The sequence below is a fragment of the Pan troglodytes genome, chromosome X (genome assembly GCF_028858775.2).
Source record: "Pan troglodytes isolate AG18354 chromosome X, NHGRI_mPanTro3-v2.0_pri, whole genome shotgun sequence".
Taxonomy (NCBI): domain Eukaryota; kingdom Metazoa; phylum Chordata; class Mammalia; order Primates; family Hominidae; genus Pan; species Pan troglodytes.
In genome coordinates this window covers 133129539-133197612 of record NC_072421.2, presented here as the reverse complement: position 1 = coordinate 133197612, position 68074 = coordinate 133129539, and the positions used below count along the sequence as shown (strand labels likewise).

General features: G+C 41.2%; 1 protein-coding gene and 1 long non-coding RNA gene across 2 annotated transcripts; one reads left to right on the top strand and one right to left on the bottom strand.

The window, feature by feature from the left end:
• Window positions 1-9862: 9862 nt before the first annotated feature.
• Window positions 9863-19985, bottom strand: LOC129138616 (uncharacterized). The gene is made up of 4 exons (XR_010154905.1): window positions 19740-19985; window positions 13977-14151; window positions 11802-12040; window positions 9863-10108 (listed from the first exon to the last, which is right to left on the bottom strand). It is a non-coding gene; the product is annotated as an uncharacterized LOC129138616 (long non-coding RNA).
• Window positions 19986-54261: 34276 nt separating this feature from the next.
• LOC107971063 (putative SAGE1-like protein) lies at window positions 54262-60324 on the top strand. Its single transcript, XM_063804241.1, is given in 13 exon segments — window positions 54262-54370; window positions 55070-55213; window positions 55466-55605; window positions 56210-56375; window positions 56626-56766; window positions 57020-57130; window positions 57409-57549; window positions 57798-57938; window positions 58568-58771; window positions 58947-59252; window positions 59255-59308; window positions 59678-59771; window positions 60155-60324. Coding segments are annotated over 13 exon segments (1920 nt in total). The 3' UTR covers window position 60324.
• The last annotated feature ends 7750 nt before the right edge of the window (window positions 60325-68074 follow it).

Below are 68074 nucleotides of genomic sequence, written 5' to 3'. Positions count from 1 at the left end.
AATAGTCTGGTCTGAGGTAGTGGCCTTGCAGGACACTGTTGATCCTCCTGAGAAACTGCACCCACCACCTTTACTTCATTTAAAACCCTGTAAGACTCAAGTTTCCACCAGCCCCAAACTAGAGGGTACATAATGTGACCCATTAGTAGGGGTAGAATTTACTATAACAACTACTGATATTTTTTTCCAACGCTAATAGGCAGAAACCTAGGGACTTTGTGTGGAAATGTTTCTTGAGGGTGGGGTATGAAGGTAGAGAAAAAATAAATTTGATACACACCAGATTTATCAATATAGAGTCATTAAGCCAAGGTTCTGGATTCAGTGTTTTTCTTTGAGAGGGTAAGGATGGCTCTAGCAGTTTGCTTGGTTGGTTGACTAAAATAAGGAAGCAAATGTTGACTATCCTTAATTAAGGAGAAATTCAAGGACTTCCTTGATATAGTCCAAAGGCTTAAGGACACTGGAATGTTGGAGTGAATTTATCATGGAAGAACTGCTCAGCCATGCTGGTAGGTCCAGAGGACGTGACTTTCACCAAGGCTGCAAGAAATTACTTTGAATGCGGAGCCCAGAAATCTGTGAGGAGTTTGTGGTGGCTGTCTTCTTTAGTCAGACATTACTGCAGGCTTGCCCTTGAGGAAAGATCATGCTGCACTGCCTAATAACTATGCTGTTAATCGTTGTCCCGACCTTCCTCAACAGATCTGCGCCCAATTCTTACTGTGGCAGTGCATGGTGGAAAAGTAATCAGAATTCTCAGGGATTACTTGATAAAGGCTTTGAACTGGTACTAATTCCAGGATACCTAAAATGTCCCTATGCTACTCTAATAAGAGTTGTTTCTGTTAATCATGTGGTTTTTCATCAGGAAATTCATGTGGTTTTACATCAGGTCCAATGTACAGTGGACTAAGTTGGTCCATGAATCCACCTTCTGGTTGTTTCCCAGTTTCAGAATGCATAGTTGGGGACGTACACGGTAACTGGCAGGATCCCCACATTGGTTCCCTGACCTGTGGAGTGAGGGATGCTATGGATGGAGAGGCCAAGCTGAAGCCACTAGAACTGCCCTAATTATAAAAATCGTAATCCACAAGCAATACTACTTTCCTGGAGGGACTGCAGTAACTGGTGGTAACACCAAGCATTTGAAGGACACAGGCTAGTGATTCTTCAGCCATCCCTTTCAACTGAACTATTTGTCCTGTGCAGAAATATATGGATTTGTGGCCAGGCATGGTGGCTCACGCCTATAATCCCAGCACTTTGGGAAACCAAGGCAGGTGGGTCACTTGAGGTCAGGAGTTCAAGACCAGCCTGGCCAACATGGTGAATCCCTGTCTCTACTAAAATATACAAACAATTAGCAAGGTGTGATGGTGCACAACTACAGTCCCAGCTGCTCAGGAGGTTGAGGCAGGAGAATCGCTTGGACCTGGGAGGTACTGCAGCTGCTGTGCTCCAGGTGGTTTTGTTGCTTTCGTAACTGTGACATCCCTGGGAACCTGATACATAATATCAATTAGGTGAATGTTTTTTCTCTTTCAGTCATTATCACAAACAAGTTTGGGTTCGGCTGGAAAGGTCAGCAATGTACTATGACCTCCTATTTCAAGCTTATATCAACTCTCTAGGCTTACATCCTAAATGAGTCCTTAAGGGTCCTTGACCACCATTCCCTTATACCAGATGTGACACCATCTTTGCACTGATAACACTATGCTGACTGAGCGGGAGGTAGCAACTAATCCAGTCGCATTAGCAACACACTTGCAAGACATTCTGTGATAAATAATTCCCACACAAAATCAGGGGCCTTCTAACTGAGTGAAACGTTTAACAATCTAGTAGTCTGGCATGTCAAGATGGTGCTTATAAGGTGAACAGCAAGTTCCTACATCTTGCCTTTCTTACCACTAAATAAGGAACGCAAAAACGAATTGTGTAATAGATGTTTGTTTTCGCGTATACCTCAATGTTGTGCAGTACCATGACCCATTGCCAAGTGACTGAAACCCTGCTAGCATGGATTGGGGCCCAGAAAAGGAGAAACTTCTCTGATCCTGCACGTGTGGTCTCGTGTGGAGTTCCCTGTGACCAGTTGACTAGAAAATAAAAAATATCATGCCTGATTTTCATTTGTTACTTCAGAATATGCAGGCACAACATGTATTAGTTTGTTAATGCTGCAAAACAAATTATCCCCAATTTAGCAGCTGAAAACAACACAAATATATAAGCAGTTCTGTAGATCAGAAATCTATGCAGCCTGGATTGGTTTCTCTGCTTAGGATCTCACAAAATCAAAGTTAAGGTATCAACCAGGCTGCTGACTAACTGAGGACTCAGAGAGAACCTGTTTTCAAGCTCATTTGGGTTACGGGCAGGTCTAACTTCTTAAAGTTGTGGAACTGAGGTAGCCATATACTTGCAGTCTTGGCTGAGGCCACTCTAAGCTACTTGAGCCACCTCCATACCTCCTTGGATGCACCCCTCTATCTTCTAAGCAGTAATGGTGCATCATGATTATGGTGGCTGACATAAAGATTATTCATGGGTTTGGCAAGATGAACTTTCATTTACCAGGTCCATCTCACTACAGCCACTGCTCACTATTCAATCTGCCAGCAGCAGAGACCAACACTGAGTCCCCAGTGTAGCACCATGCCCCAGAGTGGTCAGTCAGCTTCCAGGTAGCACTGTGATTACTTGGGTCTGCTTCCACGATTGAAGGGGTATCACTTTGACCTTGCTCAAATAGACACTTATTCTGCATATGGATTTTCATTCCCACCCACAGTACGTCAAGAAAACCAATACTGTGGTATTAGGAAAGGCTGTATCCACCATCGTGGTATCCCACACTGCACCAGTTTTTTTTTTAATACTTTAAGTTCTAGGGTACATGTGCACAACATGCAGGTTTGTTACATATGTATACATGTGCCATGTTGGTGTGCTGCACCCATTAACTCATCATTTACATTAGGTATGTCTCCTGATGCTATTCCTCCCCCCACCACCTACCCCACGACAGGCCCCGGTGTGTGATGTTCCCCTTCCTGTGTCCATGTGTTCTCATTGTTCAATTCCCACCTATGAGTGAGAACATGCGGTGTTTGGTTTTATGTCCTGGCAATAGTTTGCTCAGAATGATGGTTTCCAGCTTCATCCAAGTCCCTACAAAGGACATGAACTCATCCTTTTTTATGGCTGCATAGTATTCCATGTTGTATATGTATCACATTTTCTTAATCCAGTCTATCATTGATGGACATTTGGGTTGGTTCCAAGTCTTTGCTATTGTGAATAGTGCCACAATAAACATACGTGTGCATGTGTCTTTATAGCAGCATGTTTTATAATCCTTTGGGTATATGCCCAGTAACGGGATGGCTGGGTCAAATGGTATTTCTAGTTCTAGATCCCTGAGGAATCGCCACACTGTCTTCCACAATGGTTGAACTAGTTTACAGGCCCACCAACAGTGTAAAAGTGTTTCTATTTCTCCACATCCTCTCCAGTACCTGTTGTTTCCTGACTTTTCAATGATCGCCATTCTAACTGGTGTGAGATGGTATCTCATTGTGGTTTTGATTTGCATTTCTCTGATGGCCAGTGATGATGAGCATTTTTCATGTGTCTGTTGGCTGCATAAATGCCTTCCTTTGAGAAGTGTCTGTTCATATCCTTTGCCCACTTTTTGATGGGGTTGTTTGATTTTTTCTTGTAAATTAGTTTGAGTTCTTTGTAGATTCTGGATATTAGCCCTTTGTTAGATGGGTAGATGGTAAAAATTTTCTCCCATTCTGTAGGTTGCCTGTTCACTCTGCTGGCAGTTTCTTTTGCTGTGCAGAACCCCTTAGTTTTATTAGATCCCATTTGTCAATTTTGGCTTCTGTTGCCATTGCTTTTGGTGTTTTAGTCATGAAGTCCTTGCCCATGCCTATGGCCTGAATGGTATTGCCTAGGTTTTTCTCCTAGGGTTTTTATGGTTTTAGGTCTAACATGTAAGTCTTTAATCCATCTTGAATTAATATTTGTACAAGGTGTAAGGAAGGGATCCAGTTTCAGCTTTCTACATATGGCTAGCCAGTTTTCCCAGCACCATTTATTAAATAGGGAATCCTTTCCCCATTGCTTGTTTTTGTCAGGTTTGTCAAAGATCAGATGGTTGTAGATGTGTGGTATTATTTCTGAGGGCTCTCTTCTGTTCCATTGGTCTATATCTCTGTTTTGGTACCAGTACCATGCTGTTTTGGTTACTGTAGCCTTGTAGTATAGTTTGAAGTCAGGTAGCGTGATGCCTCCAGCTTTGTTCTTTTGGCTTAGGATTGCCTTGGCAATGTGGGATCTTTTTTGGTTCCATATGAACTTTAAAGTAGTTTTCTCCAATTCTGGAAGAAAGTCATTGGTAGCTTGATGGGGATGGCATTGAATCTATAAATTACCTTGGGCAGTATGGCCATTTTCACGATATTGATTCTTCCTATCCATGAGCATGGAATGTTCTTCCATTTGTTTGTGTCCTCTTTTATTTCGTTGAGCAGTGGTTTGTAGTTCTCCTTGAAAAGGTCCTTCACATCCCTTGTAAGTTGGATTCCTAGGTATTTTATTCTCTTTGAAGCAATTGTGAATGGGAGTTCACTCATGATTTGGCTCTCTGTTTGGCTGTTATTGGTGTATAGGAATGCGTGTGATTTTTGCACATTGATTTTGTATCCTGAGACTTTGCTGAAGTTATCAGCTTAAGGAGATTTTGGGCTGAGATGATGGGATTGTCTAAATATACAATCATGTCACCTGCAAACAGGGACAGTTTGACTTCCTCTTTTCCTAATTGAATACCCTTTATTTCTTTCTCCTGCCTGATTGCCCTGACCAGAACTTCTAACACTATGTTGAATAGGAGTGGTGAGAGAGGGCATCCCTGTCTTGTGCCAGTTTTCAAAGGGAATGCTTTCAGTTTTTGCCCATGCAGTATGATATTGGCTGTGCGTTTGTCATAAATAGCTATTATGTTGAGATATATCCCATCAATACCTAGTTTATTGAGAGCTTTTAGCATGAAGGGGTGTTGAATTTTGTCAAAGGCCTTTTCTGCATCTATTGAGATAATCATGTGGTTTTTGTCTTTGGTTCTGTTTATATGATGGATTACGTTTATTGATTTGCGTATGTTGAATCAGCCTTGCATCCCAGGGATGAAGCCAACTTGATCGTGGTGGATAAGCTTTTTGATGTGCTGCTGGATTCGGTTTGCCAGTATTTTATTGAGGATGATGCTGGCCTCATAAAATGAGTTAGGGAGGATTCTCTCTTTTTCTATTGATTGGAATAGTTTCAGAAGGAATGGTACCAGCTCCTCTTTGTACCTCTGGGAGAATTCGGCTGTGAATCTGTCCGGACCTGGACTTTTTTTGGTTGCTAGGCTATTAAATGTTGCCTCAATTTCAAAGCCTGTTATTGGTCTATTCAGGGATTCAACTTCTTCCTGGTTTAGTCTTGGGAGGGCGTATGTGTCCAGGAATTTTTCCATTTCTTCTAGATTTTCTAGTTTATTTGCGTAGAGGTGTTTATAGTATTCTCCGTTTGTATTTCTGTGGGATCGGTGGTAATATCCCCTTTATCATTTTTTATTGTGTCTATTTGATTCTTCTGTCTTTTCTTCTTTATTAGTCTTGCTAGTGGTCTATCAATTTTGTTGATCTTTTCAAAAAACCAGCTCCTGGATTCGCTGATTTTTTGAAGGGTTTTTTGTTTCTCTATCTCCTTCAGTTCTGCTCTGATCTTAGTTATTTCTTGCCTTCTGCTAGCTTTTGAATGTGTTTGCTCTTGCTTCTCCAGTTCTTTTAATTATGATGTTAGGGTGTCGATTTTAGATCTTTCCTGCTTTCTCTTGATGGAATTTAGTGCCGTAAATTTCCCTCTACACACTGCTTTAAATGTGTCCCAGAGATTCTGGTATGTTGCGTCTTTGTTCTCATTGGTTTCAAAGAATATCTTTATTTCTGCCTTCATTTTGTTATGTACCCAGTAGTCATTCACGAGCAGGTTGTTCAGTTTCCATGTAGTTGAGCGGTTTTGAGTGAGTTTCTTAATCCTGAATTCTAGTTTGATTGCACTGTGGTCTGAGAGACAGTTTGTTATAATTTCTATTCTTTGACATTTGCTGAGGAGTGCTTTACTTCCAACTATGTGGTCAGTTTTGGAATAAGTGCTATGTGGTGCTGAGAAGAATGTATATTCTGTTGATTTGGGGTTGAGATTTCTGTAGATGTCTATTAGGTCCACTTGGTGCAGAGCTGAGTTCAATTCCTGGATATTCTTGTTAACTTTCTGTCTCGTTGATCTGTCTAATGTTGACAGTGGGGTGCTAAAGTCTCCCATTATTATTGTGTGGGAGTCTAGGTCTCTTTGTAGGTCTCTGAGGCCTTGCTTTATGAATCTGGGTGCTCCTGTATTGGGTGCATAGATATTTAGGATAGTTAGCCCTTCTTGTTGAATTGATCCCTTTACCATTATGTAATGGCCTTCTTTGTCGCTTTTGATCTTTGTTGGTTTAAAGTCTGTTTTATCAGAGACTAGGATTGCAACCCCTGCTTTTTTTTGTTTTCCATTTGCTTGGTAGATCTTCCTCCATCCCTTTATTTTGAGCCTATGTGTGTCTCTGCACGAGATGGGTCTCCTGAATACAGCACACTGATGGGTCTTGACTCTTCATCCAATTTGCCAGTCTATGTCTTTTAATTGGAGCATTTAGCCCATTTACATTTAAGGTTAATATTTTTATGTGTCAATTTGATCCTGTCATTATGATGTTAGCTGATTATTTTGCTCGTTAGTTGATGCAGTTTCTTCCTAGCATCGATGGTCTTTACAATTTGGCATGTTTTTGCAGTGGCTGGTACCAGTTGTTCCTTTCCATGTTTAGTGCTTCCTTCAGGAGCTCTTGTAAGGCAGGCCTGGTGGTGACAAAATCTCTCAGCATTTGCTTGTCTGTAAAGTATCTTATTTCTCCTTCACTTATGAAGCTTAGTTTGGCTGGATATGAAATTCTGGATCGAAAATTCTTTTCTTTAAGAATGTTGAATATTGGCCCCCACTCTCTTCTGGCTTGTAGGGTTTCTGCCGAGAGATCCGCTGTTAGTCTGATGGGCTTCCTTTGTGGGTAACCAGACCTTTCTCTCTGGCTGCCCTTAATATTTTTTCCTTCATTTCAACTTTGGTGAATCTGACAATTATGTGTCTTGGAGTTGCTCTTCTCCAGGAGTATCTTTGTGGCATTCTCTGTATTTCCTGAATTTGAATGTTGGCCTGCCTTCCTAGGTTGGGGAAGTTCTCCTGGATGATATCCTGAAGAGTATTTTCCAACTTGGTTCCATTCTCCTCGTCACTTTTGGGTACACCAGTCAGATGTAGATTTGGTCTTTTCACATAGTCCCATATTTCTTGGAGGCTTTGTTCATTTCTTTTTGCTCTTTTTTTCTCTAAACTTCTCTTTTTGCTTCATTTCATTCATTTGATCTTCAATCACTGATACCCTTTCTTCCACTTGATCGAATCGGCTACTGAAGCTTGTGCATGCGTCACGTAGTTCTCATGCCATGGTTTTCAGCTCCATTAGGTCATTTAAGGTCTTCTCTATGCTGTTTATTCTAGCTAGCCATTCATCTAATCTTTTTTCAAGGTTTTTAGCTTCTTTACGATGGGTTTGAATATCCTCCTTCAGCTTGGAGAAGTTTGTTATTACCAATCATCTGAAGCCTTCTTCTCTCAACTAGTCAAAGTCATTCTCCATCCAGCTTTGTTCTGTTGCTGGCAAGGAGCTGTATTACTTTGGAGGAGAAGTGGTGCTCTTATTTTTAGAATTTTCAGCTTTCTGCCCTGGTTTCTCCCCATCTTTGTGGTTTTATCTACCTTGGTCTTTGATGATGGTGACGTACAGATGGGGTTTTGATGTGGATGTCCTTTCTGTTTGTTAGTTTTACCTCTAACAGTCAGCACCCCCAGCTGCAGGTCTGTTGGAGTTTGCTGGAGGTCCACTCCAGACACTGTATGCCTGGGTATCACCAGCAGAGGCTGCAGAACAGCAACTATTGCAGAACGGCAAATATCGTTGCCTGATCCTTCCCCTGGAAGCTTCATCTCAGAGGGGCACCCAGTTGTATGAGGTGTCAGTCGGCCCCTACTGGGAGGTGTCTCCCAGTTAGGCTACTTGGGGGTGAGGGACCCACTTGAGGAGGCAGTCTGTCCGTTCTCAGATCTCAAACTCCGTGTTGGGAGAACCACTAATCTCTTCAAAGTTGTCAGACAGTGATGTTTAAGTCTGCTGAAGTTTCTGCTGCCTTTTGTTCAGCTATGCCCTGCACCCAGAGGTGGAGTCTACAGAGGCAGGCAGGCCTCCTTGAGCTGCAGTGGGCTCCACCCAGTTCGAGCTTCCTGGCCGCTTTGTTTACCTACTCAAGCCTCAGCAATGGCGAACGCCCCTCCCCCAACCTCGCTGCTGCCTTGCAGTTTGATCTCAGACTGCTGTGCTAGCAGTGAGCGAGGCTCCATGGGCGTGGGACCCTCTGAGCCAGGCGCAGGATATAATCTCCTGGTGTGCAGTTTCCTAAGACCGTTGGAAAAGCACAGTATTAGGGTGGGAGTGTCCCAATTTTCCAGGTACCATCTGTCATGGCGGTACCTTGCACTTCCTGGGTGAGGCAATGCCCCGCCCTGCTTCGGCTCACACTCCATGAACTGCACCCACCGTCCAATAAGCCACAGTGAGATGAACCTGGTACTTCAGTTGGAAATGCAGAAATCACCTGTCTTCTGTGTCGCTCACACTGGGAGCTGTAGACTGGAGCTCTTCCTATTCAGCCATCTTGGAACCAGAAATGGCCCACACTGCACCAGTTTTAACCATGAAACTCACTTACAGGAAATGAAGTATGGGAATGGGCTCATGCTAATGGATTTCACTAGTCTTCTGATGTTCTTCAACATCATGAAGTGACTGGCTCAATAGAACAGTGGAGTGATCTTTAAAGCCTGAGCTGTAGTTCTAGCTTTTTGGCAGTGCCTTGAGGGACTTGGCTGACAATCTCAGAGGTGGCGATGCTGTATCCCAGCTTCAAGTATATGGAACTATTTCTCCCATAGCCACATCTATGTCTTCAAGAATGAAAGAGGCAAGATGCGGGCCTCCTCTCACTATTACTCCTGGGTGTCTAGCAGCAAAATTTTTCTTCTTATGCTCAAGAAGCAAACTTTTCTCTCAAGAAGCCAACTTTTGGCTTTACTGGACTAGAGGTCTTAGTTACAAATTGAGAAATTTTTTCAACAGGGGAACCAAAAATGATTCCATTGAAATGAAAATTGTGTCTGCCAGCTGACCACTTTGAACTCTTCATTCCTCTCAACCAAGAGACAAAGTAGGGGGTCCGCTACTGACTTGGGTGATGGAAACTGAGATCAGGTTCCCACTACACCAGGGGCTAAGGAAGAGTATGTGTGATATGTCTAGAGAGCTTCTTAGTCGTCTGGTGTTTTGCAATTAGAGTTAATGGAAAATCACAGCAACCCCATCCAGGCAGGACATCTAATGGTTCAGACTCTTCCATAATGAAGGTTTGAGTCATCATGCCAGGCCAAGCATCATGACCAACTGACATGCTATCTTAGGGCAAAGGGAATGCGAAATGGGTAGTGAAAAAAGGCAGTTATAAATACCAGCTACAACAATGTAAACTGCTGCAGAAACCACAACTGCAATACTATTTACCTAATGGGTTAATAATATCTACCAGCACAGGTGGGAATACAAAACAACCAAAAAACAAGTTATTCTTTCAAATGAAATGCTTAGGGAAAAAGAACATCTTTTACTAACAGAAATTTCTTAGCTTCTGGAAGGCCATTTGATTCAGTAACATATGCCAGGAGACTTCAGCAATATCCTGCTCCATTGCAGAAAACAGCAATCTGATCCTTTTCTCTCTTGAATCATTAATGAGATTATGCATTTGGGGTGTGATAATCCTCCATGGACAAGTACTCCCAAATCATATGTTCCAGTTTCTTCTCAAGGAGCTGAACAAAGTCTCGGCTCATATATCTGAAAAGAAAGAGACATGTCATTAACCAAAAGATAGCCCAAGAACCTATGCTGTAGGAAGCACCGTGAAGGACAGAAAGATGAAGAAACAATCAGCATGGAAATAGAAATTCATCTGCATGGTAAGAGGTACTCTAGCCGGCAATAACAAATGCTGGCGAGGGTGTGGAGAAAAGGGAACCTTCACACACTGTTGGTGGGAATATAAATTACTACAACAACTATGAAGAACAGTATGGAGTTTCCTCAAAAAACTAAAAATGGAGTTATCATATGATTCAGCAATTCCATTGCTGGGTATATACCCAAGAGAAAGGAAGTCAGTGTACCGAAGAGATATCTGCACTCCCATGTTTGTTGCAGCACCATTCACAGTAGCCAAGGTTTGGAAGCAACCTAAGTGTCCACTAACAGACGAATGAATAAAGAAAATATGGTACATATACACCATAGAGTACTGTTCAGCCATAAAAAAAAATGAGATTCAGTTATTTGCAACAACATGGATGGAATCAAAGGTCCTTATGTTAAGTGAAATAAGCCAGGCACAGAAAGACAAAAACTGCCCATGTTCTCGCTTATTTGTTGGAGCAAAAATGTAAGACAACTGAACTAATGGAGATAGAGAGTAGAATGACAGTTACCAGAGGCTGGGAAGGTTAGTGAGGGTGGAGGGTGTGGGAAGGGGGATGATTAATAGGTAGAAAAATAGAACAAATAAGATGTAGTATTTCATAGCCCAATAGGGTGACTATTGTCAGTAATAATTTAATTGTACATTTAAAAATAATGAAGAGTATAATTGGATTGCCCGTAACACAAAGGATAAAAGCTTGAAGAGATAGATACCTCATTTACCGTGATATGATTATTACACATTGTTGTCTGTATCACAATATCTCATATACCCCAGAAATATATGCATCTGCTATGTCCCTACACAAATTTTTTAAAAGGAGGTTGTCTAGCAAATACAAAGAGTGTCAATCGAGGGACAATGCACACCTCAGACTATGATGATATTGGAAGTCTCCATAGTCTTCGAAGAATGAGTTAGATTCAGATAACATTAGCCTAAGTAACTGTGGAGACAGCTGTAACTATGAGTGAGGACCAGGGTTTGAGAAACTCAAGGCAGGGGCTGTTCCCCCACGCTAACCCCCAGTACTCTATTGGGCCCAAGTGCTTAAAGAAATTGGACAGTTCCTATTTCTACCCACCTTGCTGCTTCCTTGATGATGGATTCAAAAAATCGTTTCTTGACTTCTACAGGTCCTTGCACTCCTTAAAGCAATTTGAAGATTTTTTCATATTCTGAAGGTGTTTAAAAAAACCTTCAGTATTATCAAATATAAAGAAGAATACAAGAGAATCTATACCTCAGCAATCATGCTTCATAGGCTAAAAAGTTTCAATTGCTTAAATCAAGATACCTGCACATACAAAAACTAAATAATAAAAAAGACACCTGCACATACATACCAATGAAACTCTTTTAACCCTAACCAAGTAAGAAAAGAAAAGCAAAAGGCGTACTATGCTGTAGTCAAAGAAAAGAGGAACCACCATAAATTATGTGCAAACTCAACTCTGGCAAAGAATCAGCCTCAAGAGGTAACATGAATATCTTCTGAATCATAGAAAGAGAGACTTCCTATAGTTTTATAAAAACCGACATTCTTATACTACTTACTTTGTCCAATGCATCGGATTTCCTTCACTAATTGACATTTTATATCAGCATTAATTTCTTCTTGGCTTTTGGGAAAAAGGACTATTTCTCTGCATTCTAGGTCATCTCCAGAGAAATTGCTGGTCATGATTCCTCCCACAGGTGCATTGCTACCAGATTTCTGCCTCATCCTATCTTTCTGAAGTCATCAATCTGAGAATCCAATTGGCTGGGTGGAATAGCATCTCCTGTCATAAGCTCTGGTGAAACAGATTTTGAGTAAAAGCCATCAGTTGGTGTTTGACCACTTTCTTTCCCCTCCACATAGACCTCATGATTGACAGATCTGGAAATCAAACTGAGAAGTTGAGCTGTGAGATATGTGTGTTTCATCACCCCTCTGGGTATGTCTATGTGCTCCTCAGTTTCTAGGGAATTATTTATTTCATAAATGGGAGGATATACCAGGAGGACATCCCAGACCTGACAAACTGAGGCCAGGACACATAATACAATAAAATCACCTCTTATTTTCTGGCCCTATGAATAGATATGGAAACCAAGTAAGACAGTACAACTCTAAAGCAACATTCACAGATCCCTGGTACTCATGGGATAGTTTCAGCTTGTTATGCTTTACAAGTTGAAAGCAGCAAGTCTCACTTGATATCATGATTTCTCAAATTCACTTACAAACTGCCATGTTTTACTAAGCTGGAAGCCAGACAACTTGGACACACCTCAACCAGCCTCCTCTCTACATCAAATATATTCTGAGAAAATAGAGGTGGCCATTACTACTGAAAGTTCTATATGTACTCCATCAACAAAAAATCCCTTTTAGTGTATGATTTTCCTCATCCTTCCTTTCTGTCTCACAAAAGTGACTTTCTTTTCACTCCAGGTCTGACACCTCTCATTTATTCATCGTCTGTGGCAGGCAGCATGCCAGTAGCTGGGGATCAGCAGTAAACAGCCCAGAGAGCAACGTTCCCTGCCCTTGTGGAGCTCACATCCTCATGGGGCGGTCAGACAGTACGTGCACAATGAGCAAATGAAACATACAGTGTTGGGCTAGTGGTAAGGAAGCAGTCCACAGGCCTGTGGGCAACAGCAGCAGAGGGAGCCCCAGGAGCTGCTGCTGGTTGGGCAGAGCCTTCTGTGGAGGTACCCTTGGGCAGGGCTTGAAGGAAAAAGCAGAGCTGCCTGCGCAGAGGCAGAGGGGGAGTTCCAGGCTGCGGTGAGGCCAAGGATATGGGCTGGAGTGGGGATGGACCGGGCACTACGGGGTGAAGGACAGTAGCAGAGAGACTCAGGAGATGATGGGGCCCGTGTGAGGAGAGGGTGACGGAGGCCAGGCCACGCAGAACCTCGCAGACCAAAGCTGCTTCGCAGTCGGTTCTGAGTGCTTAGGAGTGTTGAGGATGGGTGTTCAGGAGCGACATGGCATCACGTGATTTACATGCCAACATCATGACCCGGCTGCAGGGTTGGAGGGTATGTGTTTGATGCGGGAAATAATGGGAAACATGGAGGTATCTCAGGAGCTCAGTGACTGATCATGGCAGAGTGGAATAGAAGGAGAGAGAGAGATGCTGGGGTTCAGGAATTTTTTACAGTATTTAGAGAAGAGAAGAAAAAGAAATGTAGAAAAAAACAATGATGGGGTCGGGGGTGGTGGCTCGTGCATGTAATCCCAGCACTTTGGGAGGCTGAGGTGGGTGGATCACCTGAGGTGAGGAGTTCCAGACCAGCCTGGCCGACATGGCGAAACCCCATCTCTACTAAACTTACAAAAATTAGCTGGGTGTGGTGGCTCGTGGTTGTAATCCCACTACTCGGGGGGCTGCGGCAGAAGAATCACTTGAACCCAGGAGACGGAGATTTCAGTGAGCCGAGATCGCGCCACTGCACTCCAGCCTGGCCGAGAAGAGCGAAACTCCATCTCAAGAAAAAAATGATAGAGATTCACCAATAAGGACAAGAAATTAAAAAAAAAAGATTGTGGGAAATGGAAATCCTAGAAGGTTTTCATGAAGAAGCGAGTGAACAACTGTCAAATGCTGCTGAGAAATTAATGGCAATGTCAGCTGAAATTGTTGACCTTGTCAAGGACAGTTTCTCTGGAGGGGATGAGGCAGGAGGCCGACTGCACTGGATACAGCATGAAGAGGAGGTGAGGACAGGCTTACTTACTCTTTTCTTTGGACATGGCAGAGCCTGCAATAAGGCTGTCTCCTGCTCCTTGTTTCCTTGCCAACAGGGCCATCTTCTGCCTTTTCTGATACGAAGGACTGTCACATTCCCTGGGACGTTTAAACACGGTTTCAGGATCTAGAGCCACCTTCTCTGTTTTATCGGTCATTGTTTCCTGAAAAACATCAATGAACGTACTCCATTCACGACAAAAATCTAACAATCACAAAATGGCAAACAGTCTGCATATGTGTATACAACCAAGACTTTGAATCATTAATTTCACTTTTAATCATGAGCCAAGATTTACCAAGTCTGAACAAACACTCTGTTCTCAGGAAAGGAAACCCAATTTTAATGTACACTAAGTAAAACAGAAGAAAGATGGTATAACCAAATCAATCAGAATGCTTGTGGAATAAGCAGCTGACATCAACCAAAAATAGATAAAAATATTATTACCTATTTGAAGATGTATAAGCCAATCTGTATTAACGCTTATTAGAAAAAATGGATGTATAAACCAATCTGTATTAACCCTTATTATACATTATATTTTAAATTATATATTATATATCATATATATTTAATATATAAGTATTTATGCTTATATATTCAAATAGATGTATAAACCAACGTGTATTAACCCTTATTAGGAACCCTTATTAGAAGATTGATACAAAACTGATAACAACATCTGACAAGGAATTTAGAAGGAAGAAAAACTACAAGATCAAGCCAAAAATACAAGCCAAGATCACCCTGAACTTAGACACAAAAATTCCAAACTAAGGGTGAGCAAATAAAATGTACTAGTACTTAAAAAGGACATACATCATGGTGGAGTATATTGCAGAAAGGCAACATTGATTTAACATTTGAAAATCGATAAATGTAATGCACCACATTAACAACAACAACAACAGCAACAAACAGGGAAACACCACATGATCATTTTCATACATGGGTCAATGTTTAAAGTCCATTCGTGATAAAAACTATCACCAACTTAGGAAAAAGGGCAAGTTTCCTATTCTGGTTAGCATATGTACAAAAAATTTTTAAATGCCGTACTTCATAGTGACGTATCAGTATTTTCTCCCTGAGTTTGAAAACAAGACAAAAATGTCCACTATCCATTCAACAATCTATTGGAGGTTCTAAAAAGTGCTGTAGCATCAGGAAAATACAATAGGTTTAAAATTTGGAAAGAAATAAAACTGTCATTATTCACAGATGACATTGTTCTGTACATAGAAAAATGCAGAAGAATAAAATCAGTACAGTTAATAAGCAAATTTAGTCAACTTACTAGATATAATGAAAACCAATGGCATTTCTGTATAATTAATAGCAACAAATAATTAGAATATGAGATTTCAAATGTCATTAAAAACAGTACCAAAAACATCAAATATTTAGGAATAAATTTAATCAAGATGTGGTACAGCACTACACAAAAATTATAAAACATCACTCAGAGAAATTCAAGACTGCAGTAAATGGAGAAAAATATTCTTTCCATGCATTGGAAGACATCATTTTTTTTTTTTTTTGAGTAGGAGCCTCCCTCTGTCGCCCAGGCTGGAGTAGAGTGGCACAGTCTCTGCTCACTGCAACCTCCACCTCCTGGGTTCAAGCAATTCTCCTGCCTCAGCCTCCCGAGTAGCTGCGATTACAGGCGCCTGCCACAACGCCTGGCTAATTTTTGTATTTTTAGTAGAGACGGGGTTTCACTATGTTAGCCACACTGGTCTCAAACTCCTGGCCACAAGTGATCTGCCCACCTCGGCCTCCCACAGTGCTGGGATTACAGGCGTGAGCCACCGTGCCTGGCTGGAAGACATTATTAAAAGACATTATTGTCAAGTCTCTCAGAATGATCCTAGCAATCATATTTAAAATTCCACCATGTTAACAAAAGTTTTTCTGAAAATTCACAAGCAGATCATTTTTTAAGTATATGCAAATTAAAGATTTGGAAAAGCCAAGTTTTCTTTAAGCCAAGGAAAATACAAAGTTTTTTTTCAAAGAAAAAGAACTAAGTTAGTAGATATGCACTACTATATATGAAATTTACTATAACGGTAGAGTAATTAAAACAGTGTGGTACTGGAGCAATGACAGGCAAATACACCAAGGGAAGAGGACACAGAGGCCAGAAACAATCTGGAAATACAAAATACAGAAGAGCTGTAAATCATTGTGGAAAAGGCAGTGCTTTTAATAAATGCACTTGATAAATGCAGGGAAAATACAAACCTTGACTCTTACTTCTTCCCACTCCACAAAACTTTATTAAAGATGGATAGACAATCTAGTAAACACTTAAGATGCTGTCTTCATAACTATAGTATAGGCAAAGATGTTTTTAATGAGGATAAACAAGCACTAACCATAAAGAATGAATTGTTTAATTAGACATAATTAAATGAAAAGTTCTGTTCCTCAAAGACACTATTAAGAAGTGAAAAACCAAATCATGTTTGTAGATTATACATTATGTAGTATATAGTATAGGTTATATATAAAATATATATTACTTACACACATATATACATATTTATCTGGCAACAAATGAATGGAATCCAGAATATATCCAGAACTACAAATGAATTTCTAAAAAACAAACATCCCACTAAAATTTGGGGGGAAAAGCTGAATATGCACTTCATAAGAGTCATACTCTAATGGCTAATAATCACATCAAATATATCTGGACTCTGACTTTACTCCATTCCATGAGAATTTATTTCAGATGATTGGGAGATCTAGAAGAAAACTTAGAATATTATCATCATGAGTGTAAATTAGTTCAACCATTGTGGAAGACAGTGTGGCGATTCCTCAAGGATCTAGAACCAGAAATACCATCTGACTCAGCAATCCCATCACTGGGTATATACCTAAAGAATTATAAATCATTCTACTATAAAGACACATGCACACGTATGTTTATCACGGCACTATTCATAACAGCAAAGACTTGGAATCAACCCAAATGCCCATCAATGATAGACTGGATAAAGAAAATGTGGCACATACACACCATGGAATACTTTGCAGCCCTAAAAAAGAATGAGTTCATGTCGTTTGAAGGGACATGTGTCAGCAAGCTAACACAGGAACAGAAAACCAAACACCACATGTTCTCACTCATAAGTGGGAGTTGAACAATGAGAACACATGGACACAGGAAGGAGAATATCACACAGTGGGATCTGTTGGGGGCTTGGGGACAGGGGAGGGATAGCATTAGAGAAATACCTAATGTAGATGATGGGTTGATGGGTGCAGCAAACCACCATGGCATGTGTCTACCTATGTAACAAACCTGCACGTTCTGCACATGTATCCCAGAACTTAAAGTATTTTATATATATAAGTATTATTATATATAAGTATTATATACATAAGTATTATATATATTATATATAAGTATTATATATATAATATATAAGTATTATATATATTATATATAAGTATTATATATTATATATATAAGTATTATATATATTATATATAAGTATTATATATTATATATATAAGTATTATATATTATATATAAGTATTATATATTATATATATAAGTATTATATATAATATATAAGTATTATATATTATATATATAAGTATTATATATAATATATAAGTATTATATATAATATATATAAGTATTATATATTATATATATAAGTATTATATATTATATATATAAGTATTATATATTATATATATAAGTATTATATATAATATATAAGTATTATATATTATATATATAAGTATTATATATAATATATAAGTATTATATATTATATATATAAGTATTATATATAATATATAAGTATTATATATATTATATATATAAGTATTATATATAAGTATTATATACATATAAGTATATATAAGTATTATATACATATAAGTATATATAAGTATTATATACATATAAGTATATATAAGTATTATATACATATAAGTATTATATATAAGTATTATATACATAAGTATTATATATAAATATTATATATATTATATATAAGTATTATATATATTATATATAAGTATTATATATAAGTATTATATATATAAGTATTATATATAAGTATTATATATATATTATATATAAGTATTATATATAAGTATTATATATAAGTATTATATATATAAGTATTATATATAAGTATTATATATATAAGTATTTTATATATAAGTATTATATATAAGTATTATATATATAAGTATTTTATATATATAATTGTAATGGCATTGGGTGATTCAAAGATGTTTCTTAAATAATAAAAAGCACTACCCACAAATAATACACTGACTAATAAAATTAAGAGAATCTGTTCATCTAAAATACATTATTGAGATCGTGTAAAAGCAAAAAAGATTTATAGAAGATACTAAAATTGTATACGTATTTTTATATATGTACATATATGCCTGCGTGCATGTGTGTATAACTCAAATACAGAATATATGGAAACTACAAATCCATTTTTAAAATACAAACATCTCAGTAAAAGCTGGAGGAAAATACCTGAAAAGGAACTTCATGAAAGACATAGTTAAATGACCAATAAACACATAAAATGGTGCTCAAAAAAAAAAAAAACAATAAATAGCTGGGTGTGGTGGCACTGCAATCCAGTCTGGGTGACAGAGGGAGACCTCATCTCAAAAGACAAAAATCAATAAATGAAAACAATTTTTTAAAAAAGGTGCTCAATCTCATTAATCGGCAGAGAAATGTGAGTGTAGACATAAGGAGAGATCACTGCACACCCACCAGAGTGGCTGGAATGAAAGACTAACTGTACAGCGAGTGTTCAAATGTGGCACAGCTGGAACCTTCGAATATTTCTGGACTTCCATTCCCACACAGACACCTGAGGCTGTGGCCGAAAGGTCAGATAGAGTCCCGGCGAAGAGTTCCTTCAGAATTGAGATCAACCCACCGAGGAAAAGCACCCCAACCTGGGTAGAGACAGAGTTCCCAAGGTCACGTGGCCTCCCTCATGGCTGACACAGAGCTCCCTGAGTCCCACCATAGGCTTAGAGAATCCAAGGAACAGCACCCCATTCCCCCGCAGCACCGGGAGAGAGCACCCACCACCAAGACAAAGCATCCGGTAAGCGTCCACATCGAGGATAAGCAGAACCAAAGAAAAGCCAACACATCCTAGCTGAGAGCGAGCGACATCCAAGGACAAATGTGCCTCACGGACGACATCAGCACCCAAGGAAGAGTCCCTCGCACGTTGAGATAAAGCCCCCGTCAGCGATCCCACAGGGCGGCGATCATGCGTCTGGGACACAACCACCCCCACCATGTTCCATGAGAACAGATAGAGTCCCCAAGGCAGAGCCCCCCCGTCAGGACTGCGACTGAGTGGGAAAGAAACAGCACCGCACCCGAGGCCGACACAAGCAACCAAGGCATGGCCCCCACCCCCGGGCTCAGGTCATTTCAGTAGGAAAAGTCCCTAACATCACCGAGACAGAGCCCCCAAGAAAAGCCCCCCGGCCTCACAACATGGCTGAGACGAGGTGCCCAAGGAAAACGCTCCCCCGCGGCTGACACAGGCGCCCATGGCGGTGTCCCCAGAACTGAGCCACTTCCCCAAGGGAGCCCTACCACACACCAGACAGAGAACACCACAGAAAAGACTCTTTCTGAGGAAAAAGGACACTTTCTGGGGTGAAATTAAAGCATCCAGGGAAAAACTGCCCCACTCACAGTCCTTAAGTCCTGACCTTGCTGGAGGAGAGACAGCGGCACCTCACAAAATGGCAGTGAAGTTGTGGCGCCTCCCCACTGGTGGCACTTTCTAGAAACCTGCCCTCTGGGAGTTGTGGGAAATGTGCCCCCTAGGGCACCTGGGAGTGATGTGCATGGGGAGGCGTCACACCAGAAGCACCGATCCCGTTTGGCCCAAAGGGGATGGAAGGAAGGGAAGCAGCCAGCCACAGTGTGCTGCCCCAGCCGAACACTGGGAACCTGTTGGGGGCGCCAGAGTCCTGAGGTGAAGCCTCGTGCCCCAGAGAACCAGGAAGCGCATCCCTCCCCTTCGCTGACTCTGGCGCCCTCTACAGGCGACCTTCAGTAACAACTGCACAGCAACATAAGCAGAGGAACGCAGAACCTTCTCACACAGTGGGATGAAATCGCCTGGGTAACATAGTGAGACCCCGGCTCTACAAAGCAACCAACTAATCAAAAAAAACACACACAAAAAAATTAGCTGGGCATGGTGGCACGCGCCTGTGGTCCCAACTACTCGGGAAGTTGAGGTGGGAGGATCGCTTGAACCCAGGAGGCAGAGGTAGCAGAGAGCCGAGAATGCACCACTGTACTCCAGCCCGGCCATAGAGGAGACTCCATCTCAAAAAAAAAAAGGAAAGAAAGAAAGAAAGAAAGAAACGACGACATCAACAAACTGAAATTTTCACTGGCTGGGGTTGTGTTTTAAAGTCAACCCCAACGGGTGCTGTGGCTCGCGCCTGTAATCTCAGCACTTTGGGAGGCCAAAGCAGCTGGACCACCTGAGGTCAGGAGTTCGGGACCAGCCTGGCCAACATGGTGAATCCCGTCTCAACTAAAAATACAGAAAATTAACCGGGCGTGGGGCGTGCACCTGTAGTCCCACCAGCTACTTGGGAGGCTGAGGCAGGAGAATCACTTGAACTGGGGAAGTGAGGTTGCAGTGAGCTGAGATCACACCACTGCACTCCAGCCTGGGTAACAGAGCGAGACTCTGTCTAAAAATATAAATAAATAAATAAATAAATATAAATAAATTCAACCTCTATCTGTTAAAGGTAACAGTTGTTAATTGATAAGAAAAATGAGGGCCACAGTGTGGTGGCTCACGCCTGTACCCCAGCACTTTGGGAGGCCAAGGTGGGTAGATTCCTTGAGCCCAAGAGTTCAAGAGCGGCCTGGGCAGCATGGTGAAACCCCGTCTGTACACAAGATACAAAAATTAGCTGAAAGTGTACTTGTGGTCCCAGCTACTTGGGAGGCTTGAGACCGGGAGGCTTGAGACCAGGATTTTGAGGCTGCATTGAGCTTTGATCGCATAGCCTGGGTGACAAAGTGAGACTGTCTAAAAAAAAAAAAAAAAGAAAAGAAAGAAAAAAAGAAAGGAGGGGAAACCTTATTATATTGCATCTATTAATCATTTTAATCTGGAACTTTGTATATTTTTCCACCTTTTTTATTTTTTTTGAGACACAGTCTGGCTCTCTCACCCAGGCTGGAGTGCAGTGGCATAATCTCGGCTCACTGCAACCTCCGCCTCCCAGGTTCAAGTGATTCTCCTGCCTCAGCCTCCCCAGAAGCTGGGATTACAGGCATGCACCACCATGCCCGGCTAATTTTTGTATTTTTAGTAGAGACAGTGTTTCACCACGTTGGCCAGGCTGGTCTCAAACTCCTGACTTCAAGTGATTCGTCTTCCTTGGCCTCCAAAAGTGCTGGGATTACAGGTGTGAGCCACCACGCCCCGCCCATTTTTCCACGTTCATAACTTATTTTAAGTGCAGCAAAATTTACTTGAATTGTTCATAGTGGCAAAAAATACTACAGCGAAAGTTTTGGAGTTTTAATGGAACAAGCAGTTTCACTCTTGACACAATTATTTGGAAGAGATTACTTCACTGGTTTTGTAATTCAGAAGTTATGTTTGTAAAAAAAAATTAAAAATATATCCAGGCATGGTGGTGGGCACCTGCAATCCCAGCTACTCGGGAGGCAGAGGCAGGAGAATCACTTGAACCTGGGAGGCACAAGCTTCAGTGAGCAGAGATCGAGCCACTGCACTCCAGCCTGGGCGACAAAGGGAGACTCCGTCTTAAAATAAATAAATTAAAATTAAAATTAAAAATTATGTTTGTTAAGTACCCTGTCAGAAGAGAGTCATTTTCAGTATTATAGCTTCCTAGCCTATTGTATTAATATTTGCCTGTGCTTCAGAACCTTTACAGAACACATTTTCTTTTGGAATATATTTGATTGATAGGAAAGCTTAAACATTGTTTTCACTTCGATGTAGGAACACAGTTGTTTTGTTTGTTTCTTCTAGTGTCATCAAAATGAAATACTCATTTTTGCATTAAAAAAAATCCCACCACAGCAGTACTCATATGAGTATTTGATTGAATAACCATGAGACTGGAATCTTGTTGGGGCTTAATTAGAATCCTGCCTACCACACAAGCCACAAGTGGACAGCTGCACACGACAGTCCTGACTGGGACAGCCCTGAAGGACAGTGATGAAGGGAAATCCTCCCAGAGGGAAGAACTTTGAGCAGTGCACCTTCTTGGAGGAGGCATATCCAGACGTGTAAGTATGTATCATGCATAGGCTGTGTCCCACTCATTTGCTGAATTGTCAGGGACATTGAGGACACATGATTAAAAATTTCTGTCAAGGACGTCTGAGAAAAAAAACAAATATGTGGACAGACCTTTCCAAGTGGACATACAATGTGAAGATATTGGGGTCTCATGAGAGTTCTCAGCAAAGGGTATCCTCAGCAGAGCAGAATTTACTAATCAGATGGATAAGGTGCTTATTATCTACATATTAATTAGCCTCTTTCCCCAACACTTGTGTCACAATCTTATGGGCTCAACAAAGTGGTCAAACTGTCAAGGATGGAGATTATGTGCAGTAGCATGGACTTCCACTCACCATGGCAAACCTGGCTACAGTCATTGCTGAGTGAAAAATCTTCCAGGAATGGAGACCAACACTAAGCCCCCAATTTAGCACCAGACTCCAAAATGATCTGCCAGCCACTAGTTGGTATGTGGATTACAATAGATCACTTCTATTGTAAAAAGAGAAGTGCTTTCTTCTTACCTGAACAGACGTTTAGTCTAGATATGGATTTTCCTTCCCACTTGCAGTGCTTTTGAGAAAACCAATGTTTGTATCTTGGCTTCCAAAATTCTGGAAAGCGCTAGTTCCTCAAGTTCCTAGGGTTATTCATTCTGGAGACTCTAGTATACTCTGCAAGAAAACCTGTAGGCCATCCACCAAAATGCCCAAATGGAGTCACTCTTAAATAACAAGCCCTGCATGTTTCCAGAAACTCTATTTATCAGTGACAAGTTTACTATGGCAGCCATTTCGCCACTCAGGACAGTTGGAGAATGGCAGATATTAGGGACCATTAACTCTGTAAAATCTATAGAAGACTGCAGTGAAGAATCACAGTTACAGAACGAAAAGTGACAGTCTTGTATTTTGGATGTTTGTTCAAAGAGGATATACAATTAATAAAGTGGTCAAGGAACAGGTTTCTGCTTTAATACTAAAAACTAACATAGAAACCTGTAAAGGTGTCCAAGTGTAGTAATCCTTTTCATGTATATCTGGTTAAGATTTAAAACTGAAGCTTTCTTTTTTAACCTTTTTAAAATTATAAATACCAGAAGGGTACACTTACAGGTTTCTCACTTGGGTATAATTTCATAATGCTGGGGTTTGGGCTTCTAGTGAACCCATCACCCAAATAGTGAAGAGAGCATCCAATAGGTAGTTTTTCAACCCTCCAACCCGCTCCCTCCCTCCCCTCCACTTCCCTTTTGGAGTCCTCAGAGTCAATGGTTTCTACCTTTATGTTCATGTGTACCCATTGTTTAGCTCCCACATATGAATGAGAACATGCAGTATCTCATTTTCTGATTATCTGATTTTGTTTCTGTGTTTCACTTAAAAGTGAAGTTTTCGCCAGACACAGTGGCTCACGCCTGTAATCCCAGGATTTGGGAGGCAGAAGTGGGTGGATCGCTTGAGGTCAGGAGTTCCAGACAAGGCTGGCCAACATGGCAAAACCACATCTCTACCAAAAATACAAAAAATAGCCAGGGCCCGGCGAGGTGGCTCGCGCTTGTAATCCCAGCACTTTGGGAGTCTGAGGTGGGCAGATCACTCGAGGTCAGGAGTTTGAGGCTAGCCTGGCCAACATGGTGAAACCCTGTCTCTGCTAAGAAATGCAAACTATTAGCCAGGTGTAACAGTGCATGCCTATAGTCCCAGCTACACAGGAGGCTGAGGCAAGAGAACTGCTTGAACCCGGGAGGTGGAGGTTGCAGTGAGCCGAGATTGCATCATAAACTTAATCAAATTGTTGTTCCAACTGCAGCTGCTGTACTGCAGGTGGTTTTGTTGCATCGGCAACTGTGACATCCCTGGCAACCTGATATATAATATTAATTAGGTGAATGTTTTGTTTTCTTTCAGAAATTGTCATAAACAAGAGTTTCGGTTCAGTTAGAAAGGAGAGCAATGTACTATCATCTCCTCTTTCAACCTTATATCAACTCTCTAGGTTTTATATCCTAAACGAGTCCTTAGGGACCATGACCACCTTTCTCTTAAACCAGATGTGACACCATTCTTTGCACTGATGACATTATGTTGACTGAGCAGGAGGTAGCAACTAATCCAGACACATTAGCAACACACTTACAAGACATTCTGTGAGAAATAATTCCCACACAAAATCAGGGACCTTCTAACTGAGTGAAACGTTTAACAATCTAGTAGTCTGGCATGTCAAGATGGTGCTCATAAGGTGAACAGGGAGTTCCTACATCTTGCCTTTCTTACCACTAAATAAGGAACACGAAACGAGTTGCATAATAGATGCTTGTTTTATCACTGTTGTGCAGTACCGTGACACATTGACAAGTTAGTGAAACCCTGCTAGCGAAGACAAGGTGCCCAAGGAAAACGGTCTCCGACGGCTGACACAGGCACCCACGGTGGTGTCTCCAGAGCGGAACCACATCACCCAGGGAGCCGTACCACACACCCAACGCAGAGCACCCCAGAAAGACACTTTCTGGGGCGATATTAAAGCATCCAGAGAAAAACTGCCCCACTCACAGTCCTGAAGTCCTAACCTTTCCAGAGGAGCGGCTGTGGCACCTCACAAAATGGCAGCGAAAATTCCACCACTGGCTGTACTTTCTGGAAACTTGCCCTCTGGGAGTTGTGGGATATGTGCCCTCTAGGGTACCTGTGAATGATGTGCATGGGACGCATCTCACCAGAAGCACTGATCCCGTACAGCCCAAGGGGGATGGAAGGGAAGCTGCTGGCCACCACTTGTCCTGCCCCAGCTGAACACTGGGAACCTGTTGGGGGCGCCAGAGTCCCGAGGTGAAGGCTTGTACTCTGCAAGACCATGGGCTCCAGCCAGGGGAACCAGGAAGCACAGCCCTCCCATTCGCTGACTCTGGCGCCCTCTACAGTCGGCCTTCAGTAACAACTGCACAGCTACGTAGGGAGAGGAACGCAGAACTTTCTCACACAGCGGGATGAAATCGCCTGGGTAACATAGCCAGACCCTGGCTGTACAAAACAGCCAACCAACCAAAAAGAAAAACACAAAAATTGGCTGGGCGTGGTGGCGCGCACCTGTGGACCCAACTACTAGGAAAGTTGACATGGGAGGATCACTTGAACCTGGGATGCCAAGGTTGCCTTGAGCCGAGATCGTGCCACTGCACTCCACCTTGGGCGACAGAGCCAAACCCTGTCTCAAAAAGAATGGGGTGAATTTGTACCTGACCGCCAGTAAGTTCATGGCTGGCACACTATATTAACAAAAAGAAATCTATGTTATCATCACACTTAAAGCATAAACCGTGTTAAAATGCAACAACCTATTCATGAGAAAAAATGTAAACGCATTTAAGAAAGGTCTCTATCATTCAGTATGATACTAGCTGTGGGTCTATCAGAAATCCACTGCACACGTTATTCGCAGGGGAGAAATCTTAGATGCATTCCTTGTAAAATCAAAACAGGACAGCATTGCCCACTGCCATCACTTCTGTGCAACACAGCCCTACAGGAATTCCTAGCTTACACCTGAAGATAGTGGATGGGGTATTCACACAAAGCCAGCTATCAGACCGTTTAATTAAACACAAGCTCTGAGAATGCTGCTTCTCAGGGAGTTCTGGTGGCATGCTAAATAGTGATGATTAGGCTGGCCGCGGTGGCTCATGCCTGTAGTTCCAGCTACTCCAGAGGCTGAGGCAGGAGGATCTCTTGAACCCAGGAGGTCGAGGCTGCAGTGAGCCATAATTGTGCCACTGCCATCGAGTCTGGGAGACAGAGAGAGACCCTGTCTCAAACATAATAATATTAATATTCAAAGTAGTGATTGTCTGGAAATAGAGATTTTAGGGGAGCTCCAACCAGTAGCTCCCTGCAAGTGGCTGATAATTTGATGGTATTCAGAGCTACCAGAGTTGTGAGGGTGTAAGTTTAAAGGCTAACATTGGAGCAGAGCAGGGTGTGGGGGAATGGAACAAGTTAAAACATCACAAAGCTTATGGTTGGTAGTGTGATTTAGCCATTTTTCTTGAATAAATATTCTTCGGACTGTTGAATTCCTGGAATTTCAAGAATCTTTATGTTGACAATATTTGCCACTTTGAAAAAATAAAAGCGTGGATTTTCACTGGTCTTTCCTCCGTGATTCCAGTAGTCTTCTATATGTTACATTTTAACCTAAATATAAATCCAACAAATGAGATTGTAATTAATTTATATTCTCTCTCTTTTTTCCTGTATGAAAACTAATATAAGTGGTGCCTGCATGTCATTCACCTCTATTGGTAAACTAACCCTGAGGTACTGCTTCTTCATTCAACTGGTTGTAGTGTACTCCCCTTAGGGATATAGGTACAGATTGAGAGAATGTATTAGTTTTATTGCCCTGTAACAAACTACTCCAAATTAAATGGCTAAAAGCAACACTGAATTATTATTTATTATCTCACAGTTCTGCAGTTCAGAAATCTGGGAGGTCTTGACTTGGTTCCCTACTTGGAGTCTCAAAAGGCCAAAATCAAAATTGTATGCAAGCAGTGTTCTCATCTAAAACGTTTGGGGTGGAATGCAATTCCAAATTCATTCGGATATTTGGCAGAATCCAATTCCTTGCCATGCAGAACTGAAATCCTTGATTCTGGCTGGCTGTGAACTGGGACTCACTCTCAACTCATAAAGGGGCTTACCAGATCTTTTCACGAGGTCCCTTCCCTATCTTCAAGCCAGCATCAGCATGTCAAATTCTTCTCATTCTTCATAACTGTCTCATCCTCTTGTGGTACCAGCTGGAGAAAAGACTGCTTTTAAAGGCTCATGTGTGTGGGTTAGGCCCACCTGAGGAATTCCTCTATATTTAGGTTAACAGATTAGTAACCTTAATTACATCTGCAAAATCGCTTTTGTCATGCTAGGTAACATAATCAGGGGGTGAAATTCATGGGGACCATTTTAGTATCCTGCCAATCGTAGATGGAGAAAGTTGTGTAGCAGGAATAGGATCCATGTGTATTTTGGCCACTTCATCATGGAACTTACTTTCGCCTTCAGGACATGCTTGATCTTGTACATACCACTTCCATTTAATAATGGGGTGCTTCTATGCATACCCATTGCTGTAACTTGGTGGGTCAGAAAGCACCTAGGATAAGACAGGCATGTCTAAGTAGCATTATAATTTGGCATCCATGGTCAAGCATTGAATGTCACCCAAGGCTCAGTAATAAATCACATATTTTTCGAAAGAATCAGCATGATGTTTGTGTCTTCAAGAAATTTGTGTCAATTCAGAACTGGTGTCCTGTAGTCATTGAGAAATCTAATAATTTCTCTTCCGCATGTACTTTCACCTTAGTGAAGGGCTACAGGCCTTCTTTGAGTAAGAATGGGAGAAAGTGATGGTATAAGCTGTTTCATTCTAGAAAGGCCCCTCCTCAAGAAGCCTTTTCTTTATTTTATTTTATTTTATTTTATTATTATTATATTTTAAGTTTTATGGTACATGTGCCTGATTCATGAGGTTTTAGGTCTATAAACTAGTCAAGTCTGCAAGTTGATTGAGGCACAACCTTTCAGTCATCATGGGGTTAAGGAGGGATATGTCTGAAATTCAGGAGATCCTATAGAGCACCTCTTAGTACTCCTGTGTCCAGTGATGAAAGTCAATGAAAACTGCAACAGCCTAATTCAATCAGGACTGCTTATGGCCATGAACCTCAAGATTGGAGGTTTGAGTCACCCCACTAGGAAAAGGTCTGTCACCAGAGAAGGGGCTAGCTGAAAACAAAGGGAGTATGAAATGGGTAGTGGGAGAAGTGACTACAAGACCATAGGCAGTTACAAAGACTAACCTTGTTTCTGTTTTTGTTTCAGAATAAAGAGTATCACTTCTTTATTTTGAAATGAATTCATTTGCATATATTAATATTATGTCATATATGTTTATATATATATATAGTAAATATTTTTCATTTTGACCTCCTGACATCCCCTGATCTCCTAGCATGTGTTATTAAGTTAACTTTATTTTTCAACATTTAAGATACAGGATATTAAACGCACAGTATGAATTAGGTAGCAGCAGACTGAACAAGATTTAAGAAAAATGTGAGGCTTTTAGTGCCCTCTTTTGGAGAAGAGTTCGTGTTTTCTTGGTTGCAGGTGGGAGAGTTGGACCACATTAGGGAGAATTGTGATTTGTTATTGTCTCTACGTAGAGATTAAGAACGGCGTAAGGAGATGTGCATGGATATCAAAGTGACAAGGGCATCACTTGCAATTTGTCGACTTGGCTAGGCCAAATTATATTAGCCATGGTTCTCTTTCTGGGAAGTATCTGGTGTTCCCCGTGGAGGTTCTTTGAAAATTGTGCAGGGCAGTGGATAGGAGGCAGCAGCCATTTCTAGCTCACACACATTGTTGCTGCTCTCTGGATTCACCTTATTGGTACGAAGCTACAGCCAGACCTGCAATTTCTCTTCCTTCCCCTGGGATGCTCTTTTACCTTCTCTATCTTCTGGGCCAGGTGTATGTGTTTAGCTCTGTTACAAAGAGCCTTCTTGGCTTTTCGTCTCCAAGATCAGAGGCAACAAAAATGAACATGTACCTCCATCTGCCCTCATAATGTTCCAGATCATGTTCGCGGGTTTCAGCCTGTTTGTTACGCCACCATCCTCAGTAGAGATGACAAAAGCCTTATAAAGACTGTGTTACCACCTTTCACAATTGTGTAAAACCAATCCTTTTTAAGAAATCAATCATTCAATCTGTGTATTTATCCACTGCCTTTATTAAGCCTCATTGTATCACCTGCTTATACAGTTGCATAGTTTTACTCTACGCTGATAACTAGTACACACGGCCTGTCTTGAAATCCATTTTTAAAAATATCCTTGCTGTTAAGGTCAATATTTCTTAATTAAGCATGAACAAATACCACTGTTGACAGTGAGTGCAGTTTTGAAGTCTAAATTCTTATGTTCTTAATATTCTTAAAGAAAATAGTACAATTTACTTTTCTATGAAGGAATAACAAAGCACAAGAAAGGCAACTAAGCTGGGCGTGGTGGCTCATGCCTGTAATCCCAGCCCTTTGGGAGGCTGAGGCAGGAGGATTGGTTGAGCCCAGGAGTTAGAGACCATACTGGGCAACATGGCGAGACCCCAGCTCTACAAAAAAAAAATAATAATAATAATACAAAAATTAGCCAGACACGGTGGTGTGCACCAGTAGTCCCAGCTACTCAGGAGGCTGAGGTGGGAGGATCACCTGAGCCTGGGAGGCCAAGGCAGCAGTGAGCCAAGATCCTGACAGTGCACTCCAGCATAGGCAACAGGGCAAAACTCTGTCAGAAAGAAAGAAAAGAAAGAAAAGAAAGAAGGAAAGAGAAAGAAAGAAAGAGAGAAAGAAAAGAAAGAGAGAAAGAGAAAAGAAAGACAACTAGACATTTCTCCAGCATTAATGGACTTGTGAAAATTAAAATGTTTTATTTGTATTTATGAAAAGTTGAAATCTTTTTTATACAAAATGTTTGCAAATTAATAAAAAAAAATTACTTATCAATGTAAACATTTGTAAAATATTAAAGGAAAAACCACACAATATTTTGCTCTTTTTGCGCTTTAAAAGCATAGAATGGACCGGGTGTGGTGGCTCACGCCTGTAATCCCAGCAATTTGGGAGGATGAGATGGGCGGATCACTTGAGGCCAGGTTTCGAGACCAGCCTGGCCAACATGGCAAAACCCCATCTCTACTAAAAATACAAAAATTAGCAGCGTGATGGCACCTGTAATGGCACCTATGATGCACTTGTAATCCCAGCTACTTGGGAGGCTAAGGCCTCCACGCCCGGCTCATTTTGTATTTTGGGGGTTTCTCCATGTTGCTCAGGCTGGTCCAGAACTACTGACCTCAAGTGATCCTCCCACCTCGGTCTCCCAAATTGATGAGAGTACAGCCTGGCCCCTGGCTTAGATTTTGAACCTATTGTATAGTAGACTGGGTTTTGGGTTTGATAAACAGTTCTAAGGTAAGGAAGGGTCTCCCAGAAGTCATCTCAAACGGACTAAGTTTTGTCTTTTCTTTGGGTGCCACTCGTATTCTCATGAGGGCTATAGGCAACAGAGTGTTCCAAGACTCAGAAGTTTCCTGGCACAGTTTCACCAGGGTCTACCTTAAAGTTTGATTAGTCCTATTAACCTTGCGGGAGGATTGTGGCCTCCATAAGGAGTGGAGATGAAATTTAATTTTCAAAGGTTGGGCTATCTATTGGGTTACAGTTGCAGGAAAACAGGGGCCTTTGTCGCTCTGCAAGGAGCATGGGAAGCCAAATCCTGGTATGATCTCTTTTGGCAGTGCCTTGGCCACTTCTGTAACTTTCTCTGTTCTGGCGGGGAACGCTTCTACCTATTCGAGAATGGTGTCTACAAAAACTAAAAGGTATTTAAAAACCCGAAAGGAGGGCCTTTGGGTGCAGTCAATTTGCCAGTCCTCACCACGATAGTTCTTTGCCACTGGACTGAGGTTAATAAAGGAGGAGACCCTTGTTTTGTTTGCCTCGTGGTAATTTTGAGACCAAAGTTCACAGGCCTGAGTGACCTTTTTATTGTGGTTGCCAGGCCTTTACCTGTAAACACATGGTCCATGCACGTGGTCATAGCATCCTGCCCCATATGGAGGGAATTGTGCAAATTTTTATCAATTTTTCATGGGTGGGACTAGTGAGAGTTTAAACCTATGAGCCTCCAACCCTCAGGATTTAGGGTCTTCTGATTTTCTTTAGCCTATTCTTGTTTTCTATACTATAGGATAGATTTATAAGAAAAGAATGGGGCCGTGCACGGTCGCTCACATCCGTATGAAATTCACCACTTTGGGAGGCTGAGGTTGGTGGATCACTTGAGGTCAGAGGTTCAAGACCAGCCTGACCAACATGGTGAAACCCCGTCTTTACTGAAAATACAAAAATTAGACAGGTGTGGTAGCATGTGCCTGTAATCCCAGATACTTGGGAGTCTGAGGCAGGAGAACTGCTTGAGCGAGAGAGGTGCAGATTGCAGTGAGCTGAGATCGCACCACTGCACTCCATCCTAAGCAACAGAGCAAAACTCCATCTCAAAAAAAATAAAAAATAAGAAATAAAGAGAATGAGCTGAGAAGAATAGGGTCCTAGCTTCCCTGCTAGCCCTTGCATTGCCCAGTGCAACTGAGGAGTTTCCTTTTTGATGTTCTTGACAGTGAATGACTGCCATTTGATTAGGATCATGCACAGCCCCGTAAATCTGCAGTGTTTCCTTTGCATGTTTAATGGGGGAATTCCGTGCATTTAGAAGACCCCGCTTTTTTCAGATACCTGAATGTGGTTGAAGCACAAAGAAGGCGTTCTTGGAGTCAGCATATATGTTAAGTGCCTTTCCCTGACCTAGATCCAGGGCCTTAGGGAGAGGAACCAGGATTCAGGGTGAGGGCGATTAGCCCTGCTTTTTGTGCTGAGGTATTAGGTGGCAGTGTTTGGGTGTCTATTGTTTGGTATAGACTTACCACAGTACATCCTACCCTTATTTTTCCATTTTTTAGAAAACTACTTCCATCAGAATGTAGAAAACTATATTCATCATCAGGATTCTTGAGAGATGTATCTCTTAGATCTCTTCTACCTAAGTAGATCTGCTCTATGGTTTTAATACAGGAATGAGTTAGGTTCTCCGAGGAATTGACTGGCATGAGCAGAGCTGGATTAAGGGTGTCACAAGTTTTTATAGTAACCTTGGGGCAGTCCAAGAGGAGAGCCTGATGTTTGGTGAGTCTTCCTCTCGAGAGAGATCTAGGAATCAGGGTTCTACAGAACCCATACATTCAAAAAAAGTTCTGTGTTGTCTCTTGGTTTGGGAACTAGGCAATCCAGTATGGCTTGTTTTCTTTTTCCTGATAGCTGCCTTATTCCAGCGGTTATAATGTACCCTAAGTAAGTAAGTTACTCCCTGTTTGCTTAATTGTGCCCTTTTATTTGAAAACTTATATCTACTTGCTCCAAGGGAATTTAAGACTGTGATAGTATTCTTGTCAGATGTTTCCTTGGTAGGGCTACATATCAAGATGTTATCTACATAGTGTAGGACACCGCATTCCCTAAGTGGTAACTCTCAGAGATCTTTGTCTAGGGCTAGTGAAAACAGGTGAGGGCTATCTTGAAAGCCCAGGCGCTATAACACCCAGGTGTACTGGTGGGTGTTCCCTGTATTTGGATCTGTCTTTTCAAAGGCAAATAGAAACTGAAAGGACAGGTGCACTGGGATTAAAAACATGACATCTTTAAGGCCTAGTACACTAAACCATTGGCAATGTCCCAGAATTTGGGTTAACAAGATATAACGGTTCTCTACCAAGTGAGGAAGAGAGTTCCTGCCTCGTTTATGATTCTCAAGTGTTGTGCCAGTTGATATTCCCCATTTGCTTTTATGACTGGTCAGCGTAGGAGTATTAAGGACACTAGTAAACCATGCTGTAAGAATCTAGAAATTAAGGGCTTCAATACTTTTTTTGCTTCTAATATTAGGGGATATTGCTTTTATTTGGGGTACTTATTGGGGTCCTGTAGTTTAATGACCACAGGTTGAGCCCAAAGGGCTCTTCTGAGCACCCTGTTGTTCCAGATGCTGGATTTACATGTTCTAAGATTGTCAGACATAGGGAGGTGATCTGCTGGCCCTTCAACGAGGACCATTTGGGAGGGGCTGGTGCCTTTGAGTGGTATGATGGCACCCATGTTAGTTAATAAATCTCTGCCTAAGAGCAGGGTAGGACACTCAGAAATTAGCAAGAAAGAGTGTGGCATAAACTGATGTGTATACTGACATATGAGTAAGGAAATAAAATAGTAAGAATGGGGTTGATTATTGACCCCAGTTATGGTACAACTTTTGGAAGTAAGTGGCCCAACATGAGAAGTTAATACACAGTAGGAGACCCCTTTATCCATTAAAAAATCAATATTCTTATCTGCCATATCAAGGGTCAGCTAGAGTTCCAGACTGGTGACTGGAATGTTCTTTTCAGTGGGGGCCGTCTGGAACCCTGGGCCTCCTTAGTCTTGAGTTAGTGCCATCTCAAGGGAGGATGTCCACTTTCCCCTTCAGGACTGAGGAAAATCCATTCCCCAGTGGCTATCTTGTTTACAGACTGGGCGTGGCCCAGGGGCAGCTGTGTGCACTTTCTGGCCTGATGCTCCGATTGCTTGCATTGAAAGCAGGCTCCTTGATAGCTGTTACCCTGTTGGCGACCAGTTTCCAAGCTTCAAGTTTCCTGGGGGTGATTTCGAGGTGGCAGGACACTACTAACAGAAAGAGCTATCATTTTAGCCTGAGCCTTATCTCACCTGTTCTTGCACTGGACTCTGCCTTCCTCCTCATTCAGATTCCTATTATGAAATACTCCAAAATTCATTTCTGTTAGTTGAGACATAGGTGTTTCTGGCCATAATTGTAATTTCTGTGGTTTTCTCCTGATATCTGGGGTAGACTGGCTAATAAAGTTTTGTCCTGGTGACACTTGGCCTTCAGCAGACATAGTCTATATTGTTGTACTTTCGGAAGCTGCCCTTTAAGCACCCCTGAAAGAGGGCAGGGTTTTCACCTTTTCCCTGTGTGGCTACTTTGACTTTCTCATAGTTAACAGGTTTTTTTTTTTAATACATAGTCTGATCCCTGCCAGGAGGCATTGGACCATGTAGGTCATCCCTATTCTTTATTCTTCCAGACCTGTTGTAATTCCAACCTGGGTCATAGGAGAGATCTGCAATAGCTGCCACTTCATGGGTGGCAGGCCAGTCAGCTGCCCTGCTATTTATGTATCCCTGACTGGCTAATCAGATTCTCTGTTGTTCCTGTGGAGTACAGCAAGGGAAAGGACAACTTGTATACCTTTCCAAGTTAAGTCAAAGGCCAAAGTTAGAGCCTGGGCTGCATTGGTAAATGCATTGGGTTCCTCTGAGAACAGTCTGAGGTTTTGCTTGCACTGGATTAGATCATTTATTGAGAATGGAACATGTATTCTAATGGTCCCTTCTGCATTTGGACTTCTGGTAAAGGGAGCAGTTTCACTGGTCCTGGATGGTATGAAGTCCCACTATGAGTTATTCCAGGTTGGCCAGTCCCTACTTACAAGGCAAAGGAGAGTAAAGAGGAGCATATGCAGGAGTTGAAATGGGATTATATTCTACAGAAGACTCTAATAGGGTAGGGTGTGCTGGGGACTCAGAAGTAGATATGGGCCCCTGAGAGCCCCTTTATGGAGCTGGTGTTGGACTGTGGGCCCTGAGAGCCCTTCCCCTTAATAGAAGATAATTTTCTAGTGCATCTGTGTGGTTTTCTGTCTTACTGGGTTTAACCCACAGGTGCTGCATAGAGCTGGGTTCTGTTGTAAGGCTATAAAGGCCTGCACATAGGGAACATCAGACCACATTCCCTGATTTGTACAGAAAAGATCTAGCCGTAAGATGGTGTTAAAGTTCATATTTCTTTCTCCGGCCATTTTTCATTGTTAGCTGAATTGTATCCAGGTTAAACAGTGTTACAAAACAAGGTAAGTTTTTTTTTCTTCTTTAGCTCATCTAACCAAATGGTATTCCGGTTTTTAAAATATACATCCCAGGGTTGTTTTAGTGAGAGTAGAAGAGATGGGTCCCATGGAGCCAAGAGAATCCTGCAATGACAGACACATATGCCGAAGTCCAGGAGGTTGTGGGTGTTCCCATGAGCTAACCTAGACCATGAAGTGGTACAGGGCACTCGCTTGAATCCGCATGAGATCGAGGCCCTAGGAGGTCACCGGTGTTTGCCATGCACCATCCTAGATCTCACCAGTACTGGACGTCTCCAGGCTCAACCGAGGTAGCCCCTGCTGCCAGCTGGCGGCCCAGATGTCTCACTGACAAGACTCTCCCTACCTCACCTAGAATACCTGGATGCATTCCCTGTGACCGGACATCTACATGACTGCACATCTTTTTTTTTCTGGATAGAAAGTTTGCTGAAGGACATGTGAAGGATTATGAAAATGAATAAAGCCTGGAAAGATAGGGACTCTTAATGTGCCCTAAACAGAAAGTTTTGTCAACAGAAATCCAGAGTAGAAAATAGATCACAATAGCCACTAAGTGGCAGTCAAGTATTGCCAGAGGGGCAACAAACATGCTGAGTCTGAAATGTGGCCAAAAGGATGTGACACTAAGCAGCAAAATAGCCTGAGTACTGAATATTGAGAGCAACCCACATGCATAGTATAATTACGAATAGAGCAGAAGTTGCAGCCAAAAGGAGAGCAGCACATATATTCACATAAAGAATATAGGTGACTTAAAAACTTTTTTCCCCAGAATTTCACTGAAACAGCACGTTACCATGCCAGCTGAGCTGCCCATCCTAACCAGGGTGTTTTCTGACCCCCCAAATCTTAGTGATGGGTAGGTACAGAAGCACCCCATTATCAAATTGAAGGGATACATAAAGATCACACTCAGGTCCTGGAGCGATAAGTACTTTGTAAGAGAAAGTGGCCCAAAACTCATGGCTTCGACTCTTGCTATATTTAGCTTCTCTCTCTTTCTTTGGAAGAATTCTGAGATGGTCCCCATGACTTTTACCCTCTGGTGTTAGTCTCATGATTACATTACAGGAAAAAATAATTTTGCAGATGTAATTATGCTCACTAGTCACTTGATCTTACGATAAGGAGATTCTCCAAGTGGGTCTGACTTACACACATGAGCCCTTTAAAAGCAGAGCATTCAATATCATTGATCACTAGAGAAACACAAATTGCAAATCGAAACCACAATGAGATACCATCTCACACCAGTCAAAATGGCTATTATTAAAAAGTCAAGAAATAACAGATGCTGGTGAGGTTGTAGAGAAAAGCGAACACTTTATACACTGTTGGTGGGAGCATAAATTATTAGGTGGGTGCAAAAGTAATTGCAGTTTTGCCATTACGTTTAATGGCAAAAATAGCAATTACTTTTGCACCAACCTAATGGTTCAACCACTGTGGAAAGCAGCATAGTGATTCCTCAAAGAGCTGAAAGCAGAACTAACATTTGACCCAGCAATGCCATTACTGTGTATATACCCTAAGGAATGTAAATCATTCTAACATAAAGATATATGCATGCAAATGTTCACTGCAACACTATTACAATAGCAAAGACATGGAATCAACCTAAGTGATCATCAATGGCAGACTGAATAAAGAAAATGTGGTACATATACACCATGGAATACTATGCAGCCATAAAAAAGAATGAGATTTTGTCTTTTGCAGAAACATGGATGAAGCTGAAGGCCGTTATCCTTAGCAAACTAACACAGGAACAAAAAACCAAATACTTCATATTCTCACTCATGAGTTGGAGCTAAATGATGAGAACACATGGACACAAATATGGGAGCAACAGACACTGGAACCTACCTGGGGATGGAGGGTGAGAGGAGGGAAAGTATCAGGAAAAATAACTGATGGGTACTAGGCTTAACACCTGGGTGATGAAATAATCTGTACAACAAACTCCTGTGACACAAATTTACCTGTGTAACAAACCTGTACTTGTACCCTAGAACTTAAAATAAAAGTTAAAAAGAAGTCTGGCACTAATCCAATCAAATTCCCTCACTTTCCTGATGAGGAAGTATGAATTGTCAAGGTCCTTTGAGTGATCAGGGGCAGGACCAGAGTTAAATGTGAGCTCATGTGAAGCTCAGCGTTTTTTACCACATACTACCTTCTACATGTTCGTGTATCCTGTGATTTTAATGCAAATAGCAATGTGTTTGGATTAAAATCTCAAACATCAAAAGAGAAAGAAAGATGAGGAAGTTATATTGATATCAGATAAAGGTGACCAATAAAATGCATTATTTGAGCATAAATAGTCCCTATGTAATGGTCAAAATTCATTTCTCCAGAAACATTTAACAATTGTACAGTTGTATGCAGTTAATAAAATAGTCTCAAAAATATATAAAGCAATAATAAAAACTATTGAGAGAAATTGAAAAATCCACCATTATTGTGGAAGATTTTAAACGTAATTATCTCAATTAATGTTAAGTTGAACAGAAAAAAAATAAACACATAAATGTGAACAATACAATAAACAAAGTTAACTTGTGGCCATTTATAGAAACCTGTAACCAACAATCGGAATATAAACTATTCTCAAGCATACATGGAAAAACAGGCCATGGTCTCAACAATTTTCAAATACCTAGTTTCATACATACTCTTTAAACAAAACGAAATTGAACTAGAAGTGAATAGCAACAACAACAAAATGTATTCAGAAATTTTAAAAGTCTTCTAATAAGTACTTAGGTATGAATGATAAGGAATATATTGCATATGAAAACTTTCTGGATGCAGTGAAACTGGACCTTAGAGGAAATATATAGTCTTACGTGCTTATATTAGAAAAGGAAAAAAAGCCTGAAAATTGAGCTCTGTCTAACATAAGAAACTGGATGAAGAACAGTAGAATATACCCAAAGAAAGTAGAAAGAAGGTGCTAATAAACATAAAGCAGAAATTAATGAAATAGAAAAGAAATTGCAATAGAGAAAATAAACAAATCCAAAAGTCGGTCCTTTGAAAACTAATAGCATAGAGAAACCTTTAGGAAGATTGATCAAGAAAAAAATAATGAACAAATACGTAACATTAGGAATGAAAAATGACATAACTATGGATGCAGCAAAAATTCTAAAAAGGGAAGGGAAACTCCTATGAACAACTTTATATTAAATTCAAAAACTTAAATGAAATACACATTTACTTCTCAAAAGACGACATACATGCGGCCAAGAAACATATGAATAAAAGCTCAACATTACTGAACATTAGAGAAATGCAAATCAAAACCACAATAAGATACCATCTCATGCCAGTCAGAGGCTGAGGAAGGAGAATCACTTGAACCTGGGAGGTGGAGGTTGCAGTGAGCCAAGATTGCTCCACTGTACTCTGGGCTGCGCGACAGGAGCAAAAGAAAAAAAGACAAAAAACAACAGATACTGGTGAGGTTGCAGAGAAAAAGGACTGCTTTTACACTGTTGGTGGGAGTGTAAATTACTTCAACCATTGTGGAAGACAGTGTGGTGATTCCTCAAAGATCAAGAGGCAGAAATACCATTTGACCCAGCAATCCCATTACTAGGTATATACCCAAAGGAATATAAAGCATTCAGTATGTTCATTGCAGCACTACTTACAACAGCAAAGACATGGAATCAACCTAAATGCCCATCAATAATAGACTGGATAAAGAAAATGTGGTACATATACACCATGAAATACAATGCAACCATAAAAAGGAATGAGATCATGTCCTTTGGAGGGGTATGGATGGAGTTGGAAGCCGTTATCTTCAGCAAACTAACACAGGAACAGAAAACCAAACAGCGCATTTGCTCACTTACAAGTGGGAGCCAAATGATGAGAACACAAGGACACGTTGGGGGGTGGGGGAACAACACACACTGGGGCCTGTCAGAGGGAGTGTGGGGGAAGGGAGAGCATCAGGAAGAATAGCTAATTGACACTGTGCTTAATACCTAGGTAATGGAATGCTCTGTGCAGCAAACCGCCAAGGCACACGTTTACCTACGTAACAAACCTGCACATCCACATCCTGCACATGTACCCCTGAACATAAAATAAAAGCTGAGGCCAGGCGCGGTGGATCACGCCTGTAATCCTAGCACTTTGGGAGGCTGAGGTGAGTGGATTACCTGACGTCAGGAGTTCAAGAGCAGCCTGGCCAACATGGTGAAACTTCGTCTCTACTAAAAATACAAAAAATTAGCCGGGTGCAGTGGCGTGCGCCAGTAATCCCAGCTACTCGGGAGGCTGAGGCAGGAGAATTGCTGGAACTGGGGAGGTGGAGGTTGCGGTGAGCCGAGATCGCGCCACTGCACTCCAGCCTGGACTACACAGCAAGGTGTCGTCTCAAAAAATAAATAAATAAATAAATAAATAAGTTGAGGGCAGCAGCAGCATTGTGCGCGCACCAGCAGTGGGGCCAAGGAGGAGCAGGACGCACTGGGGCCGCCTCCCACACGGACCCATGAACCAGCCGTGTGGTTGCACAGAAAACATGCAGAGCAGCATTTAAACACCCAGAGGAGCTGTCCACGCTGAAAGATGACCGGGCAAGTCACTCTCGAAGGTCACCCCGCCAGCCTTGGAGGCAGGAGGACATAGGGTTTGAAAATGTGGACTTGGACTTGGAGTATCTCAGTTGGAGTCCTGGCTGAGTCTTTCCCACCTGGTCCCTGGACCCAGCGTGCCTCTAAGCCCTCCCCTGGACATGGGGACTGGTGACATCCCCACCTCTTATGGTAGTTGAAAACATTATGTGAGATTACGCATGCTGTACCCTGAGCCAGGGCTGGCCCATAGGAGGTGCCCAGTGGATGGTGGCCACTTCTGGATTGCTAGGATTATCTTCACTTGGAGCCCTTTATGCTGAATTGATGATACTAGCTGGTACCACATAGATGGAAAGACCCTATTTCAAGCATGACTAGCTCATTTAATGCTCACAATGGCTCTGTGAGGTGGGCAGTGAGATCTCCCCATTTTACAGATAAGGGAACTGAGGCACTGAGAGATCCTGTGCCTCAGGATGCACTCAGTGCCTCAGGCACTGAGATGATGCGTCCAGGGTCCCACTGGCATATGGTGGTGCTTGTGCCCAGGTTGACTCCCAGTAACCATTACCTGTTGTTGTTTCTGGCTTCTTTCTTCCTGGTGTAGTCCTGGAGCCTGTGGGCATTTTGATTGCTGGTCCCTGGGAGGGTGACCAGGCTTCGCCTTGCCTTAGCTCAGACTTCAGGCAACATTCCCCGGACTTTGATATCCACCCCCTAACTGATCTTGGTGCCTGTCATTGCCCTAGCCAGCAACCTGCTGGAGGACAGAATTCTGACCATGTTACTGCCCTGCCTGGAGCCCCTGATGGCAGGTGAAGGATTTATGGGAGCTCCCTTCTATCCCCAAGAAACTCTTTTGTAAATGTGAAATTTCTTCAATATAAAAAGTGTTTTAAAAAATAAAAACAACACCTCACTGGGCCTGACCTAGGAAAAGCCTCACTCTTTTTGAAACAACATTTAGAACACTTTCTGATCTTGCCCAGCTGGGGAAATAGAATGAACACATATTAATCAACCGGAAGCTGTCGTAGTACCTGTTTGATTCATGTGTAGACTGAGGGCTCCAGCCATGGTGGCACCTGGTGCCCTGGGATGGGAACCAAAGTGTGCCTTGGATGGTGAGTCCCACATAGCCGTGCAGGGGTGAATGCTGCCTCCACCTTACTGTGGATTTCCCCCTTCTCCTTTAAAGTTCATGACTCAGGCCTCTGGTTTGGAGGTGAATTCTTATATTCTTTCATCCCTCCCAGGGGCCCAGGTCTGTGAATGAAGGAAACCAGGCCCTCTGCACATAGTCTAAGACTTGCAGGGGCTTCTCAACAGCTGCAGCAGTTTATTTAAAAAAAAAACCAAAAAACAAAAAAAACACACAAGAAACTTCTGCTGTTCACAGAGCAACTAACATATGCCGGTGTCTTGCTGGGTGTTTTCCTCACATTATCTCAGTTGATTTGTGCTGCTCCCAGTAGCTCTCACTCCTGGAGCTTTCTCTCCTCTTCCTCCTTCCCCAAACCACCATCATCTCTTCTCTGGAAGGGGACAGTGGACACTGTGCTGGCTACTGCCTCTGGTCTGTGCACTGCAGCTTAGAGTTGCTTTGGGGGTGCACATGCCTTCCAAGTCTGTCCATCAGCCTTCACCTCCCTAAGCCTGACTTACAGGACTTACTGATTCCTGACTGTTGACAGTGATGACAGACAATGATGATGATGATGATAACGGTATTAGTGTCTGGATCCAACTTGCATGGCTGCCCTTCGGAGAGAGGAGAAGAATGCACTTGTACCTGGAAACTCACAGGAAAGAGACAAGACCCACGCTGGTTCCATTCCAGGGAAGCCTAATTTATTTTTTTAACACTGGACCTCAGAGAGCCAGGGCTTGGCAGAGGCGGAAAGGCATCATAACCGAGAGGCATAAAGAAAGTGGCTTTCCCTTATACTTGGAAACTTGGCCAGTCAATGGTGATGTCTCTAGGGCCTCCTGCAGAGAAGATGCCTGGACCTGGTTTGGGGATGGTCTTCGCATTTCTGTTCCATGGAGCACTGTGACCACTCCATAGCAAATAAAAAGGGGAAAGATTAAAAAAAAAAGTTGAAAAAAAATTTTAGAAAGTAAAAAAGGAAATACACATTTACAGAAAAATATAACTGCATATCTGGTGGAAATGATAGTTTTCAAATAAGTCCACTAAGTAAACATAGGGGAAAAATGAACCTTGACATTTACCTCATTACATATACCAAAATTCATTTGAGATGGGTCAGAAATCTAGAACAAAACTTGAGACATCATCTTCATGACTCTGGGGTTGGCAAAGGTTTTTAATGGCGTAAAAAAGAAAGATTAATTGGAATTAATTAAATTAAGAACTTCTAATCATCAAAAGACATTATTAAGAGAATGAAAAGGCAAACCAGAGATTCACAGAAGATACTCATTTTATGTATACATATTATATATTATATTATATATAATATCTGAAAAAGGAGTTGAATTTAGAACTCCTACAAATCACTAAGAAAAAGATAACCAAATAAAATATGGGCAAAAGGGCCTGAAAAGGTACTTCATAAGGACATATACAAATGGCTGGCTACTAAATATATAAATAGTTGCTTCAACTCATTCACATCAGAGAAGGGCAAATGAAAGCCATATGAGATATGGCTAAACACCCAGCAAAATAGCTAAAACTAACGGCAGTCTATACCAGGTTTTGTGTGGATGTGGTGCAACTGCAACTCCTATGCGGTTGGAACCAGATTGATACACTGGCTCCAGATTGATACACTGGCTCCCCAGCACTTCAACTGGCAGTTCATCACAATCATCCATGGTGATACCTTGGCAAGTTGTGAAGTTTATGCATGCCATGGATTATACTTTTGTATCATTTCCCTTTGGCAAGAAGCAGGGTGCTGTGTTTAAGCCCAAAGGCATGACCAGATAAATTCCCTAATCTCAGCTAAAGGGTCTACCCCAGGACTATCCACAGTACCATTTCTGTTTCAGATCTCATCAAATCAAGAGAGAGAAACCACACAGTAATTCAAACAGTGAAAGTTGAACATGTAGAATTATTAACGATAACAGGGGAACATAGTAACAAGAAACTGGCTAGTAAGAAATAAAGAGAAGTCTAAATACAGAAAGAGCAAGTATAAGAAGTGGTCAGTATCCTCAACTGAGATAGTGCACCCAAAGAAGTCCTCCACGCTCCACCTCCCACCTCCCAGACATTGCTGAGATAGAACAGTTAAGAAAAAGCCAACCCACCTCCTTAGCTAAGTGAAAGCACCTGATGCAGAATCCCCCAAGGATTGAGTTTGATCCCACAAGGAAGATTTTCCTGCTCAAAGCTGAGAAGGCACACCCAAGGATAAATCCTGCCTAGGCTGAGATAGAGCATCCAAGACCAAGTTCCTGCCCCTCCCACGCCCCCACACCATGGCAGAGCTCAGCTAGAGCTCCTAGGAAGAGTCTTCCCCACAGGGCTGAATCAGAAGCCCACAGAAGAATCCTCTCCACAGATGAATTAGAGAACCTAAGAAAGACCTCAGTCCTCTCATAGGAGTGATAGAGCACCCAAGATACAACTACTGTCCCTCCCCTAGAGTTGAAACAGAGCACACAAGTAAGAACCTCTGGGTGGTGGAGTTAAAAGACCACAAAGAATAACTCCCCCACTAGAGGATGGAGCATGCAAGGAAAAGTTCTACACCCCAGAGTTAAGAAAAATTCCAGCAATGGTGAGTTAGAGCATTAAGGATGTGCCACTGTAGGCTTGAGATAGAGCATCCAAGGAAAAACCTCAACTCCAGAGCTTGTATACAGCACACGAGGAAGAGATTGACTATCAAAGGAAAGTCACACACACACACACACACACACACACACAACTGTGATGAGCACATGAGGAAGAGTCCCCTGCAGGGCTGAGATATAGCATCCAAAGAGTGGTCCTCCCCTACCTGAGGTGGGAAACACAGCATCCAAGGAAGCTCCTTCACTTCATGGCTGACATAGAGCAACCAAGGAAGGCATCCCCTAACATAAGTATGATGAGAACCCAGGGAAGAGTCTTCCAACTGCAGTTATGAAACAACCAAGGAAAAGTCTCCTTCCCAAGGACTGAGATAGAGCCCCTAAGAGTCGCCCCTCTGGACTGAGATAGAGCATTATGGAACATCCTTTCCAGGGCTAAGATACAGCAACTCAGAAACAGCCCCATCCAAAAGGGATGAGACAGAGCCCACAAGAAAACATTTACGTAGGGTTGAGGTAGGGCACCCAGGTAAGATAAGAGCTTTCTTCCAGGAGTAAGTTAAAACCCAGAGGAAGATTCATCACCCCCATGCTGAGACAGAGGAACCCATGAAAGTCCTCTCAGGGCTTGAAGAGAGCATATGAGGAAACACTCACAACACCACCACCACAACCAAGGGTTGAAGTCCATGTATCGGGTAGGCCCAGCTGTTACTCAATGTATGCCAGAGAACTTGTTGGGGTGCCACATTGGCAGAACTCATTGGAGATCTACCTGTGGGAATTTGAGGTGGAGTATACAGGGAAGAATCCCTTTAACCCAGAGCTAAGACAGATTACCTTCCAAAAAGTTTATCCTGAAACACTGTTGAGATACAGTGCCTTGGAAAGAGCTCCCCACTACAGATCTTAAATGGAATACTCAAATAACCTCCCCCAACCCCCCAATGTTGAAATTCTATCCTATTCATCTTATCACCAATGTTGATATTCTGACCTTGCTGGGCGTGGTTGCTCACGCCTATAATGCCAGCACTTTGGAAGGCCGTGGCGGGTGGATTGCTTGAGCCCGAGTTTGAGACCAGCCTGGGCAACATAGTGAGACCCCATCTCGACAAAAAATAGGTATGGTGGTGCATGCCTGTGGTCCCAGCTACTCGGGAGGCTGAGGTGGGAGGATTGCTTGAGCCCAGGAGGTCGAGGCGGCAGTGAGCCCTGTTCGCTGCCACTGCAGGCCAGCCTGAGGGACAAAGCAGGACTCTGTCTCAAACGTAAAAAAAAAAAAAAAAAAAAAAAATCCTGATCTTGCCAGAGGAGTGTGGCTGCACCTCACAAAATGGCAATAAAGTTGTTATGGTGCCTCACCACTGCTGGAACTTTCTAGAAACCTGCCCTCTGGGAGTTGTGGGAAATGTACCCCCTAGGGCGCCTGGGAATGATGCACATGGGGTGGCATCTCACCACAAGCACCGTGTATGGTCCAAGGGCAATGGAAGGAAGGGAAGCCTCAGGACACCGCGTGCCCTGCTCCAACAGAACACGGGGACCTGTGCAGGGCGCCAGAGTCCCTAGGAGAAGGCTCTCGCTCAGTGGGTGCCAGCCTAGAGAACCAGGAAGCGCAGCCCTCCCCTTCGCTGACTCTGGCGCCCTCTAAAGGCGGCCTGTACAGCGGACTGTACAGCCGACGTAAGCAGAGGAACGCAGAACCTTCTCACACAGCGGGATGAAAGGGGGAATTTGGAGCTGACAAAATGGCTTTGATATCGGGGTAATATTGGCTTGATAGAATGAAGTAGTGTTTCTTCCTGTGTTTTTTTTTTTTGAAGACATTGCTAAGTATTGGTATTATTTCTTCCTTAAATGTTTACAGAATTTACACGCAAAGCCACCTTGGCTTGGCTTGGCTTGTATTTGTGGGGAGATTTTAAATTACTAATTATATCCCTTTTCTTTCAATAGTCCTATTTCTATTTTCTATTTCTTCTAGAGTCAGTAATTTGTCTTCTAGGAATTTTTCTGTTTTATCTAAGTTGTTTAACTTGTTGGCATAAAATTGTTCAGAATTTATTCCTTTTAATTTCTATAAGGTCAGTATTAATAACCCCCCTTTCATTCTTGATTTTAGTAGTCCTTTCTTTTTTTCTTGGTCAGTCAAGCTAAAAGATTGTTAGGTTTCTTTCACTTTTTCAGTGAACCAACTTTTGATTTCATTGATTTTTCTGTTTTTTTATTTTATTGATTTTCTTCTACTCTAATTTCCATCATTCCTCTCCTTCTGCTTGCCTGTATTAAATACATCAATTTAAAACTTCAGGAATAACGAATTACTTGTTTCATAAAGGAGGACTTAAACATATAGAAATGTTTATGATATTGCAAGTAGCAGTCATTTAGACAAGTTAACCAGGAGGAAATTTGCTATGCTGAAACCAGACAAGTTTTTGTGTCGGCCTTTATTGATTTTGAAAATATCAAGTCTAGTTTGTAGGAAGGTGTTTATCGTAAGAGTAGTTTATTTTTGAATATTTTAAAATTTAGAATGTCCATTTTCACTGAATCCCACAACTTTATTTTTTTCAAGCTTAAAGAAAGTATGTATTAGCCAGCACATACACTATCCTCTTTGTGCTTTATCTCTGGTAATCCTTATGAGAGCGCCATGAATTAGATACTATTTTATGCCCATTTTATGGAAATAGAATCGTAGAGTGCACATTTAAGCATCCCTCACAGGTTTAACCACTTGGAAAAGTGACAGAACCTAGGTCTGTCAGATTTCAGAGATTGCACACGCAAATACTATATGACACTGCCTACCGCTGTTGAGTTCAGCAGAGAATTCCTTGTTTATATGGAAATAACAAAGCTGATAGTGCCCAGGATAATTGGCATCAGTTTACAAACCCTCTGTACCCCAATGTTGGTGATTTTAAGTGGGGTCATCTGTCCACTAAATTAATCAGATCTCAGGCTGGTCACACTTCTGAAATTATACACCAAGTTTGTGTGTAAGGGTATTTTTCCAGGGAAAAATATCTATAGATTTCAGCAAGTTATCCAAAGAGGGTTAGGCCCACTACTCAGCGTTCTCTGGATGATAAGAGAATGCCACGGAGCCTACACCCTTTCAATGGGGAGAATAGTGTCGATTTCTTTGCCATTTATGTTCTAGTTTTTAATCAGAGTGTTTTAGTCACACACACATAGTTAGCTATGAGGAATATCTGCAGATGCTGGTTCAAAGGAGTCAGTCACTTCAAATCGGACACTTCAAACGAGTCAGCCAACTCCACCTGAAGAACTTTATACTTTTGGCTGTGTGTTTATAAATAATGGGCAGGTAAGTTAAGTAGGACAGTGTATGTGCTCATTAATACATACTTCTCCTTTGAGCTTTAAAAAATGAACTTGAATAATTCAGTGAAAATTGGCATTCTAAATATTAAAGTATTAATATTTAGAATTATATTTTTAGTTGGGATGGTGGTGTAAGGGAGGTCAGCCCATTCTCAAACTGAGCTGGAGGCATAAGGGAATTGTTTAACCTAGTGGTGTGAACCTATAGGAAGTAGTGAGGGTGGACTGAGTCATGACTTAGGTAAAGGGAGATGATTCTAGATCACGGAACATGATATAGATTCTAGATATGAGATTCTAAACTGTGTTTGGTGCCAAGGCACACATTACTAAGACAGTCTGTGATCATGTACTCTCAAGAGGATCATATATTTCAGCTGTGTAGCACTGATTTATGTGCCAGTTATGTCCCAGTTATAAATCAAAGTGTTCTAGTAACACACATAGTTAATTATGAGGACTATCTGCAGATACAGGCTTCTCCACTTCAAACGAGTCAACCAACTCCACCTGAAGAACTTCATACAGTTGGCTACGTGTTTACAAATGATGGGCAGGTAAGATAACTATTTCTATTTCCGCCCTAATTGTGACGTTTTTAGTATAATTACTTTCTTATTGAAAAAATAAATGTGAACTATAGGTGTTAATTCTCTTGATTTAAAAGATAAAACATGACACAGGAATTCTTATGTGAACATAAAATGGGAATTTTTTGAACCAAGAGTGGATTCATTAAACAAGGAACTGAAGTTTTTAATTATTACATTTAATACTCATAATTGTTCTGCAGATATGTATTACTATATCCCCTTTAGTAAGAAATCAAGGCTGACAGTGATCAAATGGCTTGCCCCAAGTGACACATGATAGGAGATTGAGCCAGGGTTTGAACGCATACCTTTCTGACTCCAGACTCTATATTCTTTCCCACTCCCCACAATAACTCCTTTCATATCGAGATTACAGTCTACAGTCTCTGTTTCTCTTATCCAAGTCTCTAGTGCTCTATCTAAAAAATGACTAAGTATTCCTCATGGAATATGAAGCACTAGGTAATGTTGCCATAATTGGATTGTCCTAATGGAGATCTTAATGTGAGTTTTGTGTTGTGTATGAGATAGACATACTAACTTCACCATTAAAACATGAAGACAAAGGAGATTGCATCTGCAGTTGTGGAACAGACCATTGGTATAAGGACACAGGTAGGCAATAATCTCTTCTGTAATAAAACCAGACTGAAGTTATTCCACCACAGCCCGAAAACTCCTCAATTAATTAAACTTTTCCTCAATTTTCTGTGCCTTTATTTTCTCTTTTTTAACAATAGAGATAAGAATCGCACCTCACTCATAGGGATTGGCCAAGGATTGAGTTAATACATGTAAAGCGTTGAGAACAGTAACTGGATGGTAGTAAATGTTCGGTAAAAATGTTTTCACACATTCTAAGCCCCTATTTTATAGGAAATGAAAATTGTTTGGAAAATTTTTAAATCAACATTATATATAAATGTTTTTATTAAATAGTATATGTAATAAAATTGATATAATAAATATAAATATGTTTACTGTTATTAATATTTATTGTTAATAAAGTAAATGTAAATTTTATTAAGTATTAATAAATTTGCATAATAAATATGAATATATTGATTAATAATAAATATGAGTATATTCATTAATAATAAATATGAGTATATTCATTAATAATAAATATGAATATATTGATTATTAATAAATATGAATGTATTCATTATTAATAAATACGAATATATTGATTAATAATAAATATGAATATATTCATTAATAATAAATATGAATATTTCGATTATTAATAAATATGAATATATCCATTAGTAATAAATATGAATATATTGATTAGTAATAAACATGAATATATTGATTAATAATAAACATGAATATGTTGATTAATAATAAACATGAATATATTCATATTAATAAACATGAATATATTCATATTAATAAACATGAATATATTGATTAATAATAAATATGAATATATTCATATTAATAAACATGAATATATTGATTAATAATAAATATGAATATATTCATATTAATAAACATGAATATATTCATATTAATAAACATGAATATATTCATATTAATAAACATGAATATATTGATTAATAATAAATATGAATATATTCATATTAATAAACATGAATATATTCATATTAATAAATATATAATTTTATTATATTGTTACATTATATTATATAATTTATTTATTATAGATATATTTATAATATATATTTATTGTATTATAATTTATTATAAATTATAAATTTTATTAAATATACTCCTGCATATTTAATGCAGGAGCATATTCTTTGTTTTTCAACTTTTATGTTTTGAGGTACATATGCACAATGTGCAGGTTTGTCACATAGGTAAACATGTGCCATGGTGGTCTGCTAGATCTATCAACCCATCAACTTGGTATTAAGCCCAGTATCCATTAGCTATTCTTCCTGATGCTCTCCCTACCCCCAGGCCTCCCCCGACAGGCCCCATTGTGTGTGCCCCCAAGCCATGTGTCCATGTGTTCTCATCATTCAGCTCCCACTTATAAGTGAGAACATGCACTGTTTGGTTTTCTGTTCCTGCATTAGTTTTCCGAGGATAACGGCTTCCAGCTCCATCCATGTTTCTACAAAGACATGATCTCGTTCCTTTTTATGGCTGCATGGTATTCCATGGTGTATATGTACTACATTTTCTTTATTCAGTCTATCGTTGCTGGAGATTTGGGTTGATTCCACATCTTTGCTATTGTGAATAGTACTGCAATGAACATACACGTGCTTGTATATTTATAATAGAATGATTTATATTTCTTTGGGTATATACCCAGGGATAGGATTGCTCGATCAAATGCTATTTCTGCCTGTGGATCTTTGAGGAATCACCACACTGTCTTCCATATGGTTGAAGTAATTTACACTCCCACCAACAGTGTAAAAGCAGCCCTTTTTCTCCACAAACTTGCCAGCATCTGTTGTTTCCTGACGTTTTAATAATTGCCATTCTGACTGACAAGAGATGTTATCTCATTGTGGTTTTGATTTGCATTTCTGTAATGATCAGTGATGTTGAACTTTTTTTCATGTTTGTTGGCTGCGTGAATGTCTTCTTTTGAGAAGTGTCTGTTCATGTCCTTTGCCCACTTTTTAATGGGGTTGTTTGATTTCCTTTTGTAAACTTGTTTAAGTTTCTTGTAGGGTCTGGATAGTAGACCTTTGTCAGATGGTCAGATTGCAAAAGCTTTCTCCCATTCTCTAGATTGTCTGTACACTCTGATTATAGTTCATTTTGCTATGCATAAGCTGTTTAGTTTAATTAGATCCTGTTTGTCAATTTTTGCTTTTGTTGCCATTGCTTTTGGCATTTTTGTCATGAAATCTTTGCCCGTGCCTATGTCCTGAATAGTATTGCCTATATTTTTTGTAGGGTTTTTATAGTTTTGGGTTTTACATTTAAGTCTTTAATCCATCTCGAATTAATTTGTGTATAAGGTGTAAGGAAGGGGTCCAGTTTCAATTTTTGCATATGGCTAGCCAGTTCTCCCAGCACCATTAATTAAATAGGGAATCCTGTCCCCATTTCTTGTTTTTGTCAGGTTTGTAGAAGAACAGATTGTTATCGCTGTGTGATCTTATTTCTGAGTTCTCTATTCTGTTCCATTGGTCTATATCTGTTTTTGTACCAGGAAAACGCTGTTTCAGTTACTGTAGCCCGGTAGTATAGTTTGAAGTTAGGTAGCGTGATGCCTCTAGCTTTCTTCTTTTGGCTTAGGATTGTCTTGGCTACTCTGGCTCTTTTTTGGTTCCTTATGAATTTTAAAATAACTTCTTTTCACTCTGTGAAGAATGTCAATGGTAGTTTAATGGGAATAGCATGGAATCCCTAAATTACTGTGGGCAGTATGGCCATTTTCACAATATTGATTTTTCCTATCCACGAGCATGGAATGTTTTTCCATTTGTTTGTGTCCTCTGTGATTTCCTTGAGCAGTGGTTTGTAGTTCTCTTTGAAGAGGTCCTTCACGTCCCTTGTTACCTGTATTCCTAGGTACTTTATTCTTTTTGTAGCAATTGTGCATGGCAGTTCATTCATGATTTGTCTCTCTGCTTGCCTGTTTTTGGTATATAGGAATGTTAGCAATTTTGCACATGGATTTTGTATCCTGAGATTTGCTGAAGTTGCTTATCAGCTTAAGAAGCTTTTGGGCTGAGACGAAGGGATTTTCTAGATATAGGGTCATGTCATCTGCAAACAAAGATAATTTGATGTCTTCTCTCCCTATTTGAATACCCTTTTTCTTTGTCTTGTCTGATTGCCATGGCCAGAACATCTGATACTATGTTAAATAGGAGTGGTGAGGGAGGGCATCCTTGTCTTGTGCAAGTTTCAAGGGGAATGCTTCCAGCTGTTTCCCATTCAGTATGATATTGGCTGTGGGCTTGTTATATATGGTTCTTCTAATTTTGAGGTATTTTCTTTCAGTGCCTGGTTTATTGACAGCCTCTAATATAAGGGGATGTTGAATTTTATCAAAGGCCTTTTCTGTATCTATTGAGATAATCATGCGGTTTCTGTCATTAGATCTGTTTATGTGATGAATTACATTCATTGATTTCCCTATTCTGAAATGACCTTGCATCCCAGGGATGAAGCCAACTTGATCATGGTGGATAAGTTTTTGATGTGCTGCTGGATTCAGTTTTCCAGAATTTTATTGAGGATTTTTGCGTCGATGTTCATCAGGAATACTGGCCTGAAGTTTTCTTTTTTTGTTGTATCTCTGCCAGGTTTTGGTATCAGGATGATGCTGGCCTCATAAAATGAGTTAGGTAGGAGTCCCTCCTTTTCGAATTTTTTGAATACTTTCAATAGAAAAAGTACCACCTCTTCTTGGTACCTCTGGTAGTCAGGAGCATATTCTTCGATTATCCTTTGATGAAAACAGCTTTTAGTTTACCTACTATACCCTTGAATTTCATGTTTTAGCTACCATCAACATTGCAAAGCACGCCCTACCCCTGTCTGTCTCCAAGATCAACATATTGGAATAAAAGATTTATCATCACTTAACACACATGATGCTCTCAGAAAAGGCAAGTTCGTTTTAATCTAGTCTCAGTGAAACAAGGGAAGGTAAAATACAAGGTGTTATCCAAAGTCAAACATGGTATAGTCAAGATTAATCAGAATGCTTGGGAAATGAAGCATATAGATACATATAGGTAGTGATACATATAGATATAATGATATCTATATGTATCTATATGATATGCATAATGATACACATAGATATTGAAAGGTAGTATAGATGGAAAAGGTAAATGTTCCCACTATGGAGGTGTGGGAACATTTACCTTTTCAATTTATCCTACCGTTCACTATCTATATGTATTACCTAATGAAGTATTAATCAGTATTTGTTAATGTGTAGTTTTAAAGCACTGAAAGATAAGAAAGGTATTTATTTTTTTTTGTCCCCTAACAAGGGCTGAGACAAAATGATGTGTAATTCATTAGATATATAACCATATGTTTATTCCTTTGGTTGATGAAAACCACTCATTCCCCAAGCATTCTGATTTATCATGACTGTACCATGTTTGACTTTGGATAACACCTTGTATTTTACCTTCCCTTGTTTCACTGAGACTAGATTAAAATTAGCTTGCCTTTTCTGAGAGGGTCGTGTGTGTTGAGTGATGAGAAATCTTTCACCTGTGACTAAAACTTTATATTAACGATATAAATGCATGGCTGTGTATGCATATGAAGACTGTGACTTTGCAATGGTTGGATTTGTCTTTAATGGAATATGTTCACTGATGTTTTTCAGCAAACAAGGAGTGATGAAGTAAATCAGGTTGCAACAGGGCATCAAAGCAAACAGAAACGTTCCAGAAAATCCAAGAGACACTCTTCATCTAAGAGAAGGAAGAGTATGTCGCGGTGGTTAAACAAACAGGAAGGTGAGGGGGAATCCAATCTTTGGGGCTCAACCATGTCAAAGGACATTTGTAGTCATGTCCTTGAGGGATGAACAGATATGAGCACATTTGCAAGTGGAAGGGTAAGGTTCTAATTAGGTGCAACAATTTGGAGTTGCTGCAAGCATTAGATGAATGAAGCAGGTTCCTGAGGCAGAAGGAGATGGTGGGCTCAACAAGAGGATGGGTCTGCTCACTTTCTGCCTGTCCTCACATTCCGCTCTAACCCAGTGCAGTCTGGCTTCTTCTTAGTGTATTCCAATGAAACTACTATCATCAAGGTCACCAGTGTTTGCTGCACTTTGGCATTAATCTCTCAGCAGAATGCGACACAGTTGTTTACTCCCTCCTGCACGGAAAGCTTCTTGGGTCCCGAGACACCTGGATTTCTTACCCTGTTACTAGAGACTCATTTTCCTTCTCCTTTTTGTTTTTCTCCTCTCCTTTCCCACCTCTAAATATTTCAGGGCGCCAAAGCTTCATCCTAGACTCTCTTCTCTTCACTATACTATCTCCTTAGGTGATGCCATGCCATCTTAGAATTTTAAATGATTCACACTATAAGAATTCTCACCATTATACTTCTACACTACAACTTGCTCCTGAAATCCAGACTCAAATACAACTACATGCGTGGTATTTCTATTGAGTGTCTAATAGGCATCTAAAATTCAACTGGCTCTACATGTTCAAATTTCTGACCTCCCTCTCTCCAAAAATACACTACTTTCAGCTTTCACTATTTCAGCTAAAGATACTGTCCATTAGGTGAAACATCCACAGAGGTGTAACAACCAGCTGTTCACAGGTATGGGGCATTGAGAAGTCCTGGTTTTTAGAGTTTGTAGGTATCCATAGTGCGGATAATCCCACCATGATCTAGTTCAAACTATCAACATAAGGTGACTAAACCAGATTCAGGAAGAGTTGGCAGCACTCAGCTCTCACAGTCGGTTGCCTAACACCTCCTGAACACCCCTGGTGTACTTTTACTTAGTAGTTCAAGTCAAAATACTTAAAGTCACTTATGAGTTATCTTATGACTCTTTTATTACTCTCTCATTTCCCATCTCTTAGCAAGTCCAGCAGTCGATGCCCAGTATAAATTCTGCATCCAACCATTTCTCTCTATCCCTCCAGTATGCACTGATCTCTCTTCAAGCTAGTACGATACCTTCTTAGCTCTGTGTTTCTAATCTTCGCTCATCTATAGCATACTCTCTAACCCTGTGGCTAGATAATTATGTCAGCATGTAAATCACATCATCCATGTCCCTCCTGAAAACCCATCCTCATCTCTCCTAAGCACTCAGAACAGACCCTGAACTAGCTTTGGTCTGCGAGCCTCTGCACAGCCTGGCCTCTGTCACCCTCTCCTAACGTGGGTCCCATCCATTTCCTCCTGGCTCTCTCTGCCTCTGTCCTTCACCTCTGTAGTGCCCGGTCCATCCCCACTCCATTCCCTACCCTTGGCCTCACCACAACCTGGAACTCTCCCTCTGCCTCTGCACAGGAGGCTCTGCTTCTTCCTCCAAGCGCTGCCCAATGGCACCTCTTCAGAAGGCCCTGCCAAACCAGCTGCAGCCCCGGGGGCTCCCTCTGCTGCTGTCTCCCACAGGCCCATGGACTGCTTCCCCAACACCAGCTCAGCGCTGTTTGTTTCATTTGTTCATTGTACATGTTTTGTCTGACTGTCCCATGAGGATGTGAGCTCCACAAGGGCAGGGAACATTGCTCTCTGGGCTGTTTACTGCTGATTCCCAGCTCCTGGCATGCTGCCTGCCACAGATGATGAATAAATGAAAGAGGTGTCAGACCTGGAGTGAAAAGAAAGTCACTTTTTCTAGACAAAGGGGAAGGATCTGTAGAATCATAAAAAACACAGATGTGTGATGATGGAGTGGAGATAAGAGTGTTCAACTCCAATAGCCACCTCTATTTTTTCAGAATATTTGAGGTAGAAAGGAGGCAGGTTAAGGAGGGCTCAATTAGTCTCGCTTCCTGCTGTGTACAGCACGGCATTTATAGGTGAACTATAAAAATAATATCAAATGAGAAATGTAAAGGGCAGCAAGGTGATACAAAATGATGAGTACTAAAACCTGTGAATGTTATTCTGCTGTCGTACTTCTTTACTGCATGTATTCATTATGCCAAGAAGTAAAAAGGTAGTTTTATTGTGTTATCTAACCTGATCTCTGTTTGCAAGATCTGAGATTTCCACGTGGTAAATCCTTCTGTTTCATGAAATAAATAATTTCCTAGAAACTGATTAATACATAGCTGTTCCTCTGGGGGAGGATGGGACAAAACATACCTATCTTGCAACTCAAACTCTTCGTTTGGTTTCCAGACGCTAGCGTCACTCACAATGTCCATGAAGTGAAGATAAAAAAAAATGGCCAACCAGCACCTGGTAATGTCGTCACTACTGTTCCACCAGCGCTTATTAATATAGCAGCAGCTGTTATTTCATCCATGAGTATCAGGGATCGGTGTAAGTTTGCTAACTTGGTATACTGTTCTACTTCATTTCCACTATGCACTATATGCATTGTGTCATGAGGAAAGAAGGTAATTTTGTTGTATTATCTTTTCTGGCCTCAATTTTAGGGTTCTCAAATTGCTACCTGGTAAATCTTCCTTCTTTATGAGATAATTTCCTAGATACTGAGCATCAGAGGGGTATGCCTGTGTGGTTGACATAATGCACTTACCTCACAGCTCAACCACTTCATTTGGTTTCCAGATGCTTCAGTCACTCACAACGTCTATGAAGAGAAGATAAATAACAACAACCAGCACCTGATAACGTCTTGTCAACTGCTCCACCATGGCTTCGTGATATGGCAGCAGCTGGAATTTCATCCACAAGTACCAGGGATCTGTGTATGTCTGCTTATTAGTTGCACTGTCCTACTTGGTTTCTCTAAGCAGGCGTATTTTCATGAACGGTAGAAGGTAATTTTGTTGTACATTCTTTCCTAGCCTCAATTTGAGGGATGTCAGATGGCCACCTGGCATATTGCTTTCTTTGATAATTTCCTAGAAATTGAGCAACAGAGGGATATACCTGTGGGGTTGACATAATGCACTTAACTCACAGCTCAACCTCTTCATTTGGTTTCCAGATGCTACTGTCAATCCCAATGTCCATGAAGAGAGGATGGTAAATAGTCAACCGCAACTGGATAATGTCTTGTCAAATGTTCTATCATGGTTTATTAATATGGCAGGAGCTGGTATTCCAGCCATGAGTACCAGAGATCTGTGTATGTTCGCTTTCTAATTGGATTTTCCTACTTAGTTTCCATATGCATGCATAGTGTCATGAAGGGGAGATGGTGGTTTTGTTGTATTATGTTTCTTGAGCTCTATTTGAGGGGTCTCAGAACCCCGCCTGTCATGTCCTCCTGCTCCATGCAATAATTTCTTAGAAGCTGAGCATCAGAGGGATATACCTGTGGTTTGAAATAATGCACTTACTTCACAGCTCGGCCTCAACATTTGGTTTCCAGATGCTACCGTCACTCACGATGTCTGTGATGAGAGGATGGAAAATGACCAACTGCGACTGAATAATGTCTTGTTAACTTTTCCACCAGAGCGTGTTAACATGGCGGTAGCTGGTTTTTCGGCCATGAGTCCTAGGGATCTGTGTATGCTTGTTTACTACTTGTACTGTCTTACTTGGTTATTATGTGAAGGCATGGTGTCATAAAGGGAAGAAGGTGGTTTTGTTTTTATTATCTTTCGTGACCTCAATTTGAGGGGTTTCAGATCACTACCTGGTGTATCCTTTCCTGCTTAATGAGATAATTTACTAGAAACTGAGCATGACAGGGATATACCTGTGGTGTTGCCATAATGCACTTACCTCACAGCTCAACATTTTCCTTTGGTTTCTAGATGCTACCATCAATCACAATGTCTATGAAGTGAGGATGGAAAATAACCAACCACAGTTTAATAACCTCTTGTCAACTGTTAAACCAGGGCATATTAACATGGCAGCAGCTGGTATTCCAGCCATGAGTGCCAAGGGTCTGTGTATGTTTGCTTACAAGTTGGATTGTCCTATTCGGTTTTCATATGCATGCATAGTGTCATCAAGGGAAGAAGGTGATTTGGTTGGTTGTACCTTCTTTCGTGAGCTCAATTTGAGTGTTCTCAGATCACCACCTGGCATACCCTCTCCTGCTTCACGAAATATTTTCCTAGAAACTGAGCATCAGACGGATATACCTGTGGGGTTACCATAATACACTCATCTTACAGCTCAACCTCTTCATTTGGTTTCCAGATGCTGTAGTCAATCTCAATGTCCATGGAGAGAAGATAAATAACGGTCAACCAGCACCTGATAACTTCTTGTCATCCGTTACACCAGGGCTTATTAATGTGTCAGTAGATGGTATTCCACCCATGAGTACCAGGGATGTTTGTTTGTTTACTAGTTGTTTCTACTTGGTTTCCTACTTGGTTTCCATATGCATGCAGTGTCATAAGTCGAAGAAGGTGGTTTTATTGTATTATCTTTTGTGAGCTCAATTTCAGGGGTCTCAGGTTGCCACCTGGTATATCCTTCTGCTTTATGAGATAATGTCCTAAAAAGTGAGCATCAGAGGGATATCCTGTAGGGTTGACATAATGCACTTACCTCACAGCTTGATGTATTCTTCTGGTTTCTAGGTGCTACTGTCACTCACAATGCCCATGAAGAGAAGATGGAAAATGGCCAACAAGCAGCTGATAATATCTTGTCAGCTGTTCCACCAGGGCTTATTAATACATCAGAAGCTGGTATTCCAGCCATGAGTACCAATGATCTGTGTATGTTAACTTATAAGTTGGATTGTCCTCCTTGGTTTCCATATGCGTGCATGGTGTCATGAAGGGGAGAAGGTGGTTTTGTTGTATTATCTATTGTGACCTCAATTTAAGGGATTTCATATCACCACCTGGCATGTCCTCCTGCTTTGTGCAATAATTTCCTAGCAAGTGAGCATCAGAGGAATATACCCTGAGGGGTTGGCATAATGCACTTTCCTCACAGCTCAACCTCTTCATTTGGTTTCCAGATGCTACCATCACTCACGATGTCAGTGAAAAGAAGATAAAAAACAGCCAACCAGCACCTGATAACTTCCTGTGCACTGTTACACCAGGGCTTATTAATTTGGCAGGAGCTGGTATGCTGGCCATGAGTACGAGGGATCTGTGTATGTCTGTTTACTGGTTGTACTGTCCTACTTGTTTTCCATATGAATGCGTAGTGTCATGAAGGGAAGAAGGTGGTTTTGTTGTATTATCTTTCATGAGCTCAGTTTGAGGGTTTTCAGATGGTCACCTGGCATATCCTCTCCTGCTTTATAATTTCCTTGAAACTGAGCCTCAGAAGGATATACCTGGGGGTTGACATAATGGACTTACCTCACAGATCATCCTCTTTGTTTGGTTTCCAGACGCTACCATCACTCACAATGTCCATGAAGAGAAGACACAAAATGACGAACTAGCACCTAATAACTTCTTGTCAAGTGTTCCATGAGGACTTATTAACATGGCAGGAGCTAGGATTCCAGCCATGAGTACCAGGGATCTGTGTGTGTTTCCTTATGAATTGTACTGTCCTACTTGATTTCCATATGCATGCATAGTGGCATCAAGGGAAGAAGGTGGTTTTGCGGTAATCTTTTCTTGCATCAATTTCAGGGTTCTCTGATTGCCACCTGTTATATCCTCCCGCTTTATGGGATAATTTCCTAGAAACTGAGCATCAGTGGGATATCCCTATGGGGTTGTCATTATGGGCTTACCTCACAGCTCGACCTCTTCGTTTTGTTTCCAGATGACACCGCCACTCACAATGTCCATGAAGAGAAGATGAAAAACAAGCACCTGATAACTCCTTGTCAACAGTTCCACCGGGGCTTATTAATCTGTCAGGAGCTGGTATTTCATCCAGGAGTACCAAGGATCTGTGTATGTTTGTGTATTGCTTGTACCGTCCTATGGTTTCCATATGCATGCATAGCGTCCTGCAGGGAAGAAGGTGATTTTGTTGTATTATCCTACTTGAGCTCAGTTTGAGGGGTCTCGGATAGCCACCTGGTGTATCTTCCTGCTTTATGAGATAACATCCTAGAAACTGAGCCTCAGATGGATATAGCTGTGGGGGTGACATAATGCACTTACCTCACAGCTCAACTTTTTCATTTGGATTCCAGATGCTACTGTCATTCACAATATCCAAGAGGAGGAGATGGAAAATGGTCAAATGCCTCCTGATGACTTCCTGTCAAATTCTGCTCCACTAGAGCTTATAAATATGACAGAAGATTGTATGCCACTCAACGCATTGGATTCTTTCTCTTACGACTTCACTAGTCTCAGCAGAGAGGAGCTGCTTTACAAACATGATAGTAATGAATTTGCGGTAGGCACCAAAAACTACAGTGTCTCTGCAGGTGACCCACCAGTCATAGCAATGTCTTCAGTGGAAACTCCACAGATATCTCCTGCCATGGCAAAAAAAATAATCAAGATATAAAATGTCAATTAATGAAAGAAGTTTGAAGGTTTGGGCAAAGTAAGTAGTGCAAGAATGTCTATCAACGAAAGCATGCCAAGTCTCTTATTCTATGATTTAGAACAGAATTAAGCTGCCTCTTGAGCTCATTGTTGGGCTGCATTAGATCTGTATGTGATTTAGCATGACTTCTATTTAATTTCACTGAAAATTTCTAATACATCTGCTTAAATGTTTTGTTTTCCTTTGTTAGTGTTCACAATAGTTTCCTTAGTAATATACAGATGTTGTGATTTAAGCATTCAAACACAAACACTACGTAACATTGTAACCCATGAAAAATGTATACTGTGGTAGTGGATGCACTAAGATTGAGGTATATTTCATTTTCATAATTGTAGAAATACTAATGTTTTTAAATATCTTCAGATTATGAAAGAATTTTCATTTTCCTTGAAGAAGTACAAGGATCTATGAAAGTCAAGAGACAATTTGTTGAATTTACCATCAAGGAAGCAGTAAGGTGGGTGCAAAAAGGAACTCTGCTGTTGTTTTAAGCACTTGCGCCCAATTTGGGACAGGGGCAGGAACAAATCGTGCCTTGTTCTTCCTAATCCCTGGCCCTCAATCATAGTCATGCTACTTCCACAGGCATTTAGGTTGATATTATCTTATTCTAACACTTTCTTCCAATGCCATGGAGCCTTCCAAATTTACCATAATCTGGGAGTGGGCGTGGGCCCTCAGTTGACTCACTTTGTATTTTTCTAGTTTGTGTGTTTCCATGAGGATGCATTTTTTATTTGCATGTCGATTGTGAACTCTATTTTGTATCCACTACTACCTCTTACATCTCATAGGTGCTGTAGGTATACTCTGGTTAATGGAATACCTCTTTAATTTCAGGTTTAAAAAAGTTGCCTTAATTCAGCAACTCGAGAAGGTGCTTAAAGAAATAGATTCCCACTGCCATCTCAGAAAAGTTAAGCACATGAGAAAAAAAAATAATTGTGTTAGTGCAAAGACCAAGGAGATACAAGGATACACGCGGCAGGATGGAACAGGTTATTGCTGAAACTCCCTATAATTTTGAAGTGAAGAGAATTCCCTTCCAAAAGCTAAGAAAAAAAAAAGAGGGAACTTTTTATATTTAATAAATCTCCCTTAATAAAAGCTGCACTTTTGTTTGTTTGTTTGTTCTTCTGCCTGAGGAGGGGCATGAGTTAATAACTCAGCAAGGTATTTGGTATTACAGTCCTGGTTTCTGCAGCAGCTCACATTGTTGTAGCTGGTATTTATAACTGCCTTCTTTCACTACCCATTTCTCATTCCCTTTGCCCTGAGATAGCATGTCAGCTGGTCATGATGCTTGGTCTGGCAGGATGACTCAAACCTTCATTACTGAACAGTCTGGACCAATAGATATCCTGCCTGGATTGGGTTGCTGTAATTTTCCATTAAGTGTAATAAACACGAGAGGACTAAGAAGCTGTGTAGACATATCAAACATACTCTTTTTAGCCCCTGGTGTAGTGCAATTAATCCCCCTTTGGTTGTCAGGTTCATCACCCCCAGCCAGTAGATGACCCCCTCCTTTGCCTCTAGATGGAAAGTGATGAAGAGAACAAAATGGCCTGCTGGCAGTATCGATCCTTGTTGTGTCCCTTGTCAAAAGCATTTCTTCCTTTGGAACTAAGACTTCTAGTACAGGAGAGCCTAAAATCAGAAGGACAGGAAGCACTTATGCTAGTGGTTCACGGTGGGGAAAGTGAGTAGAGACACTCCCAGTTATACCCCTTCATTCTAAGACGAATGAATCCTGACTATTGGAGAGAAAGCAGACTATGTTGGATGCAGACATACAGCAAACACTGCTTCCTAAAAGTAATTTCTCAGACCTGCAAGGTATTGCCACCTAGCTAGCACTGTAACCAAGTTGTACAAGACCATTTCAGTTTCTGTTCATCCAGTCAGGTTCAGATTATGGGGGACACATTGGGAGGCTGATTTGGAATCAAAAAACAATGAGGCCAAGACAGTATCATATCTATAAAGAAGATGATGGGGGATAGGGAGATATAAATAATAAGACCAGTGAATTCCTACGAACACGGGCCCATCACTGCACTTTATTTTCTGGGAAGCGAGTGCCTTGTTTGGAGGTGATGCTGTGTGGAATACCATGATGGTAAATAAAGCGTTTTCTAAGTGCACAGATGTTGATTTTCTGAAATTACTGTGGTTGGGAAGGAAGATCCATATTCAGAATAAGTGTCAATTTGAGTAAGAACACAGCCCTGTCCCTTCCATAGTGGAAGTGGTCCAATGTAATCACCTGCCATCTGGTAACTGGCTGATCACGCTGGAGACAGGTGCCATATAAGAGACTCAGTGTTGCTCTCTGTTCTGGCAGATTGTACACTCAGCAATGACTATATTGCAGAATTTTGCTCCTTAGTTCAGTTAAAACCGAGTTCACACGAACGGGGAAGATTAGGTTCACGGACACATTGAAGGGTGAGGAGCTGAATTTATTGGTTAAGAAGGAAAAATAGGGAGGAAAAAAAATCTCTCAGCAAAGCGAGAGGGAGTCCTGCTAAGAGGCCCCCATCTCACAGATTGATTCCGGGCCACCGCACAGGAACCGAAGAGACCAGGCTCCACACCGCCACCCCTGAACAAGGTGCAAACTTCCCGTGGCTCCACACCCTTCCCCCAGTACACATGTTGCTAATATTAAGAAAGAATCAGTTGGGAATGGGCTAGCAAACAGTGCCAGTTCTTCTGGCTGCGGGTTTCATTCGGTAGCAGCAGTCTGGTTTCTCAACCTTCAGGCCATTTTAGGCTTGAAGGCGGGGTTTCACCAGGGACCCCTGGCTGTCTCATGTCTCTATCAACTGTAGCCAGGTTGGCCTTGGTGAGTGGAAGTCCATGCTACTGAAGCAAAATCTCTATCCTTGGTCACCTTGGCCACTCTGTGAGCTCATGAGGTTATGACACCAATGTTGGGGAAAGAGGCTGATTAATATCTAGATAATAGGTACTTTATCCTTCAGATTATTAACATTCTGCTCTACAGAGGTTACCCTTTGCTGAGAACTCTCATGAGACCTAAGTATCTTCACATTGTATATCCATTTGGACTACTCTATCCACATATTTTTTCCCAGACCTCCTTGTCATAAATTTTCAATCATGTGTCCACAAAGTCCTTGATCATACAGCCAATAAACGAGACACGGCCTAAACATGGATGCATACTTATAGTCTGGCCATCTCTCCTCCACACAGAAACACTGCTCAAGCATCTTCCCTCTTGGAGGATTTCCCTTCACCACTGTCCTTCAGAGCTATCCCAGTTAGGCCTGTCGTAATGAAGCTGTCCGCTTCTGGCTTTTGTGGTAGACAGGCATTATGAACAGACTGAATATTTGTGTCCTCTGAGAATTCATATGATGAAACCCTAACTCCCAGTGGGATGATATTTGGAGGTGGAGCTTTTGGGAGGTAATTAGGTTTAGATGTGTTCATGATGTTTGGGTCCCTATGATGAGATTAATGCCCTTATAATTAGAGAAAAGGGAACTTGTTCTTCCATGCCTCTTCAACATGTGAGGATACAGCAAGGTGGCTGACTGCAAGCCAGGAAGAGGCCCCCCCACCAGAATTTGAGCATGTTGGCACCCTGATCTTGGATTTCTAGCTTCCAGAACCTTGAGAAAGAAATGTCTGGTGATGAAGCCACCCAGTCTGTGGTATTCTGTGATAGCAACTCGAGCTGACTGAGACAGCTGTAGTCTGATTCCCCAGACTCCCATCTCCTGTATACTTGATCAAGCAGTAATCCAAACACTGCTATGGTGGGATTTTGCTGGATAACTAATGTCTCAAGTCAGTTGACCCTGAGACACGAATGTGGTGTGGATGGGCCAGACCTGGCAGGGGAATCCTTGAGAAGCAGAGCACTTTCCTTACCAAGGAGCAGAAGAAGAGGTAAGGGAATCAAAGTGCAAGAAGGATGTGACACAGCAGGCCCGCTTTGAGGATAAAGCAGTGCTCCCAAGAAGGTATAGGATGGCTCTAGGTGTTTAGTGCAGTTTCTGGATGACAGCCAGCAAAAAAATGGGAACCACATTCCTACCACCTTAAGGAACTAGGTCTAAATGAGCAATAACCTGAATAAGCTTAGAAGTGGATTATTCTGCAGTCTCCACATCAGCACCCACCCGGCCTGACATTTTGAGCTGGCCTTGGGAGACACTCAGCGGACAGGCCGGTCGAACCTTCCTGGTCTTGACTTGCAGAAGTGTGGATAATTAATGTGTGTTGTTTTAGGCTGCTCAATTTGGGGTAATTTGTTATGTGGCAATAGAAAATTAACAGCGGTGCTGCCAGCCCATTATAAAGAAAGGAAAGTAAGCCAGGCCTAGGGATTTTTTTATTGTTTGTTTTTCTGACAACTCTGTTCCTAAGGAAGCTGCCCTTGGAGCCATAGGTGTGGGTTCAGAGAGCTTTTTCTTGTACTAGGCCAAACTCAGAAGTAGCAGATTTTCCGGTCATTAGAAGATAAGTCACAGCAGCACACCTCGATGAGGTACATGTTACCACCATCAGAACCTAAGGAGGCCCACTATATTTTGCGTGTCCCCTTTGAATGGTAGGAAGGGTGAGATGTACCAACTTGCTGTTCACCTGATAAGTACTATGTTGATATTTCACTAAGTTAAAAGGCCCCTGATTTTTTGTGCAAATTAATACTTCGGTTGTCATGTCAGTATGTTACCAGTGTGTCTAGAGTAGTTGCTAGGTCCTGCTCAATCAGCATAACGTCCTCAATGCAAAGAAATGGTGTCACATGGTGGGAAGGAAAGGAGATCAAGATCCCTAAGGACTAGTTTGGGACATAAGTTTATGATGCAGGATACTTTCTTGACCCCTTCACAGGACTCGTGACAGGGGTGCCGAGCCACTTTGGCACCAGCAGGAGCAAACTCCTTTTCCTCGGGCCCACCGCACACCACCCCTCATGGGAGGGAATACGTAGACAAGTGAGTGTGGCAACTGGCCAGCTGCTTTGGCGCTGGCAGGAGCAACCTCCATGCAGGCACTGTGGCACCATCCGGGTAGGAGTGCCTGCAACCCCAAGGCCCCAGAGTGCGTGTTACAATGCTCTGTTAGCTCCACCATCCATGGACAGCAGTGTGTTATCAGCTCAGTGGGACCTTTGCCTCATCGCATGGGGTGGCTGCCCTCTATCAGCAAGGGCAAAGGGCCAGTGTGACAGCCTTTTTGGGTACTCATACTTGGTGGGTCCCAAATTCTTGTCTGGTGCCCAAGAAGAATGAGGTCACACAGACTAATTGAAGGATGGTGAGTGCAGAGAATTTTGTTTTGCGATGAAAGCAGCTTTCAGGGGAAAAGGCAGCTGGAAAGGGGACGTGAAGGGCAGGTCACTCTCCCCTGAAGTCAAATCGCCTCTCTGCCTCTCTCCTCCGAAGTCAAATTGCTTCTCCCCGACCTCTAGCTGTCATCTCCGAAGTCAAGTCACTTCTCCTTGATGTCCAGCTGCTTCTCCTCTCTACTGGAGAAGGCTGAATTCTGTAAAGATTCGTTAAGGCTGAATCTGGGGTCTTTACGAACATGGGACATGGGGCAGGGTGGGCCATAGGTGGTTTTGGAAAAGGCAAAATTTGATTGGTAAAAAAAAATTATTCAGAAAGAACCAATTGACAGGAAGTGGCCAAGATGGGATAGAAGTCCTCACTTCAGGCTTTTCAGCTTGAAGGTGGGGTTGCACCAAGGACTCACCCTTGTCTGCCTTGAGTTTCTTTGCCTCCTGCCTGTATCACTTAGAGAGTTGATGTAAGACTGAGGTAGGAAGGAAAAGGGTTTTGCTGTCCTTGCCAGCTGAAAGCAAACAGTTCCTCCTGATCTTTAAAAAACATGTATAGAGATAGTTGTAGATATGCGGTGTTATTTCTGAGGGCTCTGTTCTGTTCCATTGATCTATATCTCTGTTTTGGTACAAGTACCATGCTGTTTTGGTTACCGTAGCTTTGTAGTATAGTTTGAAGTCAGGTAGCGTGATGCCTCCAGCTTTGTTCTTTTGGCTTAGGATTGACTTGGCGATGGGGGCTCTTTTTTGGTTCCATATGAACTTTAAAGTCGTTTTTTCCAGTTCTGTGAAGAAAGTCATTGGTAGCTTGATAGGGATGGCATTGAATCTATAAATTACCTTGGGCAGTATGGCCATTTTCACGATATTGATTCTTCCTACTAGGTCAACCATTATGGAAGTCAGTGTGGCGATTCCTCAGGGATCTAGAACTAGAAATACCATTTGACCCAGCCATCCCATTACTGGGTATATACCCAAAGGAATATAAATCATGCTGCTATAAAGACACATGCACACGTATGTTTATTGCGGTACTATTCACAATAGCAAAGACTTGGAACCAACCCAAATGTCCAACAATGATAGACTGGATTAAGAAAATGTGGCACATATACGCCATGGAATACTATGCAGCCATAAAAAATGATGAGTTCATGTCCTTTGTAGGGACATGGACGAAATTTGAAATCATCATTCTCAGTAAACTATCGCAAGGACAAAATACCAAACACCGCGTGTTCTCACTCATAGATGGGAATTGAACAATGAGAACACATGGACACAGGAAGGGGAACATCACACTCTGGGGACTGTTGTGGGGTGAGGGGAGCGGGGAGGGATAGCATTAGGAGATATACCTAATGCTAAATGACGAGTTAATGGGTGCAGCACACCAGCATGGCACATGTATACTTATGTAACTAACCTGCACATTTTGCACATGTACCCTAAAACTTAAAGTATAATAATAATAATAATAATAATAATAAACATGTATAGAGAAAAACGCAGTCACATGATCTCACACACACACACAAACATATATGTGTGTATATATGCATATATAATGTTAAATATCTAATGTTAAACATCTGTATAAAAGGGAGCTGTTATGTAAAATTGGTTGGATATAGTATTTTTACAGGACTATGCTGTCTGTATAAGGCTGTTATCTCAGTATAATACTGGACAAGGAGAGAAACATTTCTGGACTTGCTAAACCATATTTTGTGCTAGAAGAATAGAGTGGAAGCACCCAGTGAGGGCGCGTTTGCCGAAATACTGCCTTCAGTAAGCAGAGAGGCTCTCACCCCAAATACTTGAGGTTCCTGGGTCTGGGCAAGGAGCAGCTCTGTGCAGCAGGCAGGCTGGACATTTGGCTTCTTAGACTCTGTTCCAGCCTTAGCTGCCTATGACCTGGGATTTGTCTTTCCCTTCTTGGGCCTCATTTGTAATATCTCTGGAAAATGGCAATCCCGGGATAACTGATGTCTGACGTTCCTTGTGGCCTTGACAGTCGTGTCTGGGGAGATTGCTTTCCCTGGCCACAGAGCGGTGTGTTTCTGTAATTCCTTAATTCTAAAGATTTTTGAAAGCCACTTTGTTGGAACACCAATCATTTCCCATCAGGAGCTTAAAGCAATCTTCAGACACTCGTTATGATGTTTCCTTCATTCAATAAATGTTCCTCAAGGGTTTTCCAGTGCTGGTTCTCTCCTAGACACTGGGGAGATGATGGCGAAAAGGCCACATGGTTGGCGTTTCACCATCTTATGCATTAGGGTGCCTCTGGTTGCAATGAGCCAAGAATCTGTCTGCCTGTGGGAGTAGCTGAAGACATCACACAGTGAGAAGTCCGCAGGGAAGCAGGCAGGGTAGGGCCAGGACTTGGTTCAGATGAATGAGGCAAAATTTTGGGGGAAAGCAAGGCACTTGGTAATCAAGATGAGAAGTGGATTGCCATAATTTTTCAAAAATCAAAATTAATACAAAACATCCACAATGAACAATATATCAAAATTTAAAATAAAGGCAGGATTTGCCCTTGCACCTGCAGAGCCCTGAGCATCATGCATGTGGAGGGGACACATGGGTGACACAGGCCTATTACTGAAAAACGTCTCACTTGCAATTCTTCTGAAGGCCACTACTTCCTTCTGAGGGAAGCTGGCAATTGTTCTCTTTCTATGCTCATGGAATCCATAGTGCCACAGGGTGGAAAAAAGAAATAGTTTGATGTAATTACAAATATGTCTGTGCAATTTTTGAAAATATTCTAAAGAACCCTCAAGTAGGTCATGCAAATTTTATTCCTTAAAATATTTGACTTTTCAGAAATGGAATTTCATCAAATATGAAATATTTTCTGAAAAAGTATGCTTTCCCAGGAAAATAGCAATTATCAAGAAACTTTTGTACTTTATTCACTGAAGGCAGTTATGAAAATTACATTGGTGTTCATTTCATGTTTAAAAAATTATTTTCAAGAGTTTTTAAAAGTCTGATTTGTTCAGAAGCCTGGGGTGAAATTTTTTACTCTTTATAACTATTTATTTTGTATCTTTACATAAATTTTTATGTACATCAGTGTAATGACTAAATATTTTAAATCACACAAGTATCCACAATTAATGTAAATTACTTTATTATGTGTTAGAGAGCACATTTACTCTACATGGACTGTATCAATTAAAAGTAAACATTTTAAAATTATGCTAAAATTATTTAGACAGTTAAGGCACCAAAGGTAAGTGGTGTAATGTTCAAGAATGAAGCAAAATGCATGTAGAAATTCATCAAAATTATGGGAGTCCCTTAGTTATGAGGTTGACTAGAAAAAAGTATTGCAGCTACGGAAAATAAATGTGTTCCTATCATTGACATTATTAGAATACAGTTACCCTGAAATCCACTGAAAACTAAGGAAA